We start from the raw sequence: 70,999 nt of genomic DNA on the forward strand, positions 1-70,999 counted from the left end.
TCTCATAGTCTTCAGACCCATTGTGGTGTGTTATCTTTAACTAACATAATTTTTCTAATCCCGTTTGGATACAAGAAGTGTTTCATCTCATTTCATATTATTTCATTATTATAATTTTTTTAAATTTTTACATAAAATATAATAAATAATTCAATTTTTTTAAATCTCAAAATAATAATAATATTAAAAAATAATATTTTAAAAATATTTTATTTAATTTTTAATTTTAATTTAATTCATCTTATTTTAATACACTATTAAACGGCATCTAAAGAAAAAGCTGTTCAAAATTTTCTTTTAAGAAAAGGAAAATCTAACAGCCATTCACTTCCATACGTACGCATCCACAGCACTTGATCATTTGCTTCTAACCTTTTCAACCTCCAAGTTCCGACAAAAGCAGTGATCATGAGACTTCGACCTGACAAGCCAACCATCCAAGTTGAAAACAAGCTGGAAGCTCGAAACTGGAGTGGTTCTAGAAACTTGAAACTTGAAAGACCTCCAAACCCCCGCCCCCACCCTCAATTCCCAAGACAAATAATCTGAGTCTGAGAAAAACAAAGAGCTCGGTTTCCTTATTTTTTTCTTTTATTTTATTTTGGGTTGGAGATTCGGTTTCTGCATTTGAGTTCGGATCTCAGATCCCTCGGTTCTTTACTATTGCACGCGCGCTGGAGGATCCATGTCAGGTATGCATGCATGATTCTGTACTGTTGAAAAGGGTTTTTAAACTTCGAAGTATACACTTATTTCTGACCACACTTCCACGGATTGCTTTGCTTCGTCTAATATTTACTAAACATGGACTTGGATGCTTTATTTTTTTTATTCGGGTGGTTCAATGGTTGATGAACGTAAGTTTTGACCGTGCAATGTTGCCGCTAGTGTTCCTACTTACCTAATATGGAAGTTTGTCGAATTTTGGTAGATGGAAGCTAAGCTGTTTTCCTAGTTTAAGTTTCTTTATTAGCTCTGAGATTATTAAGACTATATGAGCACCTATTGTAGGGTTATTGAGAACACGAGAGGAAAGAAAACTGAAAATTAAATTTTATGTACTCCATTTCCTTTTATGTTTTCAATCAAACACTCAAATTTAACTCAACTAACTCAAGTAGCTTTCCCAATCTTAGTTGAGGAAATCTTGAGTTTTGATAACATTTTCAATCAAATTTAGGATGTCTTTTTGGCTTCCTACACTTCCCCAGCAATTAAACAGAGCTTCGTTAGTTTTCTCAACCATTTTACCGCCTGAGACAAGTCCTTGGGGCTTTTGGTTTTGTAAGTTCCTGACAGTTTGTTTTAACAATTTGAAACTGTTTCATAGCTCCATTATGATCGAGAATATATCATGATGACAGAAGATGGCAATCCAAGAAGTGGAATACATACTATTTGCATTTATTCCTTACAACATGGATAAAAGAAGAGTTAAAATGGTTTTTGCAGCTAGTTATCTAGTTTAGCTGTAAGTTGGAAATGAAGAAGTGGTTTGGAGGCATGTTTGTCCTGGCTCTTGTTATGATCTTGGTTCTCCGTTACAGCCTTATGGGAATCCAGCCAAAGAAGCAGTCGGCATATAGTTTTTTTAAAAACCATCCGGCCAAGGAGTCTCAGAAAAAGGACAGCGGCTCCATTAGATCTTCAGAAATGCAAGTGAAGAAAGTTGCAAAGCCATCAATAAAGACCCCACTTGTAAATATTGAAGGACTCAGTGATCTCTATGCTTCCAAGAATCTTTCTGAAAAAGAGTCAAAGGCCTTGCTTGTATGGGCTCACTTGCGTACACTACTGTCCAGATCTGATGCTCTGCCTGGAACAGCGGAAGGGGTTAAAGAGGCTTCCATGGCATGGAATGATTTGTCCTCAACAATTGAGAAGGAAAGATCCTCCAAGTACAGCAACACTAACAGCTCCAAAGATAGAAATTGTCCTTACTCTGTGAGTACACTTGATCAGACAGCGCTGAATGGTGTAGTCATTCTCGAGATCCCGTGCGGTTTAGTTGAGGATTCTTCCATTACTTTAGTTGGCATTCCTGATGGGCACCATGGAAGCTTTCAAATTGAACTTGTAGGCTCACAACTTTCTGGGGAGCCCACGCCTCCTATTATCTTACATTTCAATGTCAGTCTGCCTGGAGATAATATGACAGAAGAGCCGTTTATCGTTCAGAATACATGGACTAGTGAAGCTGGGTGGGGAAAAGAGGAAAAATGTCCTGCTCATAGGTCTGCTAACATTGTCAAAGGTATGTTCCATAACACATTTTTGTCAAACAGATTTGCATCATATGAGAGTGTAGTTAATATAATGTGACTAGTCCAAATCAATTCTCTGGCAGCTTGCAGCTGCTTTAGACTGTATTTAGTTTTATTGGTGATGGAGCCATACTGTCATCATTTAATTTGGCACAGAACGAACACATAAGTCACATATACAAACTTACTCAACTCATGTATCTTCAATAATTTTATAATGTTTAAGCCATATATTTTCAAGACCATGAGTTTGTTATTTAGCCCTTTTTTATCTTTAACAAATTCGAAGTAGTTCTTGTGGTTAGTATCTAAAATATCTTAGCATATTTTACAGTTGATGGACTCGTTCTTTGCAATGAGCAAATTGTCAGGAGCACTGTGGAAGAGAATTCAAATGTGAGTCATCCTAGTAGTGACATGTTGAACAGTGTTTCCCGGGGAAGTGCCCATGGAAGTGCTAGTTTCCCATTTGTTGAAGGGAATCCTTTTACTGCCACATTGTGGGTTGGTATAGAGGGGTTTCACATGACTGTGAGTGGAAGGCATGAAACGTCCTTTGCATATAGGGAGGTAAGGTGCTAGATTATGTCTATTATACATAATAAAATGTGAAGCTGGGTAATACTGTGGAATTATGCATTTTTTATAGGAGTGATCAATCCTACCCTGGATGCAATTTCTACCAATGCAGAAACTTGAGCCATGGTCAGTTAGCAGAGTCAAAGTAGCAGGTGGCTTGGATCTCTTATCTGCCTTTGCTAAAGGCTTGCCTGTTTCTGAAGATAATGATTTAGTTATTGATGTGGAGCATCTCAAGGCTCCATCAGTTTCCAGAAAAAGATGTGTAATGTTGGTTGGTGTGTTCTCAACTGGAAATAATTTTGAGCGTCGAATGGCACTGAGGCGGTCTTGGATGCAATATGAGGCTGTACGTTCAGGGGATGTGGCTGTTCGATTTTTTGTTGGCCTTGTAAGTGATAAAACACATTCTGGATGGTGTTACTTTGTTCATATCAAGATGGCATTCATGCTATTACTTTGCTTTGGCCGTTCACAAAAATTAATCTTAGGCTGTAAATTTGTTTTTCTATTTCTTGCTTGTCTGTTGAATGAGGAGGGTAATTATCATAAGTTATTGTTTATTATTGTTCAGATGGTTTTAGAAATTCTCACAGGTGGTGGCATTATTGTGTTTATGGTACCATACTTTGGAATTTAGACTAAAATGTATCCCATAGGACCAAGCTCCTCCAGTCAGTCAGCTTGGCAAGAGTCCTTTGAAAATTGTATGTATGATATATTAGTCTTCTTTTAACATGTATAATATCTGATTCTAGCCTATTTCAGTACCCCTTGTCATTCGAGTTGTGCTATCTATTGAAATGGTCAGCTGGTGAGAAAGACAGTATGCTAACTTTGATTCCTTTTCTTTTGGGGGGTGGGGTACCTGCAGCACAAGAACAACCAAGTCAATTTTGAGCTATGGAGAGAAGCTCAAGCATATGGGGATGTCCAGCTGATGCCCTTTGTTGACTATTACAGCTTGATCGCTTTGAAAACAATAGCAATTTGCATCCTGGGGGTGAGTTAATCTGATTTGAATATTAAACAGAGATCATGTTATTGCAGCCATTTATTGCTACAAGAAAATTTATTCTCCTAAAAACTTCCCGAATCTCTGTGCTCGTTCATATTCAGGTTACCTTAGAGAATTTTGTTTTCCTTAATTGCTGAAGTTTACATCGTTGCATATGATGCTTTATTACTTTGAATAAAAAATAAATAAAGCAGCCTTATCTTTGGAAGATTACCGAATACTATACAAAGAAAACATGCAACATATGACTTCATTGCCTAATCTATGAATCAAAAAGGCTTGAAAATAACAGTTTTAGCCTCTGTTTGGTAAATGAAGTAGTCTCAGATTACTTTATTACTATTCACTACTATTTATAAACAGAACCCCAAGGGATTGGCCCAAGGGGCGAAGGCTCTGGTCTTCGGTATCACTCCCTTCAAGGTCTAAGGTTCAACACTTCATGGATACAAGCAATCCTTTGGGGTCACACCTCTTAGTGAAAAGCCAACGATTTAACCAGTTTCATGTACGAAAACTTCCGAGGGTGCAGTGCTTGGGACCAGGGTTTGCTCTGCAGGAATGGGTCCGAAGGGCCTTGCCTTATGAATAGTAGTGAAGTAATTTGAGAATATCTGAGAACAGTTGTGTTCCTAAACAAACCTTTAAGTTAACAAGTTTGGAATGATTTGTGAACACTAGGAGTATCTCATAGTTCTGGGAATAGTAGTGAAATGGTTTGAGTTAAGATGTTTTATTGGGTGTTGAGAAATGAAATAGAAAAGGTTGAATAAAAATATTAAAAAATTATTTTAAATATAATTTATTATTATTATTATTATTGTTTTTGTTTTGAAGTTTGAAAAAGTTGTATTGATTTTGTGTTTTGTTTTTAAGTTTGTAAAAGTTGTAATGATTAGATAATGTGATTAGATGAAAAAGTTGAAGATTTAAAATTGAAAAGTGTTGTATTTAAGTGATGTTTGGGAAGGAAATTGTGATAAGTTTTGAGAATTTCTCATCTTATTTCATTACTCAAACGTACCCTTAAACTAGTTTACCTTTATATACTTCTAAATGTAGCCTTTTTGTTCAATTGGCTTTCCCCCTTTTTTCTCGCCCTTTTCTTTCCGCCATCCCTCAAAATAGGTTAGCAGGGCCCTGTACATAGAACTAGGGGTGCTATCTGCACCCCCTGAGGCAGGGGAAACTGCATCCCGCACCCCGCACCCGCCCTAGCGGGGGATGTGGTTTCCCCTTGGGATCCGGCTCTGCCCCTAGGGGGCCCCCGTCCAGGGCAAATGGACCTAGGGCCCATTGGGCTCAGAACCTCTTTCTGGGCCATTTTGGGCCCATGTTTTTTTTTTTTTTTAGTCCTAAAAAAAATTATATTTTACAATTTACATATAACATCAAATTAAACAAAGGTTTTTTAAAGCATAAAACATGAAATCTAAGTATTCTAAGCTATTACAATAATACAAATTAATCTAAAAATATTACAAATTGTCAAATAATTGAAATGAATAATATTACAATATTAGAAAGTGTATCTGGTAGACTAACAAGATGACTTTGAGTCTTGAGATTGGAATTTGGGGGTGGTGGGCAAGTGAGACTGAGAGAATATAAAACCTTAAACATTAACAGGAAAACAAATTAGAATTACAAATAATGTAATGATATATACATATGTAAAAAAGTTAAAAACATAAAACTACAAGTACAAGTACAAACCAAGTGAGACTATCAAGGATTGTAGATTAGATCATTGAGAATTTGCATTTAGGGTTGGAACTTGGGCAAGTGAGGGTGTGAGACTATAAAACTTGAAAACAATTGAAACTGCTTTCTTACTTGGTGGGCCTAAGGGTGTAGGGTTAGGGGTAGGGGTAGTGGTAGGGGGGTCAGGAGGGCTAGTACTAAGGCTAGTGGTTGGATTTGCCTCTCTATCCATTCTCGTTGGCTAACAAAAACATGACATACATGATGACACGATGCAAAAACCATGACACAATTTCATAAAATCATATAGTGATAAACATCAAGGGGTTTCAATATTGAAAATTTGAAACCCCAAAATTAACAGATTTGGGGTTTCAGTATTGAAACCCATAAAATAAAGTTGTGAAACCCCCAAAACAGATTGTTAAATTAAATTAGGGGGGTTTCAAAATTGAAACCCCAAATATTTTGAAACCCCCCTAATTTAATTTAGGGTTTTGGATTGAAACCCTAGATTTACAATTTTACATCCCAACTTCCACCAAACATCATCACAAATTCACACGAATATATCCACAAATCACAACCCCATCCTCCAAATCCATTTATGAATCCCATCCTCCATAGTCCAATGAATCCAATCCAAAAACTAAAAATTAATTTAGGGTCCTCGAGATACTTACAAGATGAAGACGTTGGAGACACAAACTCGGCAAGGGCGTCAGCGTGAAATGATGGCAACAACGATGGCAACAAGTGAGAGAGAGAGAGGTTTGTGTGTGGGTCGTGAGGCAAGAGAGAGAGGTCAGAGGTGAGAGAGAGAGCTGAGGGAGTCTAAGAGAGGGTAGTCGAGAAAGGGGGGGGGGATTTATGCATTAAACAAAACGGCGTTGTTTTATTTAATGTATAAGTTTATATATATATATATATATTTATGTGTATATATATATGTAAAAGGTGCGGGGCCAGGTTAATGCGGACTGGGGCCAAGCTCGGTCCGTCCCCACACCAGCAGGGGTGCCTAGATGAGGGCGGATTGCCCCGCCACCCACATCCGGCGGATGGAGCCACCGCCCCTCCCCCCGGGGGGGGGGGGGGGGGGGGGGGACAGGGCCCCGCTGCCCTCCCCTGCATAGAAGCCGAGCATACATCTAAAGCATAGCATTACTATACCTTCCCTTTTCTTTGCGGGTTGGTTATTCGTCTGGCTTACGATGTATTTGGAAGCCCGCGTCCAAACGAGTATCTTACATGGAGTCAACAAGGAATTCCATAAATAATTGACCGTTTTGGTCTTTTGGAACAACTCGATGAATTTAGTAGATCTTTTTAGGAGGCCCCAATGACCATAGATGGAAACTATTTAATTTTCCCAGTGCGATGGTTGCCTACATTCTAGTGCTAAACTATAACAGAAAAATGTCAGTTCAGCATCTCATATATACTTACATGGATGTTGGCCTTAATTCATAGGTTCAGGAGGTAAAATAAGTACTGGAATAGTTTGGAAACCTGAGCATTGTTTTCTCTATATTCTTTCTAATTAAAGATCACTCATATGTCAGGAACGGCCTTTTAACTGATGGTACCACACATCTGACTTGTTCAGGATCATGCATATCTATGTCAATTTTTATTGCAGAAATTTGTTCGAGGACAAAAAAAACCAAGTAAACTATTTTTTAAATGAGAAACTAATACAAATACAGCCATTAAGCTGAGGAATGGAAGGAGCTTCAAATATTGTGAGTGGTCAATGGACTAGCTTAGAATGTTTTTCTTTAATACTTTATTCCATTAATCGATTGTAATAAATTATAATGGCCTGAACATTCAATCTCTAGACATCATGCATAGGTGTTGCTCCTATATATGTCCCATGTACTTGGGTTATGTCTATTTCTTTCATCAATAAAGTGCTTCTTTACTGATGAAAAAGATGGTCTGCTTTAGGGCTTTTCACTAATTTATGCTATGGCTTATCTGATGTTACCTATATGCTCTTTAGAATTTACCATTAGCTGTGGCACTCCAGCAAATGAAGATTTCATATTTGCTTATCGAATGTCTTATTTTCTAAATATGCAGACCAAAGTTCTTCCTGCCAAATATATCATGAAAACAGATGATGATGCTTTTGTTAGGATTGATGAAGTTCTCTCTAGTCTCAAGGGAAAGGCAGCGAATGGCCTCTTGTATGGTCTTATTTCTTTTGAATCAGCACCCCATAGGGACAAAGACAGCAAATGGTATATTAGTACTGAGGTATCCATCTTTGTAAAGTTTCTATTTATATGAATTATATTGTGCTTTTTTACTTGAATCTGATAATTCTCTCTCATTGAAGGAATGGCCCCATGCTTCATATCCTCCATGGGCCCATGGGCCAGGATATATTATCTCTCGAGACATCGCAAAATTCATTGTCCGTGGGCACCAGGAAAGAGGCCTTAAGGTAAAATGTACTTAAAATTGTTCTATTTGTAAAGAGAAGGTTGAGAAAGAAGAAACACGGTCAAATAGATAGAGACGGTGTTTAGGGAGTTGTTGGAACAATCAATGATTTGCAAATCCCATTCATATTGATAGGTTTTGAACTTCATCACAAGGACTGCTCAAGTCTGTAGCTTCATTTGTGCTATACATATGTGTGCGAGGTTTCAAAATTTTGCAAAGCCTGTAGTTGTACCGGTCTGCACAGGGGAAGCTGCTCTAGTTTGTTACCAAGATGCATCAAGATAGCCCTGTTCTGACTCTATGTCAAACAAACCTTCGAGTCATCAGTGTTGCCATGATACATGTCCCCCAGGAATAAACAAATTGCCATAGAACCTGCATTTTTGTGCTAGTTGCTAAGTTATTCTCACAGTTATGGTAATTTCTTCTTCTTGACACTTGTCATTACACTTTTCCAGCTTTTTAAACTGGAAGATGTGGCGATGGGCATATGGATTGAACAATATAAGAAGAACGGTCAAGAAGTGCATTACATAAATGATGATAGGTTTTTCAATGCCGGATGCGAACAGGGTTATGTTCTCGCACATTATCAAGGCCCAAGGAAGGTGTTGTGCCTTTGGGAGATGCTTCAGAAAGAGCACCGGGCCATTTGCTGCGAGTAAACATCAAGTTTAATGACGCGTGAATGATGATGAGCAGCTCAACTCTTTGATGTCAGAGTCAAGTCAAAAGCAGTTTGGCAACTGGAATTTGAATTGCTTTTCTTGAAACTATTGGTATTCTATTCTTTGTTGCATGCCCCTGGTGGCATGCAATGCCTAGATATTCCCAGTTTGGCAATGAGTTCCTTCTTTCTTCGTGTTATTTTCTACTGATATTTTTTCCTCTTTTAATTTTTGGTCTCAATTTATTATTGTTCATTTGTGCCAGTTTTTGGCCGTTGTGAAGAGGTCAAAGTTTAGCATCTAAGAGAAAAAAAGAAAAAGAAAAAGGGTGACGAGCTTTTTGGTTGTACTCTTGTAAGAAAGGATGGATAGATAGAACCCCCTGCATGATCCTTTTTTCCGAGCATTTTTATTGAATTAGTTAAAAGTTAAATCTATTGAGTATTTAATTATTAGAGAGTAAAATATGTTCACAATAGATTGAAATTTTGCTACAGTGACTTTCAAAAAAATTTTCAAATTTGAAAGTTACTGTATATACATCAAATATATATTTTATTAATTATTTCTCTTCTTTTCTTTTTATCACATATTTTATCACAATTGATATATTAATTTAAGTTTGTGATATATTAATTTAATAAGAATATGATTATTAATTAATATATAATAGGTATAATAGTAAAATATGATAAAATAAAATGAATTAATAATTGAAAAAATTAAGTATTTTGGAAATTATTAGTTATTCATTACTATATAATGAATAAATGTATAATCTAATGTGAAGATTTGATGTGAATAATTAAAATTAAATTCATCTTATATTATTTTATTGTTATATAATGAAAAAATAATTATTTTAATGTGGAGATTTATGTGAATGGAATAGTCAAAAGTTAAATTTTTCTTATATTTATAAAAATATCTTTTAATTTTGACTAATCAGAGTGCTCTAAAGCACAACAAAGTGGGTTTATTTCTGCTGGTTACAACTTTGTATTCCCATATTGGGCTGGTTAAGCCCATCATACCAAGAGTTATAATATCCTTTGCTTTAACAACCAAGGCCCAACAAGAGTTATATTTAGGTTTCGTTTGAAAATACAATTCATCATTATAATTTTTTTAAATTTTAATATAAAATATAATAAATAATTTAATTTTTTTAAATTTTAAAACAATAATAATAATAATAAATAATATTCTAATAATATTTTATCAATTCAACTTAATTTAACTTATTTCAACATCTAAACGTATCTTTAGCCTTTTATAATAGAATTATGTTACATACAGTTACTTTTGTGTATTCTTTACGCATTCTGCTTATATGATTGATCAAAATAGTTATTTTATATTAAAAATAATGATACAACTAATCATATTAGTAGAATGTATAAAGAGTATGTAAAAGTAACTAAAATAGTAATAGGCATAAAGTAACTGAAATAGTAATAGGCGTGTCTCTCTCTTCGTATATAATTTTTTGTCCCTTCCAGAAATGTGTACAAGGACTGTAGGGAGGTGGGTCACGTGGCTTTATTTATTTAATTATTTATTTTCCTGCCGTGTACACTAATAGACCACGTTTGCTTAAATCTAGAGGCATCGCCAAGACCCCAACAACCCTACAATATTATGCTATTATATATCACTGTAAATGTGATAGCTGCACTCCAAATCCCAAAATGTCTTCACTTTCTTTTGTTCCAACAAGGAAAACGTGATTATGTCAAAACAAAACCAAGGAAAATGTGATCATTTTCCCATTTACAGTTACTTAGGAGTGATAAATGCCTCTTAAATAATATTGCCAACCAGACCCCACACTGAACGTAGCTTGCCATCCCATTCACATTTGCAATATACCGCATGTACCTGCTTGCTTCACATGCATTCTACCCTTCCATCTCTTTATATTATATCCTATTTGACACTTTCATAGATGTTATAATTTATTGGAAACCTTACTTGTAATTAATGCTAGAAGTAAATGATATTATCATCCAATCAAATTCCACGAATTCAAGCATATTTTTTTAGAATAATACTAAATATAGTTTTAGGGTGTACAAATCCCGTACACTCATTTTGAAAAAAAGAGTAAATTTGGGATCTATGTGAAAAAATATTTTTTTAATGAAAAAATGAGTATACGAGACCTACAAAACTTAAAATTGTATCTAATATTACTCTTTCTCAATTTATTTTTATCTAATGTGATAAAAATATATATATATATATTAATCTCATGAATATTCTCTCTCTCCAAACTCCTCTTTTTGCACCGATATAAAGAGTGAGCTTTGGCTCCTAAGTAGTATTATATACTACATTTTCATTCTATTTTTATCTTATTATATAAGATATGACATATATACCACCATTTAATGATAAAAAATCTTTAAATGGTGATAAATATATTACATTTTATATAATAAAATAAAAGTAAAATGATAATATAATGTATAAAATTTTCCTTTTAACTCCTTCCTCTCATATTCCCTTCCCTATCCCATTCCAAGGTTTAGAAGTTAAAAACTACTTTTATAAAGGTTTTATTTGTATATTTTTCTCATATACACTCGAGTCTCACGTGCCATTCAAGAGGGCACCTGGCGGCATCTCCAACTCTCAAATCTTTTAAACGTTTCGGAATCAAACCATGATTACCCCTCCCTAATTCACATGCCAGAGTATATTTTTTTGTGTTGGGTCTACTCACCTCTCTTTTATTGTTATTAATATATATATATATTGCATAATGCATATGGGAAATGGGAGATGGGTGTAATTGACTAACGTGTTACCTACGCTCCTCCCTTTAAATTTTATTTTATTTTACTTTCATTGGTTAATACCTTTCTCAAAGCATCTAGTTACAGAACAAAAAAGGAAAGAAAACTTGAGAGGTAAGCTAATATGATTGGTCTTGGTCTTGGTCTTTGTCTTAAACAAATTAATTGCGATAAGTGTAGCACGAGACGGCCCGATAAGGGAAAAAAAAAAGTTTTTTTTAAAAAAAAAAAAGATTTTATTCATCTTTTTATACCTTTAAATATATATATTTTTAAAATATCTACAACATCATTAAAAAAAAACTTCTTTAATTATTAAGTTAACAAAAAAATAAAAATTTATATATCATACTACCATCTTATTATACATAATGTAACACATTCATCACTAATAAATAATTATTTATCAGATAATTTTTTATTATTTAATAATAATAAATATATCACGTCTTATATAATAAAATGAAAATAAATAGTAATGTGATATATAACATTACTAAAAAAGAATTATCGAAATCCAATCAAAACCCAACCGTCGGTTAGAGTAGATTTTTCTTAATTGAGTCTGGATCTAATTGCTATTGGAACCCAAACTGTCGGTTAGAGTAGATTTTTCTTAATTGAGTCCGGATCTGATTGCATTAGTTCGGATCTGGCGACGGCCACTTTTATAAAAGTCCCTCCCCACCAACTACTAGCACACGTACGTAACCCCATCTTGAGTATTAATGCACGTCACCAAGAAACAAAAAACATCAAAAACAAAAGGAACTTTAATCATTTCGTTCTCCATGAAAAAAATCTAAATTAATTCTGATACGGGATATATAAGTTTCGGACACTCGTTTTGATATGAGTTGAGTGTACTATAAAAAATAAATAAATATTTATATAAATTATTTTATTTTTATAAAGCTATTATTTTCAAGTGAATGCACATATAACCGCCATTGAAAAATAAGGTGTAATAGAGAAAGGGAGAGCAATTGCGTCTACGTTTTGTTTCTAACTTTCTTCTCCCATTATAGAGATTAGAGAACTACATTTCTAACTTTATTGCCTTGAGGTTTACGTCATTTTACTGGGTTGCATGCGGGACAAAACATAGTACTTCCTTTTAGGATTTCCACCAAACTACTGTTTCCTTTTGAAAAGTTATCCAATTAGGATCACTTTTGAACGAATTAGAGATTACTATTAAACTTCTATTGCATTTAAAAGTGTTGGATAAAACTTTTATTGCAGTACTCGCGCGAGTTTCCCAGCAAAACATGCCAGAATTAAGTATATCGTGTCCAACTAAAACAAATCAATCTTTATGTTGTGTTTTCAAACTGTATTTTCAGATTGAGTTAGTTCACATACAATTTACATAGAGTCTAGATATTTTCAGATAAATCCATATAGTTATATTTAAAAAAATTTAAAATTATAATAATATTTTTTTTAAAATAATATTTTTTCTCTTTTTATTCTCATTCATCAATAAAACTATACAATAGAATTTCTTTTCCAGACTCTTTTACTATTATTTATTATTATTTAATTATTATTTATAAATTATTTTATTGAATAATAATACAAGATATTTTTAACATCCAGAGACTTATAGTGCCCAATCCAACCTTATCTGTGCATTCTCACTATCGTAAATCATTTCCTTTCGTTAAATAACATCCATAATTTGTTATCCCGCGTATTTTTTATAATTTAAGAAGATTAACATCATTAAATATATCTATGGGGAATGAAAATCTCATATTAAATATTAGAAAAATATTTTATTCACAAAAGAAATGTTGTAAAAGTAAACTTAATAATTTGTAAAGTGATAAGTCAGATTATAAAATTGTTTATATTATAAAGTAAATTTAACATATTCACATCTATTTGTGAGCTTACTATAAATTAACGTGATCTGATATAATAAATCAGATAATAAAATTGTTTTTATTATAAAATAATTTTTTTTTAAACAAGCTTTAACTTTATATATAAAGGAAAAAAGAACATTGAGTCTATGCTTTTTATTTACAAACATATCTACTTTAATGTAAAATTACTTTTATTTGTAACTTTCTCTTTAAAAAGATAATAATTATAGTCGTGAGTGTATAAGTATCGTGTAATTATTTTAAAAAAATAAATAAATTCAAGATTTACATAAAAGAAAAAATTAATTTTTTAATATTAGACTCTACTCTTTTTTAAAACGATTGCTTGACATTTACGTAATTTATTTAATATTACTCTTCTTTTTATAAAATCTTTTTTATCCCGTAGCACTTGCGTCATTCGTGACATTCTCCAGGCCGGTTCACGCGGTTCTATTTGAGCTGGCAAGTGTCGGTTACAAAACCGGTCGTGCCGGCCCAACCGGTGTTTACCTCTCCCAAGTCGACCTGATTATAATCTCCACAACCCAATCCAAAAACCAAAACAATCCAATCCAAACCCTCGCAATATAGCACGTAAAAATTCCTTGACGGAGAAAACAGAAAACGCTACTAATTCATTTCACAGAAAATCCCAAACTCGTGCAATTCTCTGAGTCGCAGATCACCCTAGCTGAGATGATCGCTAGCAAGAACATGGTGGCTGAGGCTGAGGTTATCTGCCAGCCGAGCCTCCCCGTGCTGGACGTGAAGTATCATCTGCGCGTGGCTCCCACCCAAGAACACAACCTTCCGATCGACGTGGTGGCCTCCCCTTCTTCTTCTTCGATCTCTGCCGATATGTCACGCTTCGATTCCGTACGTTTCTTGAATACCAAAAAGCTGTTCTTGTTTTTTGATGTTATGGTTGTCTTGGTTATTTATTTATTTATTATTACGGGTCCATTAATCCCAGTAGTTGAAGCCTTATACTTGTGTGCTGGTTTAACGTTTAAGCACGATTCGTTACTCGCATACTTTTTATTGGGGGATGATTACAAGATGTCTTATATTCATGGAGCTTGGAGTTCCAAAGTTTTTGGGGTTTTATTTGATGGTTGAGAGAATTGAATTACTTGAATTTATGTTCTAGATTCTGATCCTTTCTCCAAAAATCGAAGCAATCAACTGAGGTAATTGCAGAAAAAGTTTCAAATTCTTGTTGGTTTTCCGTTGCAGTAACTCGACACAAGCTTTTCTTGATCTGCATGATTCTTGATTTGAATCACGATATGGTATCTGGTTCTGTACTTAATTATTTATTTTTGGCCTTGTTTGCTAATCTAAGTTACACATATATAGTTTTTGTAGATTTATGGAAAATGAAATTTGCCTTGCTAGAAGTTTTAGCATTGGGGAATCCGTTTAATGGTATTAGTACTTCTATGATATCTTAGACGTTTTTCCCCAACTTCATATTTGTCATAGGCTACTTTTTCTTTGCAAAGCTTGCAAATTTTAGGACAGATATATCAGGATTTGGTATTATGTTAAGTCTCTTGATATGACAGGATGGTGAATTACAAAATTAGACCCTAGGAAGCACTGATGCCAATATAGAACATGCGTAAGATATGATACGATGGAAAATATTGAAAAATTAGGATATGGTAGGGCAATTTTTTAATCAGTAATCTGTATTTCAGTTGTATTTGATGTTAATTTAGGATTAAGAAATAAATAAAAATCAACAAAATGTTTAAAAACACACATACAGGTGATTTTGACCGAGAATACATAATATATATGCACGTCCATACCCTATAAAATTATATTTATAATATAATTAAACAATCATAAAATCTATCACCAGTTTTATAATTCAACAACTCAACAAAATTCAACAACAACAACAATAATAAAAGAATTAAAGCCACAGTGACAGTTTGCTGGTGTATCAAAAGGAGGTAGGTACTAAAGGACTGGGCACTGGCTTCTCTGCTGTATATGCAGTGGTATGAACCTCGAAGTGGATGATGCCGTAGCAGTGGTGGAACAAACAAGCTATGTTTGAGCTGATTTGTGTCTTGAGTTGGAAACTGGCATCCAGGGATCTTGGAGTAGCTGTCCTTCATAGATTATAGCCATAGTTCCACTAACTGGTGGCTTGTTAGTGCCAATTAATAATATTCCTAAGACTCTTCCTAAGGCTATATTGTAACTATAAGTCTATATATGGATCAAGAGTTGTTTTGTGTCTTGATTTATACTTGGATAAGACATATGATGATTTGTAACGTATAGCTGGCAGCTTTCCTTTCCGTGAATAAGAACTAAAGGAATGCAATCAACAGCTTGGGATTTTATTATGAATCTATAAAAAATCTTTTTGATAAGTAAAATGAAAAACTTGAATATAATGTAAACAAGAAAAACCTAGAAAAGATGGAGGGGGGGGGGGGGGGGGGGGGGGGGGGGGGGGGGGGGGGGGGGGGGGGGGAATACATTTGGTAACATAAGTGCAGGAAAAAAAGAACAAGGAAATATTTTTATAGCCTTGAAAGAGAATTGTTACACTTGGTGAAATCAGATCAATTTATGTTTTCTTTCAATGGATTTGATATGGGGCAGTTCTGTTTATGCTTCCTTGTTCAAAGTTATGTCATTTCCTTACCTTTTTTTTTTTTTTGTTCTTTTACAATTTCCTTGCAATGCATTAAGTAGATACCTTTGTGATCGGCTAACCTTTGTAACCTTTGTAATTCTTCGATCAGGTGGTTAATTGCTCAGACACCATTAAAGATGCCGTCATCATAGAAGCTTCTGCCGCAAAGTTTGTTCCAAATATTCGTTCTGGTAGCTATGCTGATATTGGACCAAGGATATCCATGGATGATGAACACATTCAAATTGATGATCTATCTTCCTACATGGGTTCCTTGTTCAGGTGCCATATGCCTAGTGCTTTTTATGCAGTATTTGATGGTCATGGAGGGCCTGATGCAGCTACTTATATTAAGAAAAATGCTATGAGATTATTGTTTGAAGATGCTGATTTGCCACAAACATCTGATATAGATGCCATCTACTTAAAAGAGTTGGAGAATTCTCATCGAAAAGCATTTTTATTGGCAGATCTTGCCTTGGCCAATGAATGCAGTGTTAGCAATTCCTGTGGAACAACAGCACTGACTGCACTAATACTTGGAAGGCATTTACTGGTTGCAAATGCTGGTGACTGTCGAGCGGTACTCTGCCGGAAAGGACTAGCTGTTGAGATGTCTCAAGATCATAAGCCTTCTTATCTACCAGAACTAAAGCGAGTTGAGGAATTAGGTGGCAACATCAATGACGGGTATCTCAATGGTCTCAGTGTCACCCGAGCCCTTGGAGACTGGGACTTGAAATTTCCACCTGGTTCTGCATCACCTCTCATCGCTGAACCAGATGTTCAGCAGGTTGTGTTAACAGCTGATGATGAGTTCTTGATTATAGGTTGTGATGGGATCTGGGATGTCATGTCTAGCCAGTGTGCAGTCAGTTTTGTCCGCCGAGGATTGAGGAAGTATGATGATCCACAGCAGTGTGCCAGGGAACTGGTCATGGAAGCATTACGCTTAAATACAACCGATAATATCACTGTGATTGTTATCTGCTTATCTTGCCCTTCTCGTGAACATGCCGTTGAGTCATATCCTAGACGACCACGGTGGAGGCCTTGTTGTCTTTCTGAGGAGGCACGACATAGATTGAAGAGCTTGCTAGAAGGGAACTGAATTTAAAGAATCCATTTTATTTACTGATATTTTAATGAGAAAGGATTTTTTTCCCCCTAGTATCGGCTGTTTCAGATTGTTCAGAAAAAGCGGCCAGCAATTTTGCCGGGGTTGAAAGAGAATTTGGGTTTTGTCCGAACCCTTCCATTGGAAGCTGTGTTTGTCATTGCCAAACATTTTGAATTGGACTCATCAGATGAGGGATATGTCTCATAACAGGATCTCTTATGCAAGAGATTCAGTTTCACAGTTCTAAGCAAATGGACACAAGTCAAGTACAAATGCGATAAAAGTGTCATTGATTGTATATTTGTGATATATGTATGTTTCACTGTATATTTAGGTCTCTCTCTCTCTCTCTCTCTCTCTATATATATATATATAGGTTATTTCTCAATAATGCCTTGTTTGCATATCAGCGTATGTGATATATGGATAAAATGTGAGTGGGGCCATCAGTGTGGGGTTAAAATATAGCTAAAGTGAAAGTTGCTTTGGGAGGCAAGAGGTTCGTCCATTTGGGATAACGTACTATAATATTACCTTCCCAAGCTCACCGGATAGAATGAACCCCTGGAATTGGATATGAGCCAAGCTCATCATGTTTCTAGGGAAGCAATCGTAATCGTCCTCCTCCACCAAACATCCAGATGATGATGATGATAAGGTGTGTAAGGCTAACATTCTCTACCATTTCTATACATATATATATATATATATATATATATATATATTTGTTCTAACATCTCTTAAATAAGAAGAAAATAAACTTATATTCTTTGAGAAGGAAATGAGAAATTCCCAAAATACATTGCGCTTTCCTTTGTATCTTAATTATTTGGTAACACCGCAGATTTAAACATGTAAGCACACACAATACGACCATTTCTGTATATCATGTCTTGTGCTTACATGTTCCCCAATCCTCATGATCTCATTTATCAACGCTTCAGATTCTTCCCTTCTGTACTGTTTTTTTCCGTCAACGACCCAGATGGAATGCCATTTTTGCACGATTCTCATTCGCTGTAAAGTAAAAAATGGCAAGCGACAGCTCAACATTAGTATGAGCAAATTCTAATTATCATTTCCTTAAAACTTTTCATATATTTATGCAATATGTCTTCAAATAAGGAACATTAACTTATTATATGGACCATAAATTTAATACATACATGCAAATATACTATCACTATGCCAAAGATAAAAAATTAAAATAATATATTTTTTTTAATTTTAATTCTTATTCTCATTTGACACATAAAAAAGACTTAAGTTTAAATGCTAATTAGTTATAAATCAGTGTGTAAAAATACTATATTAAAGAATATTATATATTAATTAATGATTTGTATAAATTCTAAGTATACAAGATTCGCATAAGTCTTTTATAAAAAAAAAAAAAGAAAATATAGATCTTACTATAAGAAAAGTGTAAAAAAATCTTTTTTTATAAAAAATTAAGTGGGACTTGAACTTTTAAAATTTAGCATTACTCTTTTATATTTTATATTGAAGTAATATAGCATTAACATTCTTTAATGTATTTTATATTACTTATAAAAAAAAATGTATTTTATATTTGTTTGTACGTAGATCAGTTATCCACAAACCGAAGGTGCACCAGATAAAGATCATGCGGAGTGGTATTTATTTTGTAAAACTGGGTGTTTTAGAATACTTAATTCTTTTAAGAAAAAAACCGATAAATAATATTAATAATTCGTCGCCCCACAGGAGCAGTAGCCAGCCAGGGCCTTTCTATTTGGAAGACCCAACAAAGCAAAAGCAGAGCAGACCATACCATATTATACCAAACGCACACCACCTGGCTTCTTGACCGAAAGCTCTGTGAGAGAGAGAGAGAGAGAGAGAGAGAGAGAGATGGCTCTGGCAAGCTTTGCGAGACGTAGGGCGTACTTGCTCTCGAGGAATCTCTCGAATTCCACCTCCGATGTGTTCAAGTACTCCCACTCCCTCACTGCCTTCTCCCGAGGATTCGCGTCCTCGGGATCTGATGATAACGACGTCGTCGTTATTGGAGGTGGGCCTGGTGGCTACGTCGCCGCCATCAAAGCCGCCCAGCTTGGCCTCAAGACCACCTGTATTGAGAAGCGTGGGACTCTTGGCGGCACCTGCCTCAACGTCGGCTGCATCCCGTCCAAGGTAGGGTTTTTCTTTCTGATTTTCTATTCTTTTTATGTTTTACAATCCTTTCCTTTTGTAATCTCTTTTAACTGCTTCTTTCCCCTCCCCCTTCCCTTTTTCTTTTTCAATTTTATGTATAACGATTGTGTTGTTCGGTTGAATTTAGTGTTTCTGAGATGATGTGGCATCAATATATCTATGTAACCTGAAAACTATAAAGAGAAGTATTTTAAAATTTAGTGTAATCACATCAACTGTAATTACTTACAAATAGAAATTAGATAAACCATAATTTATCCTACATTTCTTTGTGCCCTTGTTTTAGTGGATCCACTAAATGATATTGGATATGATGTTTTTGGAAATAGTGTCTAAATAATATTGATTTCCGATTGGAGTGGTTGGGCATTGCAAGTGCTGCAATTTGTAAGCCCCAAAAAACTCCAAAAGGAGGTTCTTCATGGCTTGGGAGAGGCTGTTTTTATATGGTGTAACTTCTTTCACATATTAAACAAGTCGTTCTCACTTCCGTTTTCAAGTCCTCTGTTGGTTTTCCAAAAATGGATAACCTACCTGTGCAATCAAGTCCACTATTCAATTAAGCTTACTAATGTTGATTGGTAGATATTGTGTTGGACACTCTTACGTTTGCTAGTGTCCAAGAGTTTGGTGTCAGAACTTTGCTCAAATGAGGTGTTCCCGCAAGATTCATGGTGGTATAGTTGAATTAATCACACTACTAATTTGTTCCCTGGAAATTGGATTGCTAAGGTTGCTTATTGTACAGTAGGCAGGTCTCTATTCATATTATCTAAGTTACTTATTGCCCAGTAAGGTTTCTTTTTACCTATAAAAAGAACTTATTGCCCAGTAGGGAGTTCTTTATTCATCTCTTTCGGGTAAATAAAACCTTTCTTTTTTGTTTAAAAACCGTTCTTTATTCATCTTCCTATTTTATTTTCTTCTTTTCAGGCTCTTCTGCATTCCTCTCACATGTATCATGAAGCCACGCATGCATTTGCCAACCATGGAGTGAAGTTTTCTTCTGTTGAGGTTGATTTACCTGCCATGATGGCCCAAAAAGATAAAGCTGTGGCTAATCTTACTCGAGGAATTGAAGGCTTGTTCAAGAAGAACAAAGTGAACTATGTCAAAGGTTATGGCAAGTTCATTTCTCCCTCTGAAGTTTCTGTGGATACCCCTGATGGTGGTACCACCATTGTTAAAGGCAAGAATATCATAGTTGCTACTGGTTCTGATGTCAAATCTCTACCTGGTATCACCATTGATGAGAAGAGAATTGTATCATCAACGGGCGCTTTAGCTTTGTCTGGAATCCCAAAGAAACTTGTGGTCATTGGAGCAGGCTACATCGGCCTAGAGATGGGTTCAGTCTGGGGCCGTATAGGCTCAGAGATATCTGTTGTTGAGTTTGCCCCAGATATTGTCCCAACCATGGATGGGGAAATTCGTAAGCAATTTCAGCGTTCCCTTGAGAAGCAAGGGATGAAATTCATGCTCAAGACTAAGGTGGTAGGAGTTGATACTTCTGAAAATGGTGTGAAGCTGACCCTTGAACCAGCTGCAGGTGGTGACCAGACCACACTTGAAGCTGATGTTGTTCTTGTCTCTGCTGGCAGAACTCCATTCACAGCTGGACTTGGACTGGACAAAATAGGTGTGGAAACAGATAAGATTGGACGGATTTTAGTCAATGAAAGATTTTCTACAAATGTGCCAGGTGTTTTTGCAATTGGTGATGTAATTCCTGGACCAATGTTAGCCCACAAGGCAGAAGAAGATGGGGTTGCTTGTGTAGAGTTTATAGCAGGTAAGGTAGGTCATGTGGATTATGACAAGGTCCCTGGGGTTGTCTACACTCACCCTGAGGTTGCTTCTGTTGGAAAGACTGAGGAGCAGGTGAAGGCACTTGGTGTTGATTACCGTGTTGGAAAGTTCCCTTTCATGGCGAATAGCAGGGCCAAAGCAATTGATGATGCAGAGGGGTTGGTCAAGATACTGGCTGAAAAGGAGACAGACAAGATATTGGGAGTCCATATTATGGCGCCCAATGCAGGTGAGCTCATTCATGAGGCAGCGATAGCCTTACAGTATGATGCCTCAAGTGAGGATATTGCGCGTGTTTGCCATGCGCATCCAACAATGAGCGAGGCATTGAAGGAAGCTGCCATGGCCACTTATGACAAGCCCATTCACATTTAGAAAGTTGTTTATCGTTTTTCTTTTATTTTTTGTTTCAAAGATTTTGGAATGACTGTGAAGACTTTCCATTTTCTGAATCTTCTGCTCGTGGAAGTAGATGAAGTCTCTGAAATAGAAATGAGCTGCTATTTCTCATTGTTACCATGACAGAATAATTTTGTGTTTTAATAACAACATGAGAGTGGTTTGTTGATCCAGTTGGTGTCTGACTGGGGTTACTGCAGGCTTATTGGATGTGACTTTATTTTGTCTAATTGTTGCATTCGTATATAAATGCATACATTGATGTTTCTATAAATTATCCTTCTTTTTCATAGGTGCACGCCCGTACAACTTGCCTGGAATTTCCTCTTTCTTATTCATTCGATAAACAGATAAGTATTAGAATCAAAGTGCTGTTTATTTTTATCTGATGTGAATTTTTTCGTTCATGTACCCTTTATCCCTTTGGTAAATGTTTTTCTTAAAACTTTTCTGTATACTACCCACAGGCTTCTATCCATCCATCAAATTATTCTGTCAAAATGTGTGAGAAAAAAATGTGGGAGATGGGAGTTCTAGTTTATACCGATGAAGTAGTTACAATTCTAGAAACTCCACTTCTTACTCTGTTCTGTCAAAAAATAAAAAGAAAATGATAATCGAGTGTTGTTTCTACATTTTAACTCAATTCTTCTAGTTGCTTGCTTTTTTTGTCAACTTGATTGCTTCGGCTTTCAGATTTTTTCCATGACTGTCTCTGATGACCCAACTTCATCATACTCTTATCATCCTATGATGTGGTATGAACCTATCATCTAATACCACATCATAGGATGATGAAAATTTGGATGATGTGTATCATTACTCCCCATCAGTAATAATCTTTGGCGTCCTTCCATGTCACTTCTTGTCACTTTATAATTTATTTCTAAAATGCTCCCTTTTCACATGATGCTTGTAAGTGGTTTGTTTCTCTCTAGCCTCTAGGTCCGTGGAATATAGCTTCTTGAAAACTAGTGTTGCTAGCTCCATCTGTTTTGTAATTAACGAAATTGGCCATTAAATGAACGTTGGTTCCATGTGTCCCATATTCTAATTGCAAACTACGCCCTCGAGCCTTCCAGAAATACCGATTTACCCATTGCATATTTAATCACTATTGAACAAAGCTCGCAGCGGAATGGAAAATGGTAAAATCAAAATCAGAGTTGTATTCTAAATTCTAATACCGGAGAAAAAGCAAAGAAAAAAGAAAGAATTCTGAGGGGTTAGGCGAAGGAAACAGCACTTCGGTCTCTGTTTCATAAAGTGGCACTGCATGCTCCAATGTCTTAAAAACAAGAGACCTACAACCCACCAAATAAAACTAAAATAAGAAGGCACATCTAAATATTTTTTTTTAAGTACTAATAAGAGGACAAATATAAATTTTGCTAATATACGATAAGCCTATTCAGTTCTCAGAAAGAACATGTAACAGGAAATCCCCATTCCTGTTAGGGTAACTAAAACCTACACACTTTGCCCAAATGCATCACATCTCCACCAACAATATTAGAGTCCTTCTTTCCTCTTCAACAATATCGAGGGTCTTCTTCCCTCCCTCATTAAACAAGGCCGCCAGGAAAATTATCAGGCTATCAGCAACTCCACCCCCGCTACTTATCTTTGTAATCTCTAGAGTGAAATTGCACAAACTCATCAAGAGGGGAGAAACTCTAAGAGAGTAATCCAGTCATAGGTCCTCTCGCATATCTGGCTTCCTCCTGGCCTGCAAAGCTAGCCGTGCATCTCTCTCCCGCTCAAACTCCCGGTAATCTGTTCGCTGCAAAAATGATACCTTTTCCAAATACTGGTTTGAGCTCTTTTTGTAAGCATCCAACTCATCTTCCAAGCCCTTGTTTTCTTCCTTGAACTCCCCCCAATCCTGTTTTGTCTTGTCAAGCACACTGAGCTTTTGTTTCTTCTTGATTTGTTCAAGCACTGCATCAACAGCAGAAGGTGCGGGACCTTTGGCTTTTTCAGAAGCTTCCTTTGAATCAGCATCAACAAGCTTCTTAACTTCAATTTCTTGGCCGGCAAAGTCCCGAACCTCGGTGATCTATAGAAGGAGATAAATGTGTAAACATATAACTAACGATTGACCATAAACAAAATGGGGGTATTCACCAACGTAACCACCAAAACACATGAAAGAATTTCCCATACTTTCTAGCAATCTATGCCCATGGAAATTGATCTAAATGCACAGGCAGTCTTGGCATAATTTCCAGTGTTTTCGAGCTAATTAGCAGAAGGCCAGAACTGATAGTTAATGTGTTAAAGTCTACCTGCTAATTATTTAAACAAAACTACTTATAAAAAAAAAAACTATTTAAACAAAACTGGTTCTCAAAGAAATTAGGAACTAGACTAAGAAGCAAAAGTCCACCTTAATATTATCAACACAAACCACACCCATTTGTAGCCACAGTGATTTCAAGACTATGAAGGCAATAGGAAATACCAGAACATGAACAAATATCGGAGTAGGCCAATTAAAAAGAAGGTACTAATCAAAGAAGTGCTTACCTCAACTTTCCCCCAGCCAGCTGCAATAGCCGTAGCATCCTTAACAGCAGAAAGTGCAGCAGCAGCAGCAAGCCTCTTGGCCTCATCACTCGTGCTGTCCTGCATGACACTAGGTTCCTTATGTGGTAAAACATGTCTGAGGGATCCTGTATTTGGTGCCAGTCCCAGATATGCCATCCAATTCTATGAAATAAAAACCAAGCAAAAAGAAATAAACAGATGATCTCTAGGCAGGTATTGGACAAGTAATTCCATTATTGAAAATACCATCTACGACAGTTCCATTAGAGAGAGCATAATGATACTCTTACAACTATTTTACAACTCATTTATAACCAACCAATGTGATAGTGCCACTTCATTAAAAATACTAAGGTTTTTTTTTTTGTTTGAATTTCAAATTTAACATAACTACCCCTCCAAATAAAAGCAAGTTGTAAAAAGAGTTGTATATCATTACTCTTAAAAGAATAAAATCCTCACCTTGGATGACTTCTTTGTTTTCTTACTCTCGGATGAACTACGCTTGTTTGGAAAACTTTTGAGTGTCTTAGTAGGTACGCCTTTATTCATCTGTTCCCACATAGCATCTACCCGAGCTTTAATTTCTAGCATTATGAAATGAATACATTGCTTTGTTAAGAATAGCCCTTCATTTCCTGAAGAATACAAAATCATAAATACCCACCATTTTCTTCAGGTTTTGTCTCAGATTTCGAAGTGGGATCAGTTGCTTTTGCAGATTCATTTGATACACCATCCCTTTCATTTAGAGTACCTGAAAAGCAAAATGCAATTGGTTATGAGAGGAAACAAATAACACCCATAATATGCGCGATTGGACTCCTGAATTAATTATTCGGATCATAAAACTCTTATGCAATGAAGATTTTGGATAAGAATGAAATATGCCATTTCCTTTCTAAACATCCAAGATGACAGCAGGTCTAGCAAGGACAAGTACTCATTAGCAATTATTAATAAAAATATATCTAGCTGCTCTTGTATATGTCCGGTGTACACAGGCTATTATCACCTATCCCTATTATCAATAAAAATTTATTTACCAATCATAAATATAAAAATATATTTAGTTCATTTTATCATATCACCATTCTTCGGAGGTTTGGATTTAACCAACTGTAGCCTTGTGGGTGTACAATTAACCACATTGTAGAGGAACAAAATGGCTAGAGACTAGAGTCTTCCAATATCTGTAGTTCCAGACAATCACAATTGATGAGTTAAGATTAATTGTAAGCAGATTCCAATTAATGTATAAACATTCACAAAGCAAACAATCTAGTTGAACATATTCTTCTGATCCAACTACTGCCACTTGAATAGAACCTGGGAGAGAGAGAGAGAGAGAGAGAGAGAGAGAGATGGTGAATTGATTAGTCTAGGATGTGCCTGCACTAAATAGAAAAGTAACTTAAGTTTCATTCCACTCTTAAACGCCCTCATCTAATTTCCATACTAACTTTTACGAGAAGACCATTAATCTTTCACAATACAGTAAAATAACTAAGATATAATAAGCTGCAGACACATGAACGCAAACCCTGTATCAAGGATTCGAAAGCAGTTGTAAAACGAAGTTCTCATTAACTAAAATCGTCCAATGAACTGGTATAATGCAAAAGAAGTTGCAAAATCGACTTCTTTTGCCAAAAAGGAATTCCAATAGTAATATTCTACAATCGTATTCCGAAGCCATTGCAATTAATTATCTCTAATATTTTAAGATTGGGTTACTATCGAGTAAAGGCCCAACTCTATAGCTCATGCAACTTCGGCTACCAAAAGATACAGGAAAAGAAAAAAAAAAAAAAAAAAATTCATCTTGAAGGCAACTCAAAATAAGTGCAATCACGAAAAGAAACCGAGTCTGAGTTGAGTCGCTAAAATTAAACCCGTTTAGCTTAAAATCGTTATGACCGCGATGTATGTATTTTACACGGGGAAAAAAGGATCTCCTAATGTTCCAGGAAAACATACAGAGCCCGAAAAAAAATTATTGCGTCGGGAGTTTCATAATGAGATATTAAAACCCAAAAAGGAAATAGAAACTAAAAGTATAAAAAGATTAAAAGAAAAAGGTACCTGTTCCTGAGGTGTGGGATCCGTTCGTTGTAGCCATTAAAGAGAGAGTTCATGGAATGGAAGCAATCTCGCTGCTGATTTAGGGGATTTTGTTCTTACTCCGTCGGATCAGAGTCCGTGATGGGCCATTCCGGGTCGGAGTGATCCGGGCTTTACTCAGTTAGGTTAAGTTTGGTCCGAGCCCAGCCTGGGCCCTAGTATAAGTCCCGTCAAAGCGAAATTATAAGTATTTAATAAGAAAAATTCTACTCATCATCTTTACACCACACACCATACATACTTTTTTTTTATTTTTTTATCTTACAAATATGTAGAAGAAATCAATTAGTTTAGAAAGAATAAAATCAAAAGAAATTTTAAAAAAATTAAAAAATAAAAATAAGTGTGATGTGTTGTGTGTGAGGATGATGAGTAGCAAAACTAATTTAATAAAGTGATATATTTGTTTGATCTTGATAAAATTAAATTTATAAATTAACATAACTTGATATAGTATGTCAAATTATAAAATATTTTTTTACTATAAAATAGATCTAATATATCACTTCAATACATTATTATGTAAGTTTGCTTTTGTTATCTTCAATAAATAGAATGTTTCAAGATGATAAGTATTCAAAAAATGTCATTTTCTTTACTACTATAAAGTCTTACACCTGAGTGACTATAGTGGATCAAGTTCCTTTGAGAAAAGTAATGCTATATACAGTCATGGAGTGCGGCTGCACAATCATTTTGAAAAAGAGTAGAGTCTTCTATTAAAAAATTATATATATATTTTCATGTAAGTCTCGTATTTACTCACTTTTTTCAAAGGGATTGTACGGCGCTTACACACTCCACGACTGCAAGTATCATTTCTCCTTTAAGAATGTCCTCTAATGATACTATATAATCATCTTCTTACATATTATGATGCAAGAAATATGTTTGATCTACCAACAAAATTTACAAAATTAAACTTACAAAGTGATGTGGCACAATGTTATATATCATATGGTAAAGCTTTGCTATTAAGTAAATTTGATGCATCATATCAAACCGCATTATTTTGTAAAATCTATTTACAGACCCAACAATTTTCGTAAAACAATCAAATAAAAGAAAATGGATTAGTTACACTTAAGGCTCATTTGGATACTAAGAATATTTCAGAATATCTATGAATAATAGTGAAATAGTTTGTGAATAGTAGTGAAATGATTTAAGTTAAAATGCTTTTTTGAGTTTTGGAAAAGCAAAGAGAAAAGGTTGAATAAAATATTATAAAGTTCAAAGATTGTTTGAATTTTATTTTTGAATTTTATTTTTATTTTGAAATTTAAAAATGTTGTATCGTTTTTTATGTTTTGTTTGAAAGTTTGTGAAAATTGTAATGATTAGGTAATTATTAGATAAAAAGTTGAAGATTTAAAATTGAAAAATATTTTGTATTTGAGTGATGCTTGTAAATAAAATATTTGAGAATATTTGAGAACAATTGTCTTTCCAAATGAGCCCTCAAAAACTACAAATTATCACCTCTTTTTCAAGATTTTGTGCCTGAACTACAAAATACTTAGATATGCATCCTACATTGCTCATATCTTTGACCTTCTTTATGCTCAATTCTGCCAAAGAGGAACTATAACGAACCAGATCATATGATAAGAAACCAGATCAAAGACTTTTTTTTATGGGCAAGGGAAAATATTGTAGGTGTGGCAACGCTCTTCTTTTGGGTTTTATTTTTTTAATTTTATTTGAAAAATATTGTTATTCGTCCTAAAGTTAATTGTTCTCAGTCACACTTGTTGATTAACACATTTTAACTGTCCATTTACATGTAGACATTGAAAACCACTTGAAGTTTACAGTATCAACAAATGTGACTGAAAATGACAAAATGTAAGATGCATTGACCGGGAAAAGCTTCTTTGAATGCATATAAAAGAAGTTCTTTCCATGGTGGGTGGCCATTGGAAGCTGCACATTAGACAAGTGCATGAGCATGGCCTAAGAGATTGCAGTAACTCCAAAAAATCTTTTTATAAAAAGTACATACGAGACTTGCCAATCCTCATTTTGGCCTGAATTGGTTATGGATGGATTATCAAAACAGAGTAGACCTCTCACATATGTCGCAATCCAAGATTCTTAAAACACTTGTGATTCCTTCAATCTTAATAACGCAGCATGAGCTTCGTCAACCATATATTGTTTGTGGGCAATGACTCAATCTCAAAAGCTGGATGGGCATTCAATCACATTGGTGAAACATATTCAGCCTTTGCAGGCTTTTCTCAATAGACAAATGATTGGGCTCAAAACAAAGTTCAGGTATCTGCAAAGAGTACAGATTTATATTTTATTTCAAACAATATCAATCACCATGGCATAACTAAAATACAGCACAGAAGAGTTCATCAACATCAGTTTCGCATAGCATGTGAGTTCTTCAAATATCACCTATCCATGAAATGGACCTGATTTTACACCTTATGCATAACAAAGCTCCACTGAACAGGCAGCATAACAGGATCAAGGATGAATTGCCTTTTCGATTCAGATTTGAACGGTTGTGGGTTTGTAGTCGATTACAAGGACTTTATCCAACTTGGGAAGGAACAAGTTTGAAAATTCAACATGGGCAGGATGAGCTATATACTCAGCAATACCTTCTGTACTCTCGAAAGTAGACTCAAAAACATGAGTGAAGCCTTGATGCAGGCTTTCAATGCTCACATCCCCGCCCCTGTTAGATAAGAAACAAAAAATTGAGGGACAAATTTAGGACTTCCCTATCGATCGATTGACGATTCTTGACAGATTATATGCAGTGATCCAGGAAAAGCACTAGCTACTCCATAATGACTAATCAATTTAAAACGAGGAGATATTTACCACCTTATAATCTACTCATTATGTTCGTATTCTCAATTTGGGACTGGGATGTCTCAAGACTCAAATAGAAATCAGGGTTCAAAAGCTCTATGTGCCATCATTAACAAGCCCTAATCACCTTCCCACATCAAATTGCGTTCTTCGTACAGTCTGGGACCATAAAATCCAGAAAATGGTTTCGCTCGAAACAATAAAAGAGTCATCTTTGTAAAGATTATGTAACATTATCTAATGGGCTAAAATCTCTTATCCAACTCCCCCATCTAACTTTTACTTGAAAAAAAAAAAAAAAAAAACACAAGTAGAAAACAAACATGGGATCCAGATCCAAACCAGAACAAATGAAGAAAACTGTTTTTTTTTTTTCCCAGAAGTAGTTGGAAATACTACATCTGAAAGATAATTGAGAGAGTAAATTTACCAGTGGAAGGACTTCAAGGGTTCGACAAGATTGACGAGGTTGGCATAACCCTTGATGAGTTGATCGATCTCGTCCTGTGGCGTTTCATCTTTGAACCTTGCTAATAGAACGTGTTTCACCAATCCCTCCGCTTCCCCCATCTCTCAGACCGACTCTCTTCGGATCCGCCCGTTTCTCCTCTTGGAAGTTATATTAAAATAGCCGGTTTGCACTTGATCTGGTTGTTGGGACTTCTGCCAACTCTTCTGGTGACGATGCGAGATTGTGGGAGGAGCATCTACTCGAAAACAGTTCCTCTTCGAAACGGCCCATCTGCACTTAGCAGAGTAACAGCCCCCAATTATAATTAGACACGTAGAAAAGTGGGCTAAATATACAATACAGAAGTACACACCTGATTACAGCTTGTACCCCTTCGTTTAAAAGAAAAATCTAACTGTAAGCGATTATGCATACTAATACGCGCACCCATTCAATATGATTGGTTAGAAAGTAGATTTTATTGAAAACAGTACTAATTTGAATTTAGAATATAAAAGTAACAACATTAGCACGCAGATTGGTACGCAAACTTGCTTGTACATAGCAAAACTCTCCTTTGGAATCCCTTCCCATTGCGAACAACCCGTACCCCTTCCCCAGATCACAGCTCCATGAACGACAGCAACTGTGAGAAACGTTCGGACGTCGCCACCACCAAGCTTCGTCCCCGCCACCAAGATCCGTCGCCCACCACAGTAGCGTCGCCCCGCCACCAAGCTCCGTCGTCCACCACAAGTTGTCTTCGTAGTTTTAATGCACTCGGCGTCGCACACCACAGTATAAATCATTGCGCCGCCACCAAGCTCCGTCACCCACCAAGTCGTCGCCCACCACAATTCTCGTTGCCCACTCAATGGTTTGATTTTCACCACTTTGTAATTGTTATAGTATGCTTGTAATCTGGGCAATATGTCGGTATTGTGTTGATCATCACATCCATTGAGGCTTTGGGCAGCAAGTGTTTGTAAAAACGACTCAAAGAAATCTAGCTTGGGTGCGTCGATCATCACATCCACTGAAGCACATGTACTAAGTAAATTTTATAACCATGAAATTTTTTATACTGTTTTACTAATTCAAATTGGAGAACTACTAATTACAGTTTTTTTTTTTTTTTTAAATAAGAATTTGCTAGTTAGCTTCAGATTTGCATGTACTTCATATTGTGCCTAACTTCAGACTTAAAGAAATCTGAATGTATTGCATATTGTGTTTGTAAAAAAGACTTGAAGAAATTTGCATGTATTCCATATTGTGCCTAGCTTCAGATTTTTTTTTCCTTGCGTTTATCCTTATTTTGTGTTTCTTATTTTGTAACAAAGGACCTAATTTGGAGTTTCGATAGTGATGAAGTTGAGAACATGATGAGTCACACATGTGTAGAACGTGAAGATGTAGAAGTTGTGAACGTGGAAGATATTGTGAATGTGAAAAATCGCGTTCGTATGGATGATGATGTGAATGTAGAAGATGAAGTGAATGTGGAAGATGGAGTCTATGTGGATGATGGAGTCTATGTGGATGATGGAGTCAGTGTGAATGATGAAGTGAATTTAATTTCTTTTTCGAGTAGTGGTCCTTTGGAGCCATTTATCATTATGATATTTGATGACGTAGAAGACGCCCAAGCATTTTAGAATGCGTATGCAAGATGTCATTCGGACCCATCATACTCAATTGTCAAAAGAGGAGAAAAAACTTGTTGCATTTTATCGATATCGGAAGGATTATGACGAGAAATGAGCAAACAAAAAGAAAGAATAATTCTAAAACTTATTGAGACAAAGATTGTATGTAAAATAATAATGAGATAAAAAAAAAGAGGGTAAAAAGTGAATAGTATGTAAGTTTGTAATTGAACATAACCACGTGCTACTTACACTGATAAGTACTACTTTGCTTCGTGGACATAGGTGAGTCACACATGTCCAAAAAATACTTATTATGACTTTAAATGAGTTCGGTGTACTGACAAGGAAGATAATATCAGTGTTGAGTAAAGAAGCAGAGGGTGACTTTAACGTTGGTTGTATTGGCAAAGATGTAGAAAATTCACAGATGGTATTGGATCTTTCACGGGTCCAATGAAAGGGCGCCCAAAATCTTTGAGAGCAAAGAACCCAAAAGAGATTCAACCAACGAAGGAAATGCGTTGTAGCATTTACAAAAATGAGGTATATGCTTGGAACAATTGTCCTTCAATGAAGTATTGTAGCTTTTGAATATCATGATTTATTGGTTTTTAATCAAATATCTAAACTTTTTATTTTTGGTATTTTATGTTGTTTATGTAAGGATATTGGGCATATAGCTGTGGTCGATAACTCTAACTTGGATGCTTAATTGAAATTTGCTTATGTATATGATTAAGACTTTTGTTTTTTGTTATATTATGGATATAAGTCCTTAAATGTAATGTGATTCTTTTGGTTTTTTGATTAATGTGACAGGAAGGTTATGAAACTTTATGAAACTTGTGAAGCATTTGTGGATTGAAGCTTGTGAAGCTTTCTTTCTGAAGCTTATTCTTTTGGCTTCAAGTGTTTTGAACTTATGTAATTATGAATATTTAATGGAGGATTGCACTTATGTAATCCTGAACTTGAGTTTTGAAATTCAACTATTAGTTTTGAGTTTATGGGCATCTTATTGTTTGGTTTTTAGCTTTATGTAATTATTGCAAAACCTGTCCATAAGTTGTCCAAAACTTATCTATAACATTTTAAAATACTGACCAAAACCTGTCCATAACAATCGAAAACATGATCTTCCAAAACCTGCCCAAGACATGTCCATAACATTTCGAAACATTGACAAAAGCCAACTCATTACATCACATGTTCATTAAATTCACTAAACACGACTAATTACATCACATGTTCATTACAATCAGTTGTCCAATGCTAATACAACTTACATGAGTCGAAGCATTGCCCGACATACACAAATGTTTTTGGGATGCATAAAAATTATAGTAGAAATTGCAATAAAAGACAACCACGATATCAACAACGCTTTCAAAGTTCCATTTTGCTTCTTCTCCATTGCTTTATATTTTGCTCGTTCGATCATTACATGTTCATGAAATAACCTCTCATTCTTTCATTGAGCTAACTCCAACGTCATATTGCAGCATAATTTTTTTCACTTTCAAGATCAATCCATTCAAAAAATTCACATTGTTTATTGATCTTATAGTTTGGGCAGTTGTAAAATCTTCTACCAAAACTATTAGCATTTCCAGAGATTCAGAGTTTCAATGGAATGCCATAGTAGCAAAGTGGCCTGTCCAAACTTGCTTTATTTTTCCCTCTTGAAGTCCACGTACTTGAACTAGTATTAGTACTTGAACTTGTCATTTGCTGGAAAATAGATAAACATAGTCCACAATAAAGAAAATATAGTCCACAAGCAACACTATGTGGTAACCTAACAATCTGGGCCATGCAACCATCTCTCAATACAATAAAATAAATCAGATATCTTACAAACCATGCCACCACACTACAACAGGTGATGCTTTTTGCGACGCAAGTAACTCGCCGCAACAAGGTAGCAAACTATCGAAAATATCCTTCAGGCACATTTATTTCATCACAGAAAAAAGCTGCGATTTTATGCTGACATTTGCTCTGATTTTCGCCGATACTAGAATCGCAACTGATATGCAATATTTTCGTCAATTTGCACGCTGGAAAAGCCATAAACTTAGTCACCGTTATTCCCATCCAATGAAACTATTTGGTCGCTGCAGAACCGCACCAGTACTCCTTGCAATTTGAAGTTCGTCGCGATGTTCACCTTTATTTTGGTGATTTCAAAACCGCCAGGGAAGTTACTTGCAGTGTAATCAGCAGTCGAAGGAAAGTTGGGAACCCATGGGTAATATTATTCACAATGTTTGCCCAAAATGCCGATTCCCAAAATCAAGTGAGGTAAATGTTTTTAGGATTTTTCGGCGTATTAAGGATTTAACTTAGGTCTCAAAAATTTTCCTTTTCTAACGATTGTTAAAGTAATTCCCTTAATTTGGGTCTAAAATTTCACAAAATTTCATAAATTTTATAAAATTTCTTATATTTCATAAAAGTTCTATATTCATGATCTATGGTGTTTGAGCATGATTTGCGTATGCATATTGGTGTTTGAGCATGATTTGCACTGGATGGATTATAAATCAATTACTTGCAAGTAATTAGCACCATAAACATTCAAAGTACATTTGAGCATGTTATTCTTACTTTTTTTAGCTCCATTGGGTCTGCAAATTATATGGTTTTCCTACACATGATCATGACACACACACACACACACACAGAGGCCTTATATAAAATATATTTTGATCAATTTTGCTGCGCATGTTTTGGCCATAACCAAGCATACAAAACTATGGTTTAAACCAATGCCTACATCTAGTTTTAAAACATGCCAAAAATGAATATTAATCCCTGTACATATAACATTCAACCAAATTGCATGCATATAAAACTAGTAGAGAGGATGCTATAAAAGAAACTGGAGGGCAGTTTCTACCTGATGAGATGATCATCTTATCAGCTAGAAATTACTCTTTCAAAGGTTTATATTTGATAACTTGGTTTAGCAATCCCACAATGCATCCATACTTGCTATTTCAACATGCCAGCAGTTCTACTATCTCTACATGTACATCATGTACATACTCTATAGAAATTTTTACACTTGGAAGTTGTTTGAGGCATTGGCTAGCACATCCCAGAAAAGCTTTGCCCTTAGAAGATGGATTGACCTATTACAAAACACATCAATGTCATAAAATCAGACCATATCCTACATCCAATTCCATACAACCACCAACCTAGAATAAGTTATGGTCATCCCTATACCATGCATCATGAAGTACTTACAATGGCCAAAAGAAAAAAACGCTCATCTTTTTTCTTCAGCCTAAAACAACCTAAACAAAATTCCTTAAAGTATCCTCAAATTAAATTAGTATATATTTTCCTTCATTTGCCGCTGAGATTGATTTGTATAAACAAATGAAGGGCATACATGTCATTTAGTTACAAGCGCAAATTTAATGGCCTTTTCCAAAATATTATGATGATGAGATAATTTGAAAGTCATGAGTTTAAATTTACCTGATGTTGACAAGGCCAAAACCAACCTCTTGTGTACCACCTCGACTGGAATCATAACTTGTTCCATATGTAATATTGCCTATACAAGAACCCAGTGTATAATAGCAGTAATTTAAGTTGAAATCTAGTTTTACAAAATTGGCTAATGTTAATATATCAAACTATTTTACTAGAACACTATAACAATAGTTCTAATCTAATTATACTTGTCTATCTTATACAACATTAAAACAGACCTACAAATGAAAGCATTAAATAATTAAGAGGATATCTCCATGCAATAGGCTACAAATCCAAAGCTGGCCAATTTAGCTACCACCTATGACCTATGTAATTTAATAGCATGCAAGAATATATGTGGGCCAATTTCTCTAATCCAGTTAGATTATACAACATGTTATCCTCACAAAGTGTATTCAATGAAACAATTAGAAACTTAGAACAATATATAATATCTCTTGAATATATTGAGATATATATCATCACTGAATGACTCATACATGAGCTATCAAATCTGGATAAAATAGTGGTATCCCTATTCTTACTATTTCTACTTCATTCATCAATGAATTAGTAGTTTCCCTCCCTTTTACTAACAACATTTGAAAGACGTACTAGTACTTTTGGATGGATTGATCACGAAACCAAGTAACCAGAAAAAAAAATTAGGAAAAAAAATTATTAACTCTTTAAGTTCCACATTACCTCCATGAGCTTCCTTCATCCTCTCCAATAGCTCCATTTATTGCAGCGATCATGATATCGCCGCAATAGCTCCATTTATATGTTGCGTCTAGATTTTCGTCGCATTAGCTAATTCTTGTTGCGTCGATTTTGTTGGCCGTAAGGAAAATCATATCAATCGGTTTTTAACGGCATAATTATACTCACCGAAAAATCTCATTGACAAAAAGTTATGCATTACCTTATTTCTGGCAACACTGTAGCGCATCAAATAATATATACCTTCGAAAACCAGGAAAAGCAACGCATAAACCCAATTCATTTGCGGCGATCTCATTAGCTGCGCCTCACTAACACCGCAAAAACTCTTAATTTTCAACGATCTACTTAAGCGACAGAATATCATTCGATGTTCTGTAATTGGTGCTAATTTGCGACCAAAACCAATCGCAGGAAAAGAAAACCGCAGCAAAAGCTAGGTTATGTTGTAGTGCCTTCATGATATCAAATTTTAACTTTAAAGAAAGGTCACAACAAGAGTTATCAATAGTGGTGGCCACTAGGCAAGCAACCGACCCTTATACCCCTAATCAGATCGAGGGATTAGACACATTAACTGGGAAAGTTCTTCATTCTACTTAGTTCAAATCTATCTGGGAAGGACTTCCAAAACAAGAATGTTTTGGTTGTTGGGTCTGGGAATTCGGGCATGGAAATTGTTCTACCCTACAGTAATATGATGTCACTGAATTACATGATCAAAAAATATTTTATTTAATTTGTGAACTGAGATAATTATAAGGTCATGAACAAACAAGATTGATGATCTAGACACAACTTAGTACAATTGACCAATCATGTCTAGCTAGAGGCCGGATTCTACACTAACAAATGCCATATTGGACAATTGAGCTAAGTTTGACAATAAAATAAACTATAAAAGTTAGGTTGGTGGTTGCCTTCAAACTAAAGGCCAAACACCATCAATCATTATCATAAACCATTGGAATTAGAAAATACAAGGAAAGAAATAATATAAGGGTTTTCTTCATCATGATCATATTAGAGTTAGTACTACATAGATTGGTACCTTTTGGATATTTTTGTTTATTAATAAAAGAGATAATATGATGATCATCATCTTCTCAAACTAAAGATCACCCATACATTCAACTGATCAGATAAGCAAAAGGTTGGAATACATCTTATCAGAAGAAACTTCATATTATAAAGCTTATTTATAATCAACGGATTGAAGTCTTCATAGTTTATTAATATAGGCAACAAGATATATATAAAAGATCAGAAACTTCCAATATATATATATATATATATATATATATATATATATATACATGCTCCAAACCATACCCAAATATTAATGCACCAAGGACATATATAGTGAATTAACATTGATTAATGCATATCCCTCCTTCGCATCGTGAGTATTCAATAACTAAAGGGCATAATGTTTTCTTTGAATTTTTTTTACAAGCACTTGCTATTCATTTCTCTGTTGCATTATCAATCCATATGCTTACATATTTCCATAGCTCATATTACAATCACCATAACAATGAGATTTACCTCGAAGACAAGAATAAACATGATATTAAAAAATGAGGGTACTTTACACGGCATTTGCAAAAATGAGATTTACTCGCCTTTGTGAAGAATACGGGCAGGAAGCTCCGTTCATCATGGCTTTGAGATTTACTCCCCTTTGGGGATTAAGCTCTGTCCATCGTGGATTTGGTGGTCGAGCTCCGTCCTACACCTGGCTCGGGGGGGTCTAGTTGCCATCGTGGCTCCGGGGGTCGAGATCTCACTTTGGTTTGGGATGGAGTGGAAGAGGAAGAGAGCACGACCAGGTTGTGAAGAGGGCTGTGTGTTTTTGGTCAGGTGTAGGCAGGCGCAAAAGATGTAAAATGAAAGACTTATGTGAAGGGCTATTATTTTACTATCAATAGCCCGACTGTTCAGAAGGTTTCTCCTTCGAAAATCATATATGAGTAGTGCTGAACTCGATCAGGTCCGGTCCGTTCGGTCCCTAAGGGATTTTGCGGACCGGACTAAAGGAGTTTGATCCAGGGTTCTCCCACCCTGGACCGGACTGAATTGGCATATGGACCAGATCGGACCGTTGCCAATCGGTCTAGTCCGGTCTGACCCTTACCTCGATGGGCCACTTTTCCAATTTCGGCCCAATTGACTTTACTAGTCAAATCTTGGCCCAAGTCCTATTTTGAGACTATTTTCAACCTAAATTATTATTAACAATTTAACGTACAAAAAAATAGAAAAAACAATTAGAAGAAGATGCAAAATTTCAGTAACATCCAAAATATAAATCTAGAAAAAATGAAAAAATACTAATAAAACTAAAAATCCCTAATCATCCAAACTCCAAATGAAAGAAAGAAAAAGTTACAAAATAAAAAAAGTAATGAAAATACACAATAAAATTTACAAATTACAATCCATGCATCTAAGTCAAAATTAAAAATTATAAATGACTGAATAGTAGTACAAAAAAACTCCAACTCCAAAAATTCAAGTCTTCACAACTTTACTACAAAAACATAGCAAACAAATATTAAACGTCTTAGTTTAATAACAAAAATAACTAGTATAGTAGTATAAAAGTATATTCTAAATTGTGAATTTTGGAAAAAAGTTGTTTGTGATGTGAAGTGTGTTGTAGAGTATGTCCGAGATTATGTAATTTGAAGTGTTGAGCTGGTTGCATAGTTGTGAATTATGTTATATGGCGACGTAGTTGAAGTGTTGGGCATTACTGTGCGGTTTGTATCATGGCCATGAGTAGTGTGGAGTGACGGGGCGTTGTGTCGTGTGATGTAGTTGGTGATGTGGCAGTATGCTGTGAAGTGACGGGACTAGATGTGGAGTTGTGATATGATGGTGTTGTGCACAGTGACGTGATCACTACGCAATTTGCGTAACGGCCGGATGCCATGTTAGGTGATGGGATCACTGTAGAGTTCGGGGTTGGAATTGTGTAAAGTGATTCGATGCGGTGTAATCATGACGTGGTCATATGTCATGTGGGTCGAGTGAAGTGTCGGGATAAGTTATGTAGTTTGGAGATGCTGTGTACCATGAGGTGTTGGTTGAATTTGAGTTGGATGTTAGCGTCGGAATGTATGAGGCTTGTGTAAACAAGCAAACATTTTAGTGGATTATATGTTGAGGGTGAGGTACATCTATAAATTGGTTGGACGCATGTGCCAGATAGATTTACCATATGTAATGGATAGTCTGTCCTAAACATGAGTGCACGATGTTTAAGCCTCATGGTTAGCTTAAAGTTGTGTAATATGCATTGTTAAGATTTCAAGGAAGTGTCTGTTAGGTTGTACATGAATGAAGGAATGAATGCATGTATTGGCTAAGGTTGAGATGTGTAACTTGGTTGGTCTAAGTTATGCATCGAAGTGGATGGTTCGGTAGGTATAAAGAAGTGGAGAGAATGTGTATCTTAGCCTTTAAAGTGAATCAAGGAGGTTCACTTTGAAGGATAAGAACGTGAAGTAGGAGACTCTATGTTTGAAAGATGACCTCAAGTGGGTCACAAGTTACGACCCTGAGATTGAGAAAATGTGATAAAGGAAAATATAGAAGATGGACTGGGATGAAAAAGTATGTCTAGATGAAGGAAGTTCAAGTCGGAAGTAGTTTATGTATTTTCTAAATTTAAGTTATTCACTTGAGGAAATGAATAATGTGAGGTTATGTATGCATGTAGGTTGCCATTTGACACACACATGAATGAACTGTATGAAATGAGTATAGCATGGAGTTTAGGTAAATATTATGTTTATACTTTTATAGAGTTTTCTAAATGATATGAAAGAAAATGAATTTTTTTTTTTTTTTTTTTTTTTTTTTTTATGATGCTTTATAAAATGAATTGAATGATGTTTTATGAAAATATGCTAGGTATGAATGTTTAAAGGTATATGTATATATGACCTTCCTTGGCAGCCCCTATTTATAGGGTTGTAACCGGTCCCGCAGTCCAGTTTTTGACAAAATTTTGGATTGAACTGGTATGTACCGATTTTGTATTTTTGAAAACTGATTACACACCGGTTATCCTCCTAAATCGGTACTCCAGTTTTCCAGTTTTCCTATTTTAATAAAATGTAAATTTGTCATAAAAAATCTGTTTATTAAAACAACCTACTTTAAAAAAATTGGTTTTATTAAAAATCTGTTACTATATACAAAATATATATATTATAGTGATACAGTGATACTAATACTATATGTTATACATTATGGAATATATATTATATATTATATAATAATACATTGATATTTAATTATTACTAATATTATATACTATATTAATATTGATATTAATACTATATATAGTTATAGTGATTTAGTTATAGTATTAGTATTAGTATTAGGGCTATGCAAACTTTTGAAAATTCTGACTCCACCCGAATTCAGCTCCGATTTTGACTTCGACGGAGTCGGAGTGATAAAAAATCGGAGTTGGAGTCGGAGTAGCTCCGAAAAAAGCATCGGAGTCCGAGTTCGGAGCTTCTTGGAGTCGGAGTAGCTCCGAAAAAAGCAAAAATTGAATATGGTTGATGCCATTTGGAATGGGCAAACCAGTATGCATGCAATGTGTTGATAAAATGTGTAGCAAAAATTTACCACAACAATATCAATGCTAGTGAGTAGCGACAAGGAGTAGTTCATCAGGACAAACAAGATATCCAAATAACACCCACTCCCGTTATTTGTTGATAGGAAAATAATAGGACCCACAGCTTCTAATACCTGGAAAAGGAAACTGAAATTTTCGAGGTAGTTTTTGAAATGAATGCCACTAAATATTTTTGAGTCTTGTTAAATTAAATAGATATAGCCAGAAGAAATGGTGGTAATTTCACGTATTAGACTCTAGGAGGACAGCATGAACCAAAAAGGGACATGTATTGTAACAACCAGGATGATTGGATAAAACCGACTGATGCCAACACGAAAACAGGACTATTTAGATCTGGTTGAAAACTGAAATCCTCTTGATCTGATCTAAGATGATGATAATTGTTTAAACAATCTCAATTTAGGCACATGTACAATGTTAATTTTTCAGTTCATGTTAAAATAAATTTAGATTTCCAAGCTTCAGAAGGGAAATAAGAATGACAACAAATTATAACAAGGATGCCTAGGAAAAACAACAGACGTGTGTCAAAAATTTAAAATTTCTAATTTGTTACCTGAAAAAGAATCTTAATGAATCTTCGAGAAGAAGTAGTATCCTCCTCTGTTAAGCATATATACGCTAAAACATATACACCCATATTATATAAGCTGATTCATTGATCTCGTAATTACTAGATGGTCATGATCATGACATGAAGATTGCATGCTTAAAAGTTTTCGGAAAACATGCACCAATTCTTGATGGATAATCAGTACTGCTTGCTTGTTTAAATGCTGAAGCAGCTAACAACTACTTTATAAACAAGAAGAAGAAGAAGGAAAACAAAAGACAAAACCATTAGGCCATGATGTCATATATAATTGGACAGGCATCATGTATAGCTTAGCTTAGGCTTATAATTATTGTCTTATTAAACTTTGAATGAAACCTGATTAGAATGAATAGTCTAAGTGGCTTGGTTCGGTTTATATATATTATATATTGCCTCGATCATACATATATGTGTGTATATATATATATATAATATTATAATACATATATATATGTATTATTATATTATATATATAGATCCTTCATCGATCAAGAGTACTCAAACTCAATAATTAAAAATTTTAAACTAATCCCAATTCTTGGTAATAAGTACCTTGTGGAAATTACCTTTTTATTTATTTTTAATTTGACAATATTTGCCATTTACAAACTTAGGGTTTGCAGTAAAAACAAGACTTAACTTGTACGCACTGTAAAAGGATATGATTCAAGTACTGGAGATAAGAGAAATGCTTAGCATGCAAATGAGTTACTATGCACACTGCACACACTGGTGTTGTACATAAACAGATATATTAAGTATTATAAACACTGATTTATTGTTCATGTTTTTATTTCTATCATTTTTTTTATTAATTCTATATATATGTGTGTAAGAAATGGTGCAAGATGATTTTATTATCTGCTATGGCTACGAGGATGATTTTTCTCCATCTTAAATGAGTTGATGCCTTTTAATATAGCCTAGTTATTTTTTAAACTAATTTTTTGCTTCTAATTTATTTTTTCAACTTCTTTGATTGTGATATGGATCCTATACCAAGTGGAGACGATTGTCCACAAGGAGATGTGGCAGATGCCAATGCTACAGCTCCTACACTGGTGGATACTTCCACCCCTAGAGCCACATCTAGGGCAACTACATCTAGAGCAGCCACATCTAGAGCAACTACATCTTGTGCGAGTAGTTGACTCCCACTCCCAGTAGATATAAAGGATGTGGATATATTCAACGAAGAGTAAAAGATGCCCATTGAGCAAGATCAACCACCACTGCCTTCTAAAAAAAGGTTGTGGACATGAGAGCATTTTACCAAAATTCCTGGTAATATTGCGAACCTAGTAATATTATGGGCAACTTTATGGATGCCATTCGAAGAAGCAAGGCACCGGTGTGTTAATAGCACATCTAAATAGTTGCCAACGATATAAGATCGCAAAGGGATTGGCGGCCACTGATCAAACCAACCTTAGTTACCAAACTTCTACAGCCATTGATGGTACATAGACTAAGAAATTGGTCATTCTTCAATACAGTGAGAAGATGTTGAGGGACATGCTTGCAGAGATGATAATTACTTATGAGATGCCCTTTACCACAGTCGAGAAAAGAGACTTTCGAAAGTTTTTAAACTTTGTTGAGCCACGATTTCCCATTCCATCATGGTATATAGTGATGCGAGATTGTATGAAGAGGCATGCGAAGGACAAGGCGGAGATGAGGAAGATGTTTATTACCATTGGCTAGAGAGTGTCGTTTACGACTGACACATGGATGTCTATACAGAACGTCTACTACATGTGTATCACAGCACACTACATTGACAGTGAGTAGATTTTGCATAAAAGAATTATTGGCTTAAAAGAAATTGTGGATCATAAAGGTGCATCCATTGGGGTGAAAATGGATGATTGTTTAAAGGTCTAGGGAATTCGAAAAGTGCTGTGTATTACAGTTGACAAAGCCAGTGCCAATGAAACAACAATCGATTGGTTTAAGCGGAACACAATGGTGAAAGATGATGTCATTAGGGCCCACGAGTTTATTCATGTTTGATGCTATGCTCATATCATCAATCTCATAGTTGTTGAGGGGTTAAAAGAGGTTGATGATTCCATTATCCGAGTCCGTAGCATTGTGCGATATGTGAGGGGTTCCTCCAAAGACTTGCCAAGTTTAAGGCAATAGCAGAAGATCTTAAGATTGAATGTTCTAGTATGTTGTTATTGGACGTTCCAACTCGATGGAACTCTACATACATGATATTGGATGTGGCACAGAAGTATCAAAAAGAGTTCGAGCGGATGGAGGTCGAGGATGGGGGCCTGAGGTATGCTTTGTTGGAGCCAGCAGGACAGGGGCTCGGTGTGCCGGACGTACATGATTGGACCAGTGGGAGGTACTTTGTTGAATTTTTAAAATTTTTTTATGGCATAACCATGTGGATATCTGGATCCAAATATACAACTGTGAACATGTACTTCAGTGAGCTCTCAGAGCTTCACTTCCATTTGAAAAATAGTTGTGCTAACTCTAGGAGATTGTTATCTGCTATGGCTACGAGGATGAAAACCAAATATAATAAATATTGAGGGAATATTGATAAGATAAATAGATTACTATTTGTGGCTGTGATTCTTGACCCCCGATATAAGTTGGCCATTCTAGAATTTTGGGTAAGTTCTGTCCTCAGGGTAGTAAAGGCTGTAAAGTTTATTAGAGTGCTAAAAACTGACATTGATGACCTATATAGTCATTACAACAATAGTTATCAACCTTCATCCGCAACTGGTAGCTCCTCACATTCGAGGCTGACAGGGTCGACAACTTCCTTAGGTGATACTGACCCATCTGTGAGGGTTACATGCCATCGTATTATGCAGCAGTATCATCAACTCATTGTAACTAGGAATATTATACAGTGTACATCTGATGTTGAACGATATTTTATAGAAGTTGTCGAGGCACCTAGTGTTATATTTCAATTATTAACTTGGTGGAAGGTTAATTCCACCAAGTATCCAGTCCTTTCTTGTATCATCCGAGATGTGCTAGCCATTCCTGTCACTACGGTTGCCTCAGAGTCAGCGTTTAGCACTAGATGTCGCGTGTTGGATGCTTATCAGAGTTCATTGTCACCGTCAACCGTAGAGGCCCTCGTTTGCACACAGAATTGGATAAGTGAAACGCTCATTGGACTAGATACTGTTGGCGTTGATGTCGAGAGCTATAGGCTTGAATCAGGTAACTTTATATGCTTTTAAATGATTATTTAAATATTTTTAATGTTTCTAACTTCTACTTTTTATTATTTTATAGACCTAATTGTGAACCCTAATATAATCGTTGATGACTGAGAGTCTAAGACGGAGGCCCCTTGAGAGGTGGGATGGAGTTGAGTGAACCCCCTTTATTGGTAAGAATCAAATTCTACTTTTACTGTATTCGATTTTTTATTATCAATTTTTTTTCATTTATTGATTGCAGTTTTCTATCTTCATTTCAGGCATGACCAATGGACCATTGAGATTTGAGTGAAATCCGTGTTTAATATTTATGTAATTATCTTTCAAGGCTAAGTCAATGTTGTTATTACGTTATAAATGAGACTATTATAACTTATGACTACATCATACATGCTATTTAGTTTTTAAACTATTGTATTTAAGTTTTATTTTTTTAATCTTTTCAATATTTTTTTTATAGGTTTAGACTTGGGCTTTGATGATCGTATTTATGTAGTTATATTTATGTAGTTATATTACATTGTGCTCGATCCGAGCAAAAACTGAAACAAGGACCCACCACATGATACTCTTATTAGTCTTATATTTATTTTTATATCAAGTCATAGACACACCTAACTCTGTTAATAGTGCTATGTAATGTAATGGGTCAAATTAATTTTTGCATATAATTTATTTAACAAAAGAAATTGACCACATTATTATATTAATATATTTGGAGACAATATTACAGGATTGATGTTAGTTGATATTATATCATTTATCATGTCAATTAGAGATCGAACTTGATCAAACCCCCAAAAATACAAATTAATTAGAGAGCAAAAATACAAAAAACATGGGTCCCAAGATGCCTTAAATTGATTGATTGCTCTCTCTGTACTCTAATATATTATGTAATGTAAATGTAGCAGTAGGACCAGTTAAATTCAATTATGAAGATTTCAACTAGAATCAACCAACCCTTTTGTTGAACCCATATTCATGGACACAGGTATGTTGTATGCATGTCATCATCTCCCCAAAAGTCAATGTTTAATATTTAAGTAGTTATATATATATTTTTTAGCCCAATAGACGGTCGGAGCTTCGAGCTCCATTCGGAGTTCCGAGCTCTGATCGAAGTCAGAGTCGAAATAAAAATTTCGCTCCAACTGGAGTTCGAAACGGCAACTCCGACTCCGTCGGGTCAGAGCTCAGCCCTAATTAGTATAACTACATATTAATATTAGTTATAATGATTTAGTATAACTATAATAGTATAAGTTATAGTGATTTAGTATAACTATATTAGTATTAGTATAAATATTAGTTAAAATTATAATGATTATTGATTAGTATAACTATATATTAGTATTTGATATAGTGATTTTAATTTAGTATGACTATATAATAGTATTAGTATAACTACCGATATAACTATATCACTGATAGTTATACTAATACTAATATAGTGATATAGTATTAGTGTAACTACTAATACTATAATGATTTATATAGTTATTTATATATAGACTTAAAGTGGTACTAATAGTCTAATACAAATATTATTAGTATTGAGGCACAAAATGTAATTAATATACTAATATACATTAGTATACTAGTGTATACTAATTAATTAAAGAGAAATATAATTAATATACTAATGTATATTAATATTACTAATGTATTATGTATTTATCAAAATGAATATGTTGAGAATTTATTAGGCCATAAAATGTTATTAATATATATTTATATATTATGTTTAAAGTATATGATCAAATAAATTTTCCTGTTTAATATTAAAATTTTATGTTATAAATTATAATAACATTATGTTATATATAATTATAATTTATATTATTATATATATTATATATGTAAATTTTATATAATATAAAATTTTTTTATATATAATATTAAAATAATTAATTTAAAATGTATAATATAGTGAACTGATTCAGTCTTAAAAAGCATAAAACAAGAACAGGACCAGTACTAGCCGGTTTTGGAACTAAGGGAACCGATACCGGACCGGTCCAAAATCGGACCAGTACGGGCCGGTCCGGTCCGGTTCTTCGGTTAATTTTTACACCTTTACCTATTTATGCACCAAAAAGTAATAGTTATATACGTGTGAATAGATGCTATATGTAGTAACCATTGTCTTTATTTAGAAATGAAATGTTAAGGTTTATGCTCTATACTTTTAAATGATATTTAAAGTGACGGGATGAAAGTGTATTTTTAACTGATGTTATGAAAGGGATTTTAAACGAGGCTATGAAACGATTTTAAATGATGCCATGAACTGATGTTTACGATGATGCTCATGTTTATGCTTTTAAATGATGTTTTAAATGTTGAGGTTCAAGCATATGATTTTAAATGATGTTTATGAAATGAATGGACTAATAAAATGAATGAAAAGGAAATGGCTGAATGAATGAAAGGAAATGAATGTTTTAATGTATGAAAATACGTAATGATCATGATTGAATGAATGGGTACCAAAGGACTGGGCAAATTGTAATATCGGTAAGTAGAACTGGCAATGCACTTAGTGCTACCCCCTGATTGAAAAGGATTTCCAACCTATGGTCACGGATGGAATCCAAGTCTAAAAGACTGCTAACCCCAACACACTGGGTGTAATAGTGTATATCGACCAGAGGAAATGTAAAAAGAATGAATGAATGCATGTATGCTTTAATTTCTTTATGAATGAAAGTACAAGGTGTGAGAAATGTTTTATGAAAGGAAAATTTTTTTAAAGATAAACTCCACCTTGTAATGTTTTAAATGAAATGAATGCTTATGTAAAGTATGTAGATGAATGTAAATGCACGACTGAAAAACTATGTCAGTATATTTTGACTGTATGAAGTAATACTTACTGGGTATTTAACTCACTTTAGATTTTATGTATGTCCCTCCCCCTCCCAGGTACAAAGTGAGAAAGAAGCGTCAAGACAGATATGGCCCAAGGGAAGAGTGACTGAAGCCTAGGCGGGTTTTATGTAACATATGAAAGGGTAATTTTGTAAAAGGACTTTATTTTAATATGAAGATTTCCACTGCAAACTCTCTTTTAACTTATAGAGTTGGTTTTTATCTTACACTTAGAACATTTCATATCCTGGGAAGGAAATGGAAAAAGTTTTAAAAGGATCAGTAATTCCCGTCTCATTTTCTAAAATCCCACCACAAAAACGTGCATTACAAATACTAAATTGTAATCTATCTCATTTTTGTAGATTCTAATTGCTACTTGGACTATTGATTTAAGACTATACATTTTGAGGTAAGTCTTTTCTAATTAGTGTATATAGATGTTTCTATCATATAGTATCTATTGGTTAATGCATGTTTGTATTGATTGAATAGTTGGTATAATTACAATGTTTGATCATGCTGTATCATATTTGTACCCTCAATGTTTGTATGTGTAGTATTTACCCAACTATCATGCTATGTTTTTATTACTGTAATATTTACGTAGTTAATTATATAGTTTGAGAAAAGATATTTGCAACCCTGAATTATGTAACTGCCACGTAATCTCTTTAAAAAAAGTGAATAAAACATGAGACCCACATAAAAAAAGTTATTTTTTTAATAGTAGACTCAACTCATTTTCAAAGCGATTACGCGGCGTTTACGCACTTCACAGTTATATGTAGAATTATTCATATAGTTTATACCTATAGATCCGTTTAAGAGTTATTTGCACTCGTTAAATTTCTTTTAAGTAATGGGTGCTACTAACTCTTAAATTGTCTAGAGTGAACAGTTTGATATTGCATGATCTATATGGCATATTTACTTAGTCTGTGTTATCATGTCCATGTACGATCTTTCGTTAGCGTTCCTTTATTTGTTCTCCGGGTATGCGGTCTGTTGTTGCCACACTTATATTGGTGTGAGTACAACACATGACAAGCATATTTGGAGAACTGTGAGGATATGCTATCGAAGTTTGTGAGCCATGAGAACACACCATTAAGTATCTGTGCGATATAAATAATTCAATCTTGAATGAGATAGGACCAACTACCCTCAATGTTGGAAGATTACTAAAGAATTTATTTTGCATGTTTATTTATTTATGTGGATTTAGTGTAGTAGGTAATTACCAATGGGTAAGAGTTGGATGTGCCTTGGAGACAAACTAGGTAGAGACTATAAGAGATATGTGTCTGGGGTAAGGGGGTTTATAGACTTTGCGAGAGGCAGTGCAGACTCGTCTGGATGTATTAGATGTCATGTCAATTATGCAAAAATTTGATTAGTCATGATCTAAACTTGATTGAGGAGCATCCCTATGTCGATGGGCTACAAATAGTGGGTACGACATGGTGAACCGCTTGAACGAGTAACTGTTCCCACTGGTGAGACAGAGAGGCTGTCGGCTTATCAAGTAATTGCATTATTTCAAGTTTATATATTAATTTTTCCTTATGTAATATCAACTTATAATTTTGCTATATTTTGTAGGAGATGAGTCATGTAAATAAAATAAATAGATCAAACCTAAAGATCCATCATCATACTGGTGCGAGATGTTTTCATCGTCTCTCTAAAAAACTGGTAAAAATATGTTAATTTATTCATCATTATCTTATACTACCGATTCAAAATCTATAATATTTTTTCTTAATGTCTATAGGAAGAAGAGAATCCTGCAAAGTATAGCCTCACAACTTTGTATGCTAAATCACACATTAGAAGTGATGGGGAGTAGACTTGTCCTTAAGCAAAACCAAACTATGTAAGAGTTTGCACACTTAGCGAATCAAAGTATATTAATTACATATTTATCTCATATCTATGGTTAATATTTCTTTTTCTTGTGTATGATAATATGATCGCACATTGCAACGAATGTGCTTCTAAATAATCATCAGCGAGCGACGTTGAGATTTGTTCCCAAGTTTTGGACATCTGAGGGGTTTGGGGTAGTGCATAAAATCTTTTGCCTCTTCTTCAAGATCAAATAGAAAATTAAGTAATTTACCTCGGGAGTTAGATAAAGCAAGAGTGGAGATCGAGGAGCTAAGATCAAGGCAAAGAGAAATGGAGGAGACCTCATGGTCAAATGAAGTTGATTTGGCGATGCAATTAAGGAAACAACAACAGGAGGACCTACGGAGGGAGTTAGCAATTTAGCACCAAGAAATACTTCACGAGATGCAGATAATGATATCACGACAAATTATGCCTTCACCATCTTAGGAGTATTTTCTATATATGGGACTACTATTTTGTTTATATTTTTTTGACGTGGTTTGATAAGAATTTGGACAATTGTGTTGTTATGGATAAGTTAGTCAATGTGTTTGAGTAGTTGAATGGGATACAAGCATACATCTCTTATAATATGCTATATTAGTACAATTTAAAAATATATGATTTGAATAGTTGAATGAGATTTATAATAGTTAGTTTGATAGATTTATAGTACTATATGTAAAATAGATATATTTATAATATACTAAAAAATATATTAGATAGCTTTAGTTTCTATCATAAGTTAACACATTTATGTAGATTACTAAATTACATTAATAGATTCAGGTACATAACATAGAGAAATGAGAATTATGTTATGCCTTCGAACAAGAGATATACTATTTGAACAAAATGTATCATGTTCGAAGTCCCAATATTAAGTTCGAACTACAAGTAATGTCTTACTGTTCGAACACTTAATTATCCGTTCGAGCGAAAAACCAGTGTGAATAAATACTCGAATCCTTCCCTTCGTACGCACATTGTTCAAAATTCTCTCACCTATTTCTCATGCTTGTTCGAATACCCAACTGCTGTCGTCACACACCTCTCTAGCTGCCAACTGGTACGTACTTTATCCATTATACATTGTTCACTGTTCCAATGGGGTTAGGGTCCCATTTGTGGATCCGAACCCCATTCCTTTTCGGCCACCACACATGGCCGATGGCCTTGTGAACGAGGGAATAAACTCACTCCAATAAATATTTAGGGGAGAAAACCCATCAATCTGAAGATTGATGGGTTTTAGTTTCAAGAACAAGTTGACTTGCCCATTGATGTCTTATTGAATCCCGCGTTCAAATGTCTTCTCTAAACGTGTGAATTTTTAAAGTTTCCAAACACTACTTCCATATTTTCGAACACCAAGTTGTAGAGTTCGAACATTGTAAACTTAACAGTCCGTTGGTTAGACTTAACATTGTAAACAAGCTATGTCCATTCGAACAGTCTGTTGGTTTAGACCACGTCATTCCCCATTATGAGTAGTTATATTGCTCAAACGATGTCAAGTTGAGTTCGAACACCAACCCAAATACTAGTTTGAGAATAACATTTATTTAAATATTGTTTGTTGTTTGAACGACAACGAATACTACATTAGTTCGAACAATGACCTAAATAAGTGTTCAAGTTAATAGTAAGTTTATATACGGGTTGGTGTTAGAACATTGTTTACATTAGTTCAAACACCAACCTAAATACGTGTTCAACATTTCCATTTTCTCGCAATCTGCTTGTTGTTCGAAAAAGAATACGTTCGTTTGAACATCAACTAGAATAAGTGTGATATCCTGTATTTTAGTGTATTTTAATTGAATGATTATTTTAATTATTTTAAATATTAGTTCTCTTGTTTTAAATTTATCGGATTTTTTTTTCGTTGGATTTATTTTATGATTTTTAAGTTGTGAAATTTATCATGATGTGCTTTCTTGGTATTAATTATTGTTTTGTATTTAAATTGCTCTTTACTTTAAATTAGTTTAATGTTAGACTTTAAAATTATTGTATTGTTGGATTTTTATTATTATTTTATTTTAACTAGTCTCTGTGTTTAAATTATTTTATTCAACTTACTATTTTGAAATTCTTTTCGTTGAATCAAATTTTGTGACCTAAGTTGTGAGGATTGGATCTCATTTCTTTCTCTCACTTTTTCTTTTTTTTTTTCTTTTTTCTTTTTTTCTTTTCCTCATTCTCTTTTCTTTTTCTCCTTCTTTTCCTCTGCTTCTCTCCTCTCGCGCGACACCCCCTCCCCTCTCCCCCGTCCATTTTCTTCATCAGCCCACAGCATCACCGTGCGCCGTCCGTGAGTGACACCACCCCTCCGATTTTCTTCCCCTTCGGCCGGCGATCTCACCCATCCATTTTCAGCTCCTCCCTCGCCACCATCAGCCCTTGCATGCAGCTTCAAGCCGTGGCACCCTTGAGCTTGCGTGCCACCATGATGCCACCGTTGGCCACCAGTTTTTCACCACACCACTGTCAACCCTATAGCTACCTAACTCACCTTTCCTCAGCTCCAATTCGCCCCTACATCCCCATTTCTGATTTGGGTGTTTTGGCCTTCAATCGCCGCCACGCTGCCACCCATGACCAACCACCACCACTAGTAGCTTCACCAACACACCTAAGCCTTTCCCTAGCCATCTCAAGTCTTCGTTTGTCCCTGTTCAAAAGTTAGGTTTTGAGACCCATGACCATTGCTTGGAAACCTCCGCCCGCCGTTGCTCCGCCAGTTTTTGCTTCACCCTCGATATTCTAAAGTTGCCTCTCGTCTGTGTAAGTATTCTCCTAAAAAACTTTTGAAATTTAAATGTATTTTGTAATAACTCATATTTACTGTGAAATGGTTGGTTGTGCCGGACTAAGTTCGAGGAGCAAGGGGGTCGATTGGATTGGATGATAGAGTTGTTTGTATGATTGGATTATGCTGGGATTTGTTGGTTGTTTCGGGTTTAAATGTTGGTATTTTGGGTTTGACGTTGGTTATAGTGGATGTTTAAGTTACTAATGGAATTGATAAATGGTCGTGTTGGGTTGCGACAATTGTGGGCTGTCAATGTCGTAACGAGTTATGAAAGTGAGCTGATTGGTTGGACATGGCGTGTTGGGTTGATGTTTTGAAGGTTGTGTGTGAGTATGCTTATATCATGTATTGAAACCGAAGTAAAATGATGTCATGTGTGGGCTGAATAGAATCATAGAATTTAGTTAGTTTTATTGAATTCGTATTTATATGGAGTATTAATATGTTAGTGAATAATTTTCTGTTTAGGTCGTGGCATTGATAGAGCTCAAGTTCAAGGCTCTAATAACTCTCCGCAAAAGTCAGGTAAGCGGGGTTCCTATGCTAGACTTTGCATAAAAATAAAATGGACAAAGATCGATTTTGAAAATGTGATATTGTGTTACGAAAAGAAATGTTACACGACCTTAGTTATTTGTTCTGCGTTGCTCATGAGATTCTGAATAAGAATAAAGTATTTTCTACCATTACTGGTGCATACATGAGTTTATTTTTGGCATTCTGTTATTGAACTGAGAAAAATATGAGCGAATATGAAAATTGATAATTGATCATTTTTGTATATGACATGAAAATATTCTGAATCTATTTTGGAAAATGTGAAGTGAGCTGAATTTGTTCAGTACCTTATTTTGGAATGATTTGGCACCTGAAAAACCTTTGGCAGGACGTTCTGATTTTGTTCTAACTTTGACTCTTATTATGATGTGATTTTGATTCTGTTTTGTTCTGATATGTGGCCTTATCACGGGATATAATAGTGATCTCTGACCCTGTCACGGGATACAATAGTGACCTCTGGCCCTGTCAATACAATAGTGACCTCTGGCCCACCACCGGGATATAATAGTGGTTTCTGTTCTGAGTTCAGTCTCTTTGATATTTATGTGATTTATGTTCTGCTTGGCTTTCCGCAGAATGCACAACCCTATCACGGGGGTTAAACATGGTCGCTGTTATGATATGACAAGATAAGATGAGGATGCTCTGCCAAATGGAATTTTGAATAAAAATGTTTTCTGAGAGTTTTGCTCTTATATTTTTGGTAACATGTTTTGATATTGTATTCTGAAAACAAGTATTCTGACTCTGCATCCTGAGAGAAAATATTTTGTTCAGCATTCCAAATTTTGATAAATGCTCATGTTTACATACTAGTATATGTTCTTTGCTTACTGAGTTATTGATAAATCACCCATTATCTCCACTATATTTTTAAGATGATTTTGGATATTTCAGCTGAAAATCAAGTCTATGAAGTATTGGGTGAGATGACTTAAGAATAGTGGATTAAGAATATAAAGATTTCGATGAGTATTAGCGATTTTTGTTAAGAAATTTCATTGTGTTCTGATGACTTGACATTTTGAAGAATTGATTATATTGAGAAAATTAGTTTGAATCCAATTTTCTTTATAATATTGGAAATTTAGAGTTTATAATTCTATTATTGAAACGTGAGTTTAAGTGACATGTAGAAAAGTTGATATTTTTGAGTTACTGTATCAAGAATTTGATATATGAGTTTGTGTGGTTTATTAAATTTGAAGTGTTTAAGTTTGATTTAGAGCTTTTGGAAGTATATTAACAATGTTGGAGTTAATTATCAGATAACATGAGTTAACTCTCCGGACCTTTGGGAACGGGACGTTACAATAAGTGTTCAACTTAATAGTAAGTTTACATACGGGTTGGTGTTCAAATATTATTTATGTCAGTTCGAACACCAACCCGAATACGACATTTCCATTTTCTTGCAGTCTGCTTGTTGTTCGAATGAAGACTACGTTTGTTCGAACATCAACTTGAATAAGTGTTCAAGTTACGGCTTGTTTACATGGTGTTTGGTGTTTGAACAAGGTATCTGATAACACAACCCATAATACAAAATATACTTAGAATACCAATGTATTAGAATTATTCGACTATATATTATTGATCTTAACGTTCATTATCTTTAATTCACAAATTTTATATATCATATCTACTTCTGGATCGAAATGTGCTAGGTCATCAGAGGGAACATCGTTGATTGCATTGAACCAACTTTCCAAAACGATACTTATCGAGGCGACCATTAAGCTCAATGAATTCAACGACATCATCTAGGAGGGCAGGACCCCAGAGTCTATATTCACTATAAGGGATGGGTTCCATCTGTGACCAGTTAGGGGTTGACTATCCTGACCTAGTGTACGAGTTCTATGAGGGAGTCATTGAGATGAGTGTCGAAGATGAGGCATTCACCTTAACTGTATGGGGGGTGAGTATTACATTAGCTGACAAGATAGCTGAGATTCTTCACATCCCTCGTGAGGTCGGTGCATATCCTGCATTGGAAGTGGTCAGCAAGAAGATGGAGCCAAGAGAGCTTATAGACCAAATTGTCTGAGAGAACAAGCTTTCTGATCAGGAGGTACGATGATTGATGGTCAAGGATACAATTCCTCCTTATCATGATGGCAAGGCCATCAGGCAGGTTAACTACACAACGTTCTTTTGAATGTTGGCGTTGATCGTCTCATATAACATAAACTTCGAGGAAGCATACGAGGAATTTTAGCATCGATCAGACTAGATTTATATTGTGATTGGCGAGAGGCCATTCGACTTATTTGCCCCTATATTACCTATCCCAGATCAAAGATGAGTCTAAGTACTTGTCTGGGAGTAGTCTGCCATTTACACTGATGATCTCTAGACTACTTCTATTGGGGGAGTGGAGGTCAATTCGTTTGAGCATTGGCAATCACAAGTCGGCCTGATAAATATTGTAACCTTGGGCCAAAGTGTAGGCCACCTCCATATTAGGTAGCAGTCAGTGCTTGTTGAGGGCACAAGTGTTCAACCCTCAGGGAGACGTACTACTATGACTACAACAATTGCACTTACACATGAGATTGCTGATATTGTGTGCATCGAGATCCGTGCTGTATTTTTTGATATTGTGCTCACAAAGATACGTGCTACCATTACTGATATTTTTCCCGTAAAGATCTGTGAGGCAATTCTGAAGTTGGGACAAGCCTTGTTGCTGATATTGAAAGGAGCATAACACTTCTCATTGATCGACATATCAATAGGGTGCATGCTAGTTTGAAGGAGATAGAGTTTATTGTTAGGACTTTGGGCATAAACTAAATTAATTATTAGACATTAACTTTTGTTTTGCGACATGTTATATATTTTAATATAGTTTTTTATATACTTAATGGTTTTACATATTGAGCATTATGTAAAAATATTTACACATGATCTATTTTCATATTTAATGAAACTAAAACGCTATAAGTTTGAATGGGCACTCTGAGTTTGAACAACATGTTTTAGTTCTAACAACATTGTCTACGTTTCCAACAATGTCCAATACTTCGCACCCTAACTATATACAATTCTCCCACCAAAATGTCCATTCGAACTACAATTATACGTTTGAATAGAAATTTATATTAGTTTGAATAGTGTATCATCAGCTTGAACAGTAAATCTGTTTGGGGACGATATATTTTCATTCCAAATTTTTTCGTTCTAATGATAATCAGACTGCTGGGACTTTCTGGGACAAACAAAGTATTTCGTCCCTAAAAGTGACATTTTGGGGAGAAAAAATTTTTGCCCTAAAAGATCATATTTGTTGTAGTGGGTCGATATCGACACATGGCATTGCATTGGTCTAATTTTGATTGTGTTGACCCGCTAAAGGTCCATGGGCATTGGTTCTCATACCTATGACAACATTGTAGGTTTGGTGTGGATGATGCTCAAACTAATGTGATCTTGGTCTTTAGATGAAGATAAAAAAATTTGTGTTCTATGATTGATTGAGATCTCAGATGGAGATTCAGAGTTGTAGTTGTGGAGATTTCTAGTTGTCAATCAGCTGCTTTCATTTGGATTAGAAAGTATTTCTGTCTAATTTGATATATTGTAGGGGTATTTTAGTCCATTTGGATATGTAGCACGAGCATTTTAGCCTAACTCGGGAACTGCAATAGGGGAACTTCGGTCAGATCAGTATTTGTAGCAGGGGTATTTCAATCCAACATGGGATCCGTAGAGAGGCATTTTAGTCTAAGCCATTACATGAATTTCTATGCTCTAACCCTTATTAATGTCGCTATGTTATTATAGATAAGATAATTATAGGTCGTAGCTTGGTTTGAATAAAGTTATTTCTCCCTCTAAATATACTTGAAACTACTAAAAAAACTTTGTAAAGACATTAATAACTCGTGCCAACATGCCTCCCATGCATGGTTTTGAACCAAATATCAGGTGACAAAAACATGTAGAATTTTAAGATTAATTAGAATTATAGGATGCAGTGGATATGGCAAATGAACATGAGTTGATCAATCTTATTTTGATAATGGCTAACAAAAATGTAAGCTCATGTTCAATTTTCTCAATAAACGTACTTAATTCTCATGATTAAGAAATGTAAGTTCATATAAGATTTTCTCAATAATGGCTAACAAAAACGTTAATTCTCCGTGACAGTCTTACAATGCATTGTTTATGCATTATAAATATTAATTCATTCTCATGATTAAAAAATAAATAATTAACTTCATTTTCTTTCCCAAGGGAACAACTTGAAAGTGGAAAGTTTCAATTAAAGATTTCTCATACTAATTAATAACGATTACTTTCTTAATCATACCTTTAAATTTGGACTCTATTGATTAATATATAAGAATATCGATTGCAATTAAGCCTAAGATCGATCTTAATTCCATGATTTGCTGAATACGGATTGTGTAGGGGTCAAATCAGTAACCTATAATTTAGCTAAGAGATAAGGCCGAAAACCAAGTTAAGAGATAAAACCAAGAAGAGATAAGGCAGGTTAACTCAGACTCCTAAGAGGAAAGACACACAGACTTCTAAAAAGAAAGAGACTCAGACTTCTGAAATGAAAATGATTTAGAAGGCAAGTTGGACTGTATCACTTCAGGAAATATACCTCTATATAAGGAGGAGATCCCCCACAAATTTGACAATCTCTCCACAAGCTCTCTCCACAGATTCTACACAGGCTTTCCACAGAAACTCCCTACGCCCAAACTCCACCACACAAAACGACTCCAAAGGATTTTTCCTAAATTTCTCCATTGTATTGAGAGACATGTGAGACCATGAGAGATTGTAAAATTACCTATCATAGTGGATTTTGGCCCCAAACAACCTATAGACATATGCTTGTATGCTGAACTATTAGCACATAACAGCTCAACAAGTTTGGCAATTGTGAGAGTCAATGGAGAGATAAGGATAGATTGATAAAATCTCATAAAATCTACCAACTGATATGCTCCTCATAAATTAGGTTGACAGCTTATGTGCATTCTTTATCTATTGGATCACTATATTGGTTTGAATTAGTTGTCGTTAGAGCTCCAATATCCCTCAATGTGTCTCCAATGATTGAGGTAAAATTATGATAGTATCCAACCTTATTGCTCCAAGAATCTTGTCTATCCTTATCTCTTCATTGCCTCTCACAATTGCCAAACTTCCCGAGTTGTTATGTGCTAATACCCTTCCTCAAATTGTGCCGGGGTCGGAGGTAGAGTTTGGTTCGAAAATAATGAAGGGCTGCCTTTGACATTGGCTTAGTGAAGAGGTCTGCAACTTGGTTATTAGTGGAGATATGTCGAGTGATAAGTAGTCCAAGTGCAACACGTTCGCGCATAAAATGGAAATCCAACTCAATGTGTTTACTTCAAGCATGGACACATGACTAACTGTCATATAAAGAGAACTAAGGTTGTCACAACAGAGTATGGGAGGAGATGCCATTGGAATACGGAGATCTTTGAGAATGAAGGTCATCCATGTTAGTTCAGCTGTACTGTTAGCCATGGCTTGGTACTTTGCTTCTGTGCTTGACCAGAAAATTATATGTTGTTTCTTCGCACACCAAGAGATGAGGTTTCCTCCAAGGTAGGTGCAATAGCCAGTAGTGGAGAGTCTGGTAGTGGGACACCCTGCCCAATCTACATATGAAAAAGTAGACAAATCAAGTGTAGTGCTTAAAGAGAAATGTAATCCTATGTCAATAGTTCCTTTGACGTATCGTAGGATACGCCGAACCATTTTCAAATGAGCCATGGTGGTGCATGAATTGAGACACATAGTTAACACTAAGTGACAGATCAAGACGTGTGAGTATGAGGTACTGTAAAGCTCCATCAAGTTCTCGATAGTAACTAGGATCTTCCATGAGAGTGACATTTGGTGAGGTTTTTGTCTTAGCTCGGAGAGGTGTACTCATGGGCTTGCAATCTACTATGTTGGATCGTTCAAGTATGGTAAGAGAGTAGTGTGATTGATATAGATGAAGACCATTGGATGTTGGGGAGATTTCAATGCCAAGAAAGTGATGAATCGGTCCCAAGTCTTTTATTGCGAATTCACTTTTCAACAGTTGAATGAAATTTTTAACAAGTGTTGGAGTAGATCCTGTGAGCAATATATCATCTACATAAAGAAGTAGAATTAGTGAGCCATAATCAGAATGAAAAATAAAGAAGGAAAGATCTGCGAGCACTCTCAATGGATTAGCCAAAGCTAAATGATATTTTTTATGAATGTAAGAGAAAATTGACTTTTGGCTATTTCATTCACATAAATCTCCACATTAGAATAGTTATTTTTTCACTATATAACAATAAAATAATATAAGATGAATTTGGTTTTGGTTATTCACATCAAATCTTCAAATTAGATTATTCATTTATTCATTATATAGTAATGAATAACTAATAATTTAAAAAATATTTAATTTTTTTAATTATTAATTTATTTAATTTTATCATATTTTACTATTCTACCAATTATATATTAATTAATAATCATATTCTTATTAAATTAATATATCACTAACTCAAATTAATATACCAATTGTGATAAAATATGTGATAGAAAGAATGGGAGAGAGAAATAATTAATAAAATATGTATTTGATGTATGTACAATAACCTTCAAATTTGGAAAAACTTTTGAAAGTCACTGTATCTAAATTCTAAATATTTGGAATTTAGCTAATCCATTATGAGCATATTTTGCCCTCTAATAGCTAAATACTCAATAGATTTAGCTTCTATCTAATCCATTGAGGATACTCTTAGCTGCAAAAGAACCTATATTTTAGGAGGAAGGCACTGAATCGATCAAACCAAGCATGTGGTGCTTATTTTAAACCATAGAGAGCTTTTTGGAGTTTGCAAACATGTGTCGGGTGTTGAGCATCCGCCATTTCTGGGGGTTGTTGCATATATATATCTTCAGAGATTAGACCATGTAGAAAATCATTATTTACGTCTAGCTGACGAATAGGCCATTGCTGAACAAGTGCTATAGTAATGATCATGCGAATGGTTCCTGGTTTAATAACTGGAGAAAATGTTTTTGTGTAATCCACTCCATCAATTTGATGATAGCCCTTTGCAACAAGACGTGCCTTGAGTCAATCTAGAGAACCGTCGAGTTTAACTTTTGATTTGAATACCCATTTAGATCCAATGACGTGCATGTTAGATGTGCGAGTAACAAGGTTCCAAGTTTGATTTTGATGTAGTGCCGCAAGTTCCGCGTCCATCGCAACTTTCCAACCAGGATGTGCCAGGGCAGATCTAACATTGTGTGGCTCACGAGGTACGTTGACAAATGTGGTAGCAGTCAAAGCATACTTTGGGTTGGGTTTTACTATACCTAGTTTAGACCGAGTCTCCATAGAATGAAGTATTGGTGCTGAAGAAATTGGAGTAGGATGAGATGACTCTGATTGTTCAGGTGTGAGTTGTGGAAGTGATGCGGGTTGAGATAGTTCCAAAAGCTCAAATTTATGCGGTGGAGGTGTTTCAAGTAGTGCCGAGCGGGAGGATGGAATATCTGATAGGTCGGTGGGACTGAGATGGTGGGGTGGTGGGATTGGAATATGGATGTCTGCTGCCAATAAAGGACACAAACAAGGTGGTGTTGAATATTGCAAAGAAGGCCCTGCAGAGGAGCTAATGTCAGTGTGTGGCAACCAAGAATCAAAGATGCTAATGACCTGTGGCATAGTAGGTGTGATGCGGGAAGTGTTGACAGTCTTATAAGGAAAAACTAACTCATTAAAAACAACATGCCAAGAGATAAAAAAAAAAAAAAAAAAAAAAAAAAAAAAAAAAAAAAATTACTAGAAAGGTGAAAGCACTTGTATCCCTTGTGTTTATCATTGTAGCCTACAAAAATACAGATAAATGTTTTTGGATCAAATTTGTGATGTCGTGTGTCCCAAGTGTAAGGAAAACATTTAGAGCCAAAGGCACAAAGTGAAGAGTAAACAGGATGGGCTCCATGCAGCGCAAAATAAGGGGTTTCAAAATTAATTAAGTGCAGATGAGGATAGTCGATTAATAAGGTAGACAGTTGTAGTGAAAGCTTCTACCCATAGAAATAAAGGAGCACCATAGTGAAACAACATAGTCATACCTAGCTCTCTTATAGTCCTATGACGTCTTTCAGCCATACCAGTTTGCTCAAGAGTATATGTAGAAGATACCTGATGAATAGTGCCTATGGAAAGAAAGTGAGATGAAAGTTTGGAGTTGATGAACTCATTGCCTCCATCTGAATGGAAAATTTTAATGTGTTTGTTGAACTATCTGGCAACGTATTTTTCAAATGCTAAGTATGCATTAAAAAAAATCAGATTTATGATGTAAGGGAATAATCCATGTATATTTAGAGAAGTCATCTACCAAACAAGCATAATATATGAATTTTGTGATAGATAAAACAGGAGCAATTCCCCACAAATCACAATGAATTTTTTCAAAAATACTAGAACTTGAATGTTCTGTTCAAGAGAAAGGTAATCGGCTAAGCTTTGCTAATTGACAACTATCACAAAGATATTGAGATTTTGTTGCCCCTACGACATCAATTAGCCCCTTATATTTTAGTAACTGTAAAGCCGAAGACTGAGGATGGTCTAAGCATTAGTGCCAAACTTCTGTAGTGCCAGATTTGAAATGATGAGAAAAATGTAGTTCCGGCGAAGTGGGTAGAACGTAAAGATCACCACTGCGTCTCCCTGTTATCACTGGTTGTCCTGTTTCCTGTTCCTTAACACAAAAATCAACGTTAGAAAATTTACAGTTGACAGGAAATTGAGTAGTTAACTGGCTTACAGAGAGTAAATTTTTTTGTTAAGTCTGGAACTAGCAAGACACCATGAAGGGGTAAGGCATATTTCTTTTGCTTTATACAGGAGTCACCAATTCCAAGAATTGGCAAGGAAGATCCATCGCCAATTAAAACTGTGTCACTACTAGAATACTTACAAATATTGTTTAACATGCCTGGCTTACCTGTCATGTGATTGGAAGCTCTAGTGTCTGGTATCCATTTTGTATCTATGATGGTGTTGTCCAAGGTAAGTGCTGCAAGTGCTTGTGGAATTTCATCATGATGAGTAGACTTTTTGGGCACCCATTAGCTGATCTTGGCAATATGACCCATCATCCCACAGTATTGACACTGTTGATCACGGTATTTGTCCCTTTCTGCAGGAGTCATGCGACACTCACCTGGTGGTGGAGGACAGCGTTGTGAGTTGGCAAAAGGACTGTTCGTGTAGCTCCGATTGGAGTCCCTAGGCTGTTGTGCCTGGAATCCACACCCATTGGATGTGAACTTATGTGAGGTTTCATGATATCCTGAGGAAGTTTGTGGAAGCATTGCTGCTGTTGACCATAGAATGCCATTTGTTGGGTGAGTGATGAAGCTGGTACATCTGTATAACTAGAAAACCAATTGCGCCTTTGATAAAAATTTTGGAGTTGAGAAACCAACTCAGAGTATGAAGGTTGTGGGGGCTTCAACATGGTAGTTGTGAAGGTCTCATATTGAGGACCAAGACTGGTAATAAGACAATATACTTTTTCTTGGTTGGGAATAGGTTTCCCAATGGCTGTTAAATTGTCACATAGACCTTTGAAGGTACAAATGTGTTCTGTAATGGTTCTGTCATCTTCTTTTCGAAGATAAGTTACTTGTTGACTTTGTGTAAATTCGCATTCTTGCGATTCTTGGACATGCATTTTTTAATGCTTCCCATATTGCATGAGCTGTGTTGAGGCCAACAACGAGTCCGAGAGTTTCCTCTGAGAGTGTTTGTCCCAATGATCCACCCACAAAGGAAACGATTAGACTTTCACCAGGCTATGTAGGCATCTATTAACTATGGAACAGAATTTTCAACATCTGTGGAATTGTTTGGATTTGGTGTGGGGTATTTGGTGGGAACAAGATTTTCATTTATGAGATGGCCGACCAATTCTTGACTCTCTGCAAGAGCCAAGGCTTGTTCACGCCAGAAGGGATAATTAGTGGGGGTGAGTCTGAGTGTGATGAAGTTGCCAACAATGAGAGATAGAGTAGCCATGGCGGAAGATAAAAGAAAAGAAAGAAATTATAGAAATTATGATGTGCTAATGATTAAAAATGCAGTCGGTGAAAGTAGAGCTGTGACGCCACAGTGTTCACAATAGCTCTTGATACCATAAAGAAAAAGACAAGAAAGAGGAGTTTTGAAAAGAAATGATTTTATTTCTGTTAATGGCAACGTGAACACAGAGGCAATACAAAGGCATGTATTTAAACATGAATGCATCAGATAAAGATGAAAAAAAAACAATAAAATCTCATAAAATCTATCGACTGATATGCTCCTCATAAATCTGGTTGACAGCTTATGTGCATTCCTTATCTATTGGATCACTATCTTGATTTGAATTAGTTGCCGTTAGAGCTCCAATATCCCTCTCTCTCCACTGATTGAGGTAAAATTATGAGAGTATTCAACCTTATTGCTCCAAAATCTTGTCTATCCTTATCTCTCCATTGACTCTCACAATTGCCAAACTTGTCGTGTTGTTGTGTACTAATAATAACACGTAAATCTATGTGTCTCTCTTTATTTATTTTTATTTTTTATTTTCATGGATAAATATGGAGCACACTGTATCGAAACCCGAATCACAATTGTGGGACAAAAATTATTCTTTCCTCACTTTCAATCTGTTGTGCAAATTAAGACATTAACAGATTGCATGAATATTGGCATCATATGTTCCTTAATTTCACCTTTAAGGACGTACTGCAAAATTGATTGCAATCCTTTCAAAGTGAAATAAAATGGAATACTATTATAGTCTATAAAAGGTACTTAATTTCAGTTAAAATAGCAAAAAGATTGCATATTATATATAGTACTTCCATTTAGACTTTCAACGGTTTTCCTTTCTAGTTACCTGGCCTAATAATTTAAGTAATAAATGTCCTATTATTCTATATATATCTCTTAATATATATTTGTTGCCGGCTTAATTTGGAGCAAGTCAATCTCCTTAGCCAAATAATATATGCAATGAAAAGAACAGTAAAAGAAAAGAGAGAATATTAATACAGTTAGCTAGTTAGTGATCAGACTTTAAATATATATTATATATATGCTCGTGCGTTAATTTTATTTGAATTTCTTAACGTCAATATTGGCCGTGCATGCGTGTGTATTAGTTGCTTCAGCACCACATGATTTCTTATATCACATCGAGTACATGAGATCATAATAATGCAGCAAATAATATTTTTAATTTTATTTTTTTTAAAAAGCACATAGCGGCCTCTTCAAGCTAGCTGTTGCACCATGTTTTTTTTTTTTAAAAAAAAAAAAAATTGACCGTTAGTGTATATTATTTTTTTTTCTTTTTCAAAATGTTTAAACAAGTTACTACTAATATATTTGCGTATATATATATATATATATATATATATATATATATTAATGTTTAGAAATGTTTAAAAAATATTTAAAAAGAAAAAAAAATAGAACTACATTAAGGATTGCACTCCCATCGATACATGCTAGACGGCAGAATAGAAGGATCCTTTGCATAATTAATCATGTCCCACTCAAAGAGAAGACGATTAGGTACTTTTGTTTGTAGTAAAAACTATTAATCTAAAATCCTTTTATTGATTATAATTTTTTTACTACTTTATTTGCTCTCATGTATATTAATTGGCCGATAGATCATATATATATATATATATATATATATATATATATATATATATATATACGATCTATCTAGTTAGAGTAGTACTTGTTTCCAAAGCTTAGTTTTCTTTACTCTTTTTCCTTTGTCCCAAATAATTAAGGATAGTGGTTAACTGATCAAAATTAAGCTTACAAAGTTGCAAACATTACTTTTCCATCGTCAATATATAGGGCGGTGCTACTCTGCCTTTCAGAGTGCACCACTCCATCTTACTGCTAATTCAAAAAAAATTTTTTATGTTTTTTAATTTATATATATATATATGTTTTTATCATTTTAAAATATTTTTAAAAAATATAAAAAAAATATCAATACACTAATAGTCACTTTCTTAACTATTAAGTAAAAAAAATTAAAATACACGATGTGTCAAAATGAAAAGGCAAATAGATACTACAAGAAAAAACGAGCTTTTGTAACCAATTTATTGCAATCAAAAGACTATTCACAACTAATTTTAGTTATAAATAGTCATTTCGCTAGAACTAACTGGTCACAAAAGTTCGTTTTTCTTATAGTGAGAGTAGGTAAAGTAGCATTTTTCTAATATATATAATTTCATGCCTGCATGCATATATGGCGGAACAACACATGATCTCCGATCACAACAGTACAATCAACCTCGGATATATAACAAAAAACATTATGCATAAATATGCAGGGAACAAATCATGAAGGCCGTTATAAATACTATATATAAAAGCATTGCACCCAGTAATTTATTTATTTGTCAGTAGTACTTATACGTAGCTCATGCCAAAGGTTGTTAATAAGCACAACCTTTATATGTATGGCATACAATAATAGTACTGTAGGCTTGTAGCTTAGTTTCTACGTATCCTACGTACAGAACTACTTGCCATTAATTAATACATAAAAATTAAGTTTGCAGGCTGCGTGCATGCATGCATGCTGTATATATAATGTTGTAGCGACGACGCGCGCGCGATAGTACATTAACGTCTAAATATAATTAATTAAGCAGCGGATGGAACAATCCCATGTCCAACCACATGCTGATTATCGGCCTGATCTGATAGAGCCTGAATGACTCGCTCATTATCAGCTACGTCTAAGTTGGACAAAGCATTCTTGTAATCCAAAGTCTCGTCCTCGTAAATATCCCACCATTTCTTCACCAGCATCTTTATGTCTTCCCTCTCCATGTTTTCTTCTTTTCCTGTGTACCTCCAAGGCTTCGCCCCCTTAATTTACCATAAACATGCAGCACGGATACAAAGAAAAAAGATTATTAACACCGGCCATCGAAATAAAAGCAATATCTAATATATAATTAATATCTTTAAGACGCTATATATAAGCTGATATAGTCAAATATATATATATACACGCGCGTACGTACCGCAGCACAATAGTGGACAACCTTTACTTTGTCAATCATGTCCAATTTTTCTGGGTGACGCCACAGCATGGCTGAAACAAGGTTGTATGTGGGAGGAATAGGCTTATATATATCCCTGAAGTACATGTTCAGGAAGTCCTGCACAACATTAATTATAACCCAAAAGGTATGATTTCATCTCTATGACTTGGAGAGGAAACAAATTAAGAAAATATTAGGTTCATTTCTCATGACCAAGAAACATAAAATAGAACTAGTGTACCGGTACCAAATATAGGAAGAATATGTACGTACGTTTTCCCGAAAATGAAAACAAGATTATTATACAAGTTGCTACTCAACCCACCCGGCCCCGAATTAATTAAGTTTACCTGCTCGGCAAATGAAGTGGGAGGGGTGACTTTGAGAGTGTCCAAGAGATCTCGGTAAGTTGAAAGGTTAGGCTCATAGACGAACATGCCGGCATTGAAGTAGTGAGGAGGAGGCGAGCCCAACTCAGCAGGCCACTGCACCTTTTCAGGGCATTGCTGACAGTACCCAATCTGATACTGAGGAGAACTGCTCCATGTCTTCTCACAGAAGCAGTCCATCACAGCATAAAACTGGCCATCCGGCAACTCAAAGAGGTGATCAATATTATCAAACACTTGTATATCACCGTCCAGGTAGATCATCTTCTCATACTCCACAAACTACGAACAAGTCATGATCAAAATAATATTACAGTTCATGAGTAATTAATAACACTAACTTTTTATTGCCAATAAAAAGGGTCTTTAATATAAACAAAGGTGATGAAAGGGGCGAGCAAAAGATTACCTCCCAAATACGAAGTTTAGAGTAGTTGATGACATAGTAAGCCATAGCATATGCAGTCAGGTGATCGTCGGGAGGGTTCAGGGGCTCGATCTCCCGTACAATACATCCCTGAGAATGAAGAATCTCCCGGTGCTCGGCAGGCACGTCGGGCAAAATGGCCACCACAAGAGGGTAGGCTGATTTAGCCTTCCGAAGACCTTTGGCCAAACCAACCACCCCTTTCACGTAGTCTCCATTGCCCGCCAAGAACGTCACGTATGCCCTCCTTGCTATAGCCATATTATTATTATTCAAAGGCTCGGTTATTGCTTGAGGCGCCATCCTCTCTTGGTTTCAGAGAAGTTGAAAGAGAGATCAAAGAAGTACTGGGTATTGATCGTTCGAAGATGTTGTGAAGATACTTGGTGTATATGGCTCTCTCTATATATAAATAAGCATTCAATGGTGTTGAGAATGTAATGAATATTATTACTAGGTACTGCTGAAGATTATGATTCTTATTTCGAAATCTGCACTTGGCATGCTGTGATTGGATTGTAGAATGTGACTAATTTTTTGGGAAGTGATGCAACGGGTCTGATTAGGTCCATGCATGCATTATTAAGATCATCGAAGTCGGTCGTCTCGATTGGTAAGTTGTCAAGGAAAAGAAGAATATTATTTGAAGTTATAAATAAAGAAAAAGGAACTGGCCGGTTCTTTGGAAGTACATACCATAGCTACGTGCACAAGACGGAATGTAAATATCTAATATATAATTACTCCAGGCTAATCGCGCACATATATATTCACCTTCCTTTTTCTTGCTCTCCTGGTCAGAGAATATTATCGGTATCGTTGATAGAAGATATTTATAGATTCCGCAGTCTAACTATTCGAAACATAAATAAAAATCTCCCTCATTCTTGAAATAGGAATCTAAACCACATTAAGACTATATATTAATGTACCATATTGCGGATTCCATCTTTAATTACTCTGAGGAAATCAATCTAAATCGTTTGAAATTTGAGCAAAATCACGCGTAGTTAATCTATACAGATTAACGTATATACTCACAATTGAAGTACTACAGTGCATGGCCGCATGCAACAGCATTGTTTCGTTCATTTGGTCTCTTTTGGATTAAAAGATGAGTTGAATAAAATATTGTTAAAATATTATTTTTTAATATTATTATTATTTAATTAAAATTTTAAAAAGTTTGAATTGTTTATTATATTTTGTGTGAAAATTTAAAAAAATTATAATGATGAAATGAAATAAGTTGAAGTAAGTTTTCAATCCAAACAGGGGCTTAAGTTTTGTTAAGGTTTTCCTTTTCTGTGTTCATCGTCATTTTATGAATACGTGCATGTTCTCCTCCTATGGGTTCAAAGCTATGTATCTTTCTTAGGTGACTACTACTCCTTTCATATGCATGCGCGTCCTGACTAATTATGATCATCATCAGGCTCAAATTCAGGCAATATCGCTTCACCTATGGCACTTACGGAGTCCTCCCGACCGCAAGAGCGTCCGGACGGGCGGGAACTTGAAATAAAATTTCGGGTAGTACTCATGATCCAGTCTTGTTCTGATTAGGACTTACGTTAATGTCATTTCATTTTCTCCGTGTTTGGCTTGATCCTGATTCCTTAATATTGCTTGGGTTAATTTTCTGTGTATCATTCTGTACTTGGGTTCCTTAATGAAATTAGAAAAAAAAAAAAAAAAAAAAAAAAAACACGAGCTCCTTAACCAAACGCCACAATGAAAAAACACAAACAAATAACAGATCACTAATCACAAATACATCATCACAAAAATAAATTAAATAACAAGAAGATAATTATTTTTGAGACTTTGAATTACTTTCCTACATCCTAATTTAAATACCATGATATATAACTAATTATGAAGTGTGGTTTTTACTACCAAGATCTTATAATTATATTAATTAGTCCATAATTAGAGGATTAATGTTTAATTCGAGAAATCTTACATTCCCTTTAACATCCACGTTCTTATTAGGAACGTACGTTATATATGCTAACTTGGAAATATTATAGAATACTAATCTCGGGAGAAAGCCAACATGATCACCTTAAAAGAGGAAAGTTAGCTACTCGATCGATGAAGTAGTATTTCCTTTTACAATTTATGAGCAAGTTCAAAAGAGAATAACACAGTCGTGTGATTGGAGAATATGTAAAATGTTTTTCACGGTATTTCCTTTTACAATATCGTATGGATCTGAAACACATGCAGCCAGTTAATTAGCCACATAATAATATTTAAAAACAACCATATCTAAAAGTTGCTGCCGCTAGCATATCATCAAGAATCGATCATTAATTACTAAAGATAATCTTAATTAATAATACGATGAAATGTTGGAATTCAGATCTTATATAATTAATTTACAATACATCTCTGTCGGTTACGGAACATATGCATGATTGTGTTGCATGTTGTTGATGATGACTAGTACCCATATATGTTGCCGTGTGTCGTGTAGCAGTACATATATTCGTGGCGTTGCTACATATATATATATATATATATATATATATGTAAAAGCATGGATGGAGGTGACCATCTTTGTAATTGCGGGGTTATGGACGATTGTCTTTCTCATTTATTCTTTGATGCCAACAGTGTTAAACACGCATATGCGACTCGTGAGATGCAAACATGTGTGCGTGCTACGACAACAAAATAGAATAGGATCTGCGCGCGGCACGAATGCTATAATTTTGCATTAACTTTATGAGGTGGAAAGGGAAAATACTAAAGTCGAAAACAATATATGGCAAAAGAGAGAATCACATTCTACTTGGAGATTATATATTCTTCGTACGTGTATGCATGCAATGCCTATATTTCTTTTGCTTTGTTTCTTTCCCTGAGCACGCAGTACTGATCTTATTATCACTCTATAATCATTTAGTGATAGAGATTGAGGCTACACTCACGCATGATTAAATTATTCATGAGTTTGATGTGGAGAAATTATTCATACATTTCATCGCGTCCGCGTAAATGATAGCTATCGGGATCTGATCCTTTTATCCGGTACTCTTTTTTTTTTTTTTTTTTTTTTCCTAATTGGTTTCAGTTAGGAACAAGATTAATGTTTAAAATGTGTTAGTGATTTTTGTCAAACATATGGACAGATATGAAGTTAGGATTGAAGTGATAATTAAATTAAGGACGATCGACTGACATGAAATATTATAATTAACGTCTCTATAAAAAATATATATATTCTAATTAACGTCATGATTCGGTTAATGCGGGAGATCTCCGGCCTGATTAATTCTCGATCCCTAATCGCCTTTAAATATGAGCGGGACAGCTCCATAATTATCTAGATCCTATAACGGCTGCAATTCCGCCCTACACTTTTAAAGAGTACATTATTTTCTGGCCATCTTCCCCTATCTATCCATATGCTCCTTTGATCATCATGGCACGTGAAAATCTGAAATGCGATTTTTTTTATTTTTTATGGAAACAGACTCATTTTATTAATGAACCGAAATTACAACTGTAACTTATCAATATATGAAAAATCCACATTATAAACCAAACTACGCATCAGCTCTGGGGCTTCCCCACACACAAATAATTCCTTTGTGGTGGACATTGTCTTAACTTCTAAACAAACTCTCTCTTAACAGAAAAAGCACTCTGTAAAACAGAACTTAAAGGTCCCCCTGTCCTCCTAGGGAGGATGAGTATGAGACACTGCTATGGACATCAAATCTAATAGCCTATTTCTATTTTATTAATAACTAAAATAACAAAAAACTACAAATAAACACATTAACAACTACAGAACCACAAGCACTGGTGTGACCCTAGACGTCACGCCCACTGCAAGCATCGGCATCTCAAGCCCTGACAGCACGAGCACCCAGCTCACGCACGGACAACAACAGCCGCCATTGCACAAGCAGCACCTATGCGCGAGAATTGGCCGTACAACCACCGGCCGTAGCATCGCCCACCACTCTCGAACAGCTCTTGCCCCAGATTACATCCGACCCAGAGGCTCATCACCTCACTCGGGTCAACAACAAAAAAGAAAAACTGGAAAAAAAAAACAAAACAAAAACAACTACAAAAACATTGAAACGGAATATCAAAGAAATAGAAAAACAAAAAATGGATGAATAGTGCACAATGTGTCGACAGTGGCGCGACTCTGAAAGGAAATGCTAATTTGAGTTAAAGAGAATGGGGCGATATATGATTGAATTAATTGAAATATGATAGATAGAAAGCAATGCATGTGTTGCGCGCACTCCGATCTATTCTGTAAAATGAGTGAAAAAAATGTGGTACTGATTGTGAGGGGGTAAACTATACCAGGTCCAAGACTTGGCCCAGTCCACTAGGTCACCACTAGGAGACAGAATAAGAGAGAGGGAGAAAGGACATGATAGGTCCCGTTACAGATTTAATACTAAGTATATATTCTCTTCGGGTGAGAATGTACCACACTTTAGATAACTTGCTTTTTATGATCCATTGATAAATTCTTGGCTACTTAAATAAGCAAGGCCACGTATATAATGCCAAAATAAAAGGGAAACTAGTAGCTAGCAACTATAATACAAACACACGTAAAAACAGAGCATGCAAATACACAAAAAAACATAGCATAACTAACAGAAATAAACATGCAACAGAAAAACACATCCTACGACGTAAAACTCTCAATTGCAAATGACCCAGTCCATTCCAGCGTGATCTTCTCGTTCTTTACTCACCCATGACCCCGTCTACTGCAACGGTCTTTATTCACATCCAACTTCATCCCAGATATTTGGGATTTGGCTTAAGGCCTTTCTCTGAACGACGTGGCCTAACAATACTCCCCCTCCCTCCAGTGGACACTTGTCCTCAAGGTCCACATATGGAAATTGCGCAAGCAATGATTGGGTTGTCTCCCACGTGGCCTCCCCCATTAGTAGATGCTTCCACTGGACTAAGCTTTTTTTTTCAAATTTATTTCCCCGTTTGACCCATTGAGTGTCCAAGATTTGTTGAGGTTCTAATCTAGATGCGCCTTCA

General features: G+C 35.1%; 7 protein-coding genes and 1 long non-coding RNA gene across 12 annotated transcripts; 4 read left to right on the plus strand and 4 right to left on the minus strand.

The window, feature by feature from the left end:
* The first annotated feature begins 325 nt into the window (after positions 1–325).
* On the plus strand, positions 326–9,090 carry LOC121237594 (hydroxyproline O-galactosyltransferase GALT3). 4 transcript variants are annotated; one of them, XM_041134417.1, is made up of 8 exons: positions 326–692; positions 1,331–2,254; positions 2,599–2,834; positions 2,956–3,234; positions 3,718–3,846; positions 7,654–7,830; positions 7,913–8,020; positions 8,481–9,090. In XM_041134417.1, the coding sequence occupies exons 2-8, from the start codon at positions 1,483–1,485 to the stop codon at positions 8,685–8,687; spliced, it is 1,908 nt and encodes a 635-aa protein (XP_040990351.1). In that variant the 5' UTR covers positions 326–692; positions 1,331–1,482; the 3' UTR covers positions 8,688–9,090. The 4 variants fall into 4 exon arrangements, with proteins under 4 accessions (XP_040990351.1, XP_040990368.1, XP_040990360.1 ...); XM_041134434.1 differs by having other exon boundaries at positions 1,365–2,254; XM_041134426.1 differs by having other exon boundaries at positions 1,453–2,254.
* On the plus strand, positions 4,814–5,676 carry LOC121238109. Its single transcript, XR_005935088.1, has 2 exons — positions 4,814–5,196; positions 5,586–5,676. It is a non-coding gene; the product is annotated as an uncharacterized LOC121238109 (long non-coding RNA).
* Positions 9,091–13,784: 4,694 nt separating the features above from the next.
* LOC121237749 (probable protein phosphatase 2C 13) lies at positions 13,785–17,477 on the plus strand. Its single transcript, XM_041134617.1, has 2 exons — positions 13,785–14,244; positions 16,140–17,477. The coding sequence occupies exons 1-2, from the start codon at positions 14,065–14,067 to the stop codon at positions 17,139–17,141; spliced, it is 1,182 nt and encodes a 393-aa protein (XP_040990551.1). The 5' UTR covers positions 13,785–14,064; the 3' UTR covers positions 17,142–17,477.
* A 261-nt stretch (positions 17,478–17,738) lies between these two features.
* On the plus strand, positions 17,739–21,705 carry LOC121237664 (dihydrolipoyl dehydrogenase 1, mitochondrial). Its single transcript, XM_041134510.1, has 3 exons — positions 17,739–17,808; positions 18,879–19,307; positions 20,262–21,705. The coding sequence occupies exons 2-3, from the start codon at positions 19,026–19,028 to the stop codon at positions 21,510–21,512; spliced, it is 1,533 nt and encodes a 510-aa protein (XP_040990444.1). The 5' UTR covers positions 17,739–17,808; positions 18,879–19,025; the 3' UTR covers positions 21,513–21,705.
* A 1,057-nt stretch (positions 21,706–22,762) lies between these two features.
* On the minus strand, positions 22,763–26,318 carry LOC121237915 (craniofacial development protein 1). Of its 2 annotated transcripts, XM_041134857.1 has the most exons (6): positions 26,172–26,224; positions 25,178–25,415; positions 24,754–24,843; positions 24,549–24,673; positions 24,066–24,248; positions 22,763–23,595 (listed from the first exon to the last, which is right to left on the minus strand). In XM_041134857.1, exons 4-6 carry the CDS (start codon positions 24,648–24,650, stop codon positions 23,230–23,232), a joined length of 651 nt encoding a protein of 216 aa, XP_040990791.1. In that variant the 5' UTR covers positions 24,651–24,673; positions 24,754–24,843; positions 25,178–25,415; positions 26,172–26,224; the 3' UTR covers positions 22,763–23,229. The 2 variants fall into 2 exon arrangements, with proteins under 2 accessions (XP_040990791.1, XP_040990784.1); XM_041134850.1 differs by lacking the exon at positions 25,178–25,415 and having other exon boundaries at positions 26,172–26,318.
* A 2,177-nt stretch (positions 26,319–28,495) lies between these two features.
* Positions 28,496–29,763, minus strand: LOC121238046 (stress-response A/B barrel domain-containing protein HS1). The gene is made up of 2 exons (XM_041134915.1): positions 29,476–29,763; positions 28,496–28,905 (listed from the first exon to the last, which is right to left on the minus strand). The coding sequence occupies exons 1-2, from the start codon at positions 29,613–29,615 to the stop codon at positions 28,716–28,718; spliced, it is 330 nt and encodes a 109-aa protein (XP_040990849.1). The 5' UTR covers positions 29,616–29,763; the 3' UTR covers positions 28,496–28,715.
* LOC121237971 lies at positions 29,619–30,536 on the minus strand. Its single transcript, XM_041134910.1, has 3 exons — positions 30,081–30,536; positions 29,870–29,901; positions 29,619–29,787 (listed from the first exon to the last, which is right to left on the minus strand). Exons 1-3 carry the CDS (start codon positions 30,522–30,524, stop codon positions 29,619–29,621), a joined length of 645 nt encoding a protein of 214 aa, XP_040990844.1. The 5' UTR covers positions 30,525–30,536.
* Positions 30,537–64,409: 33,873 nt separating this feature from the next.
* On the minus strand, positions 64,410–66,336 carry LOC121237819 (galactinol synthase 2-like). Its single transcript, XM_041134712.1, has 4 exons — positions 65,936–66,336; positions 65,488–65,808; positions 65,117–65,254; positions 64,410–64,958 (listed from the first exon to the last, which is right to left on the minus strand). The coding sequence occupies exons 1-4, from the start codon at positions 66,254–66,256 to the stop codon at positions 64,731–64,733; spliced, it is 1,008 nt and encodes a 335-aa protein (XP_040990646.1). The 5' UTR covers positions 66,257–66,336; the 3' UTR covers positions 64,410–64,730.
* Positions 66,337–70,999: the final 4,663 nt, after the last annotated feature.

This window comes from Juglans microcarpa x Juglans regia, chromosome 1D (assembly GCF_004785595.1).
Source record: "Juglans microcarpa x Juglans regia isolate MS1-56 chromosome 1D, Jm3101_v1.0, whole genome shotgun sequence".
NCBI classification, from domain to species: domain Eukaryota; kingdom Viridiplantae; phylum Streptophyta; class Magnoliopsida; order Fagales; family Juglandaceae; genus Juglans; species Juglans microcarpa x Juglans regia.

What these genes read in the sequence shown, in the direction of transcription:
- LOC121237664 (XM_041134510.1), top strand. Translation starts at nt 19,026, where the DNA reads ATGGCTCTGGCAAGCTTTGCGAGACGTAGGGCGTACTTGCTCTCGAGG. An exon ending in TCGGCTGCATCCCGTCCAAG is followed by an intron (nt 19,308 to 20,261) that starts GTAGGGTTTTTC and finishes TCTTCTTTTCAG; the next exon opens with GCTCTTCTGCATTCCTCTCA.
- LOC121237971 (XM_041134910.1), bottom strand. Translation starts at nt 30,524, where the DNA reads ATGATCGACGCACCCAAGCTAGATTTCTTTGAGTCGTTTTTACAAACA. An exon ending in GTTGTTCGCAATGGGAAGGG is followed by an intron (nt 29,902 to 30,080) that starts ATTCCAAAGGAG and finishes AGTTAGATTTTT; the next exon opens with CTTTTAAACGAAGGGGTACA. An exon ending in GGGGTACAAGCTGTAATCAG is followed by an intron (nt 29,788 to 29,869) that starts GTGTGTACTTCT and finishes TGCTAAGTGCAG; the next exon opens with ATGGGCCGTTTCGAAGAGGA.
- LOC121237819 (XM_041134712.1), bottom strand. Translation starts at nt 66,256, where the DNA reads ATGGCGCCTCAAGCAATAACCGAGCCTTTGAATAATAATAATATGGCT. An exon ending in CTAAACTTCGTATTTGGGAG is followed by an intron (nt 65,809 to 65,935) that starts GTAATCTTTTGC and finishes ACTTGTTCGTAG; the next exon opens with TTTGTGGAGTATGAGAAGAT. An exon ending in CCACTTCATTTGCCGAGCAG is followed by an intron (nt 65,255 to 65,487) that starts GTAAACTTAATT and finishes AATGTTGTGCAG; the next exon opens with GACTTCCTGAACATGTACTT.
- LOC121238046 (XM_041134915.1), bottom strand. Translation starts at nt 29,615, where the DNA reads ATGGGGGAAGCGGAGGGATTGGTGAAACACGTTCTATTAGCAAGGTTC. An exon ending in CCCTTGAAGTCCTTCCACTG is followed by an intron (nt 28,906 to 29,475) that starts GTAAATTTACTC and finishes CTTATCTAACAG; the next exon opens with GGGCGGGGATGTGAGCATTG.
- LOC121237749 (XM_041134617.1), top strand. Translation starts at nt 14,065, where the DNA reads ATGATCGCTAGCAAGAACATGGTGGCTGAGGCTGAGGTTATCTGCCAG. An exon ending in ATATGTCACGCTTCGATTCC is followed by an intron (nt 14,245 to 16,139) that starts GTACGTTTCTTG and finishes TTCTTCGATCAG; the next exon opens with GTGGTTAATTGCTCAGACAC.
- LOC121237594 (XM_041134417.1), top strand. Translation starts at nt 1,483, where the DNA reads ATGAAGAAGTGGTTTGGAGGCATGTTTGTCCTGGCTCTTGTTATGATC. An exon ending in GTCTGCTAACATTGTCAAAG is followed by an intron (nt 2,255 to 2,598) that starts GTATGTTCCATA and finishes CATATTTTACAG; the next exon opens with TTGATGGACTCGTTCTTTGC. An exon ending in AATGGTATATTAGTACTGAG is followed by an intron (nt 7,831 to 7,912) that starts GTATCCATCTTT and finishes CTCTCATTGAAG; the next exon opens with GAATGGCCCCATGCTTCATA.
- LOC121237915 (XM_041134850.1), bottom strand. Translation starts at nt 26,208, where the DNA reads ATGGCTACAACGAACGGATCCCACACCTCAGGAACAG. An exon ending in GACAAAACCTGAAGAAAATG is followed by an intron (nt 24,674 to 24,753) that starts GTGGGTATTTAT and finishes TCATAATGCTAG; the next exon opens with AAATTAAAGCTCGGGTAGAT. An exon ending in AAACAAAGAAGTCATCCAAG is followed by an intron (nt 24,249 to 24,548) that starts GTGAGGATTTTA and finishes TTTATTTCATAG; the next exon opens with AATTGGATGGCATATCTGGG.